The sequence below is a fragment of the Miscanthus floridulus genome, chromosome 6 (genome assembly GCF_019320115.1).
Source record: "Miscanthus floridulus cultivar M001 chromosome 6, ASM1932011v1, whole genome shotgun sequence".
NCBI classification, from domain to species: Eukaryota; Viridiplantae; Streptophyta; class Magnoliopsida; order Poales; family Poaceae; genus Miscanthus; species Miscanthus floridulus.
Window position 1 is genome coordinate 72,465,097 of NC_089585.1, and position 72,089 is coordinate 72,537,185.

At 44.3% G+C, this 72,089-nt stretch overlaps 3 protein-coding genes across 3 annotated transcripts; all 3 read right to left on the reverse strand.

Moving 5' to 3' along the window:
• Positions 1-4,028: 4,028 nt before the first annotated feature.
• Positions 4,029-8,459, reverse strand: LOC136458373 (uncharacterized protein At5g01610-like). The gene is made up of 3 exons (XM_066458318.1): positions 8,172-8,459; positions 4,869-4,923; positions 4,029-4,676 (listed from the first exon to the last, which is right to left on the reverse strand). The coding sequence occupies exons 1-3, from the start codon at positions 8,244-8,246 to the stop codon at positions 4,306-4,308; spliced, it is 501 nt and encodes a 166-aa protein (XP_066314415.1). The 5' UTR covers positions 8,247-8,459; the 3' UTR covers positions 4,029-4,305.
• Positions 8,460-39,104: 30,645 nt separating this feature from the next.
• On the reverse strand, positions 39,105-40,216 carry LOC136458374 (uncharacterized). The gene has a single exon (XM_066458319.1). The coding sequence runs from the start codon at positions 40,192-40,194 to the stop codon at positions 39,226-39,228; it is 969 nt and encodes a 322-aa protein (XP_066314416.1). The 5' UTR covers positions 40,195-40,216; the 3' UTR covers positions 39,105-39,225.
• A 3,723-nt stretch (positions 40,217-43,939) lies between these two features.
• On the reverse strand, positions 43,940-49,602 carry LOC136456137 (ELF3-like protein 2). The gene is made up of 4 exons (XM_066455919.1): positions 49,052-49,602; positions 46,082-46,989; positions 45,630-45,681; positions 43,940-45,507 (listed from the first exon to the last, which is right to left on the reverse strand). The coding sequence occupies exons 1-4, from the start codon at positions 49,259-49,261 to the stop codon at positions 44,452-44,454; spliced, it is 2,226 nt and encodes a 741-aa protein (XP_066312016.1). The 5' UTR covers positions 49,262-49,602; the 3' UTR covers positions 43,940-44,451.
• Positions 49,603-72,089: the final 22,487 nt, after the last annotated feature.

Consider the following 72,089-nt stretch of genomic DNA (forward strand, 5'->3'; position numbering starts at 1 on the left):
TTGGATATTTCATCAGGACGCATCAAGCATGAGCTAATTATGTACTCTAGCCGGAGATAAGACTCAATTAGTTAACTAGATTATACTCCCTCCGTTCCAAAAATATCAGCATGTTCGCTTGTTGATTTCAGCCCGGGCTTATTAGTCATGGTACAGTATTTTCCTCTCACAACACCAGCTGGACTTATCAGCCCAGAAACCAACCAGCGAACAGGCTGTATAAGGGCCCCCTTGGAACATATGATAGAAAAAGTAGAGGGATAGGAAAAATGTAGGAATTGAGCTGTCATGTTTTCATGTTTCTGTGGGAATTGAACACACAGAAAAGTAGATGAGGGAGCCTTTGGTTCGAGCACGGGTAAAACAAAGGAACTTTATGCTCCCATTTCAAACTACCTGTGGAGCATTCAAAGCAAAGGCTGCAGTTTACTACCGGACAACAAAAAAATCAGCACAGACACAGGCTAGCGAGCGCGTGAACGATCTCATTTCGTCTGAGCTCTTGTTTAGTTTCCTATGAAACTGAGCTATAGGAATGCATTCCTATGGAATATTTCCTTTGCATTTCCTGTGAACCAAAGGGAAGGTAGGAAAAAATCCTTTGGAAGTTGAATCCTATAGAATTCCTTTGGCAATCCTCCAATCCAAAGGGGGGCCTAATATGTTTTGGCATTTCTAGTTCTTATCATGTATTTAGACATAACTTATAACTAAGTGCAAAGCAAAAGCTACGAAACTAGAAAAAGCCAAAACGTCTTATAATTTGCTTGGCAGGAGTAGATTAGTTTAGGGATTGCCTATCAATTTGAGTGGCGTACCCTCTCCATGTCCAAAAATATTGACAATTTAGGATTACAATAAAAAATGTCCCCAACACTCATTTTTTCTTTTTTTGGCTTGATGTGGAATCTAAATCAGCATCATCATCCCATACACATTGACACCATAATTGAGTCTTGGATCCATAGAACTAATAATTGGTTCGTACTAATAATTAATTCTTTAAATCCAAACGAGTCTAGCTAATTGTTAGCTGAATACCATCTAACAGTTATCTCACTACATAGATCAAATCAACTAGTTGTTAGCTATGACCTATGAGCTATAAGCTAGTTAACTATTAATAGATAATGGACCCAAACAGGACCTAAGGCTCTATTTCCGATCCAATTGTGCTAATAGTTATCTAACTCATAGCTAAAAAGCTACTGACTATGTAACTAGTAGCTAATTTATTAGCAGGGGTTGTTTGGAACTTTGGATCCACCTGCTAATTGGTGGTTGGATAACTCGTTGAAGGTGCATATGAACTTCACTAAGGGACTGTTAAGATCCACCCAGCTTACTATTAGCTATATGCCAGCTGAGAGAAACCAGCTAAGAGCAAATTGTTAGCTGGGTGGTAGTTAAGACATTGGCTGAATTATTAGCTGAGTATCTAAGTATGACCTTAGGTAAATTTTACCGGCTAACTCTTAGCTATATGAGGATCCAAATAGGCCCCAATAAACTATTCCATCTGTTATGAAATACAAGGTATCCAAGCAATTTTAGATTGAATAAGAAGTGTGATAAAAGACTAGCTTGCCTCTCACTCATTAGCTTCTTCACTTGTCAACTTTTGCTTGATTTTCTACTAACGCATACTTAAAAAAATTCATGCATGTCACGAATTTTGGCTACCAATTATAGAAGTTGTTTTTTGCAAGATGGTATTTAAAATGCATGCATGGATGGGGATTTAAAACACAGGTACACATGGATGTTGTTGAGCAATCCGAATACCTTATACTTTGAGATAAATTTTGAACCTTTGATACTCTATATTTTAGAACTGAATGGAGTAATTGTTAGCATAGCACACATCTGCTTGCTAATAGTTAGCATGTCTATTATCAAGTCAGTTTGGACCCCTAGCCTACTTTGAAGCTACTAACTACCAGCATGTTCGTTTGGTTGTGGCTTATCGTAAACGATCGTAAATTTCTAGCCGGAACAGTATTTTTCTCTCATACAAACCAACCAGCAGTACTTCACGAATCAGCAATGATACGAACCAGCCAACTGAACAGGCTGTACTACTACTACTAATGGATCTAAACAGGCTCTAAGTTAGGGAGCAAATTCAAGTGCCTGCATAGTCAATCGTGAGTTTCCTAAACTGCGTACGTTGAAAAGGCAACACAGCTAATTAATAGGGACATCCTAGTTATTCCACATCTTCGTTAGTCTGTCTCAACTCCTGCAGAGCATATCGCAGGAGTGTAGAGTTTGGGACTCGGCTAGGTTCAAGCATCTCAGGCTGTTGCTGCCAACGTCGCCAGATTCAGTATTTTCATCTGTGCTAACCCTTGGTTTTACCGCTGTTATGTTTAAACTCTATCTCCTCTTAATGAAATACGTACCTTATAGTACAGTTAAAAAAAAAGATCCCAAGAATTTTTTTATAGTAACTTGGCAAGATTTTTTTTTATAGTAATTTGCTAGAGTATCAGAATAACACGTGAGACTTCCATACAGTCTTACGAGATGGCCAAAACCCTCCCATAACACCTAAAAAAGAGCTAAAAACATGGTTTTGAATTTTGATTGCTTTCCAAAATGTATTGGTTGAAAAAGGAAGTTCCACCAAGAGTGGTTTTTTTTCTCTCTCACCGTTAGAGTTTAGACATGTCAAGGGAGCGCAAATATAAGACACTAGCGGCGGGTTTTGTGCAGTTGGGAATATAACTGAGGTCGAGAATTCATTGTTGGAATCCTGTTTTCCTGGGCCAATGCAAGGCCAAAACTAGATTTTGGGCTTATTTTTTGACAATATAAGAAAAGAAGATATAGGCATTGCTCAAAAAAAATATAGGCTCATGATCCTAACAAAAATTGTACGCTAATATCTAAATTAGGTAATTTCTATGTGAAATTGAGTTCTGTTGGTTTATCCAGACATGTTTTTCATTCCTTCTCAGGTTGTTAGTGTATCAATTGACAATATGACCTTTTAAATAATTGAGTTGTGATACAATTTTATTCGACATTAAGGTTCATTAAAAATGCAAATAACTCCACTAAAGTTTACCAAAAAATACAATTTGGTGTATCAAAATCAATGTTATATTCTTCATTTTTCATAACTCATTACAAATCTTATATAAAATAAAATACTTTGTAAATCTAAAAGGATCATGATTCTATGATTTGAGTAATGCTCTTTCAAGACATCATAAAGATTAATAACTAGCTCAATCAAATAATTAATTATCTAGCCAATTGTTCTCGATCAAGCAGAATGTTTGCGCGTCTTTATATTAAACTAGACAACACGCCTTAGCGGCGCCCTAGGAGACCTATGCCCAGCCTGCCGATCGGACCTTCCCTTGTGTACTATAAGCTATGCAATTACATTGCACAAGGATCAACCCAAATTGCGGCGCCGGCTAGGAGGCCTATGTCCGGGCTGCCGATCGGCGGCGGGGCTGCTTGCGCTCGCCCACCTCGCCATCCGCTCGGAACAACTCACGCAACGCCTGCATATGAGCGGGGTCACCATTGAAAATTTCTCCAGTACGCCTTTTTGGCCGACGTCGACGGAGACGACATCCCGCTGATTAGCGCCAGACGTTTCATGATAAGTTACTCACCTCGCTTGGTACCCAGCCAATTGTAAACAATTTTGAGCATCAACATTTGTATAGCAGCCGTATTAATCAAACAAATGCACAAAAGGACTAAATTTATAGGAGTATATAGTCAAATTTGTCTATCTCGTGTTCTCATAAAAACATAACCCGAGCCAAATTCTTAACATACAATTAGACCAAAATATACATATGCGATTGGCCGAGTTACCGTGAATTCTGTAATGAGGTATTCTTTTCTCGCGAACGTGCTCTGCACGTGTGTCTGATGAGATATTTGTGTAATGACACTGATGCTTAGCCATTTTTTCTCAAAAATATAATAATAATCGTACGAGTCACCGCTGAGGTCAGAAAACATAAAGGAACCACAGAAAGTAAGGATACATTCTTTTTTCCTTTGAACAATTTTCACTATCCACGGTCGGATATGATGGAACAAGTTCATCGCACTTTGTCAACTCAATCTACAGGTTGGCTAATGTACACATCATTTCTTTTCTTTCAGAGGTACTGAGCAGACATACCCAAATGATCACTCCCAGAATGAGGAACAGTACACAGCCTCAGAGGGTCGCCATGGTTCACGCTTTCCTCAGTGAGGAAGGAAAAGCTTCACACCGCAAGCTGCATTGCATTGCATCACGCATCATGTTTACGTACCTAACAAGGTCTAGAACTTGTCTACGGCGACGCCATCCGTGACAACCTCGTAGGCGTCCCGATTCCTGGTCTTGTTCATGCCGGCAGCAAAGTGCACCTTGGTGGCCTCGGTCCTGACCTCCGTCACCTTGGTCCAGATCAGGATCTTGGTCTTGAGGCCCTCGATGTGGGTCATCTTTCCTTTCTCCAGGTACCCCGACACGTTGGTGGAGAAGCGCAGGACCGACGAGTCCTTGTAGCCCACCTCGCATGGCGACGCGATGTACACCGTTAGAAACTTGGTGTCTTCGTTCAACTCGTAGTTGGTCGCGTCCTGCGGGAACAGGCCTACTGGGAGGTCATACTCCTTGAGAAATTCAGGCAGTGGTTTCTGCATCTTCCCTGAAACCAATTAAGCAGTACTTTACTCATCATACAAATAGTGGGCAAAGGAAGCAAGCAAAAACCTTGTTTCCCTCACATTACATCCAACCATATATAGGTTTAAAACAATGCAAGGAAGATCATATCTGATTGTTGTATCTTGTAACAGAAAAAAAAAATCTGCAAATCTAACCATCGCAACAAACATACCTTTGATTTTGTTGACCATCCATTTAGCTCCATCTCCAATGCTGCTAGAGACTGACTGAAAGTTGCAAAAGGTGAATAGTCAACACAAAGGAGTTTCTGTTTGTTGAAAGAATGTCTTGCAATGCTATCATATAGCAATATAAATAGATCACATAGTTTATATACAAATCCAGGGAGTAGAGCAAACGAAAAAACATTGAGGAATTGCTCAAACCATGTAATAATATAAAATGCTTACATTATGTAGCAAGCACAATGCATATGCCGCATGAATGAAAAGTAGTCTTTTAAATAAACCCAAAAGTAGAATTACTAACAACATATATGATCCCAATCCAAAAGTAATATAAATGTTCAGGAGGTTCTGGCGGCACCACTGAAGCATGCACAACTCGATCCTAAACTGACTGAAAATGGGAATAACTTCAGTTCTGGCTCAATTGTCAAGTAGCCACCTTAGAAATCTCCCTTTAGCCAGGCAGCACCGTTCACACGTGATCTCGAGCCCCTCTTATTCTATTTGGGCGGAGTAAATATTACTACAACTAAGAGCAGCTGAATTCTCGCCTTGTTTCCTCCTTCGGAGATACTAGCACCTCGACGTCCGGACAAAAAGCGCGTGTCCGGATGCCCGCGCCACCTTCGTCACGCGCGCCCGTGAAAAGGCAACGCCTGATGCTCCTTCCCGTGGCCCGTCCTCTCTCTCCGTGACCGCGAGTCCGGACGCCCGCGCGCCTGCGGGGAAACGCCACGCCCGCCGCTCCTTCCCCTTAACCCCCTCCTCTATCTCTAGGCGGGTGGGACCCAAGAGCTGGCATGAGGACGAGCACGCCTCTCCCGCAGGATCCTAGGTGCGCTGCGTGCCCCGACTGTCGCGCCCCATCCCGCGACGCTAGGGTGTGGCCCCCAGGACTCTCTACCTCTGAAACATGAAACACTTAGATGCAACAGACGACTAAAGCAGATGAAACATTTGAAACATACAATTGCAACATGTGTGTGAAACATATGCAACATCTAGATAAAACACTTGCAAATTGCAACATGAAAACACTTATTCCAACATAAGACTGAAACAACTGCAACATTTCCAACATAATTTTGCAACATAGGTGTGAAACATGTGCAACATTCAGATAAAAACGCTTGCAACATAAGTCTGAAATAGATGAAACATTTTGAACAAACGTTTGCAACATGCCTCTGAAACACTTGCAACATATGCAACATCTCAATCTACTTTTCATACCTCTGAAACATGTAAAACACTTGAAACATACATTTGCAACATATGGGAGGGGAGGTCGAAGCCGGTTGACTCCAGCCTCGGGGCGCGAGCGCCACCAGCACGGGGTCCGTGCTCATGGGTGCCCTTGGTCGACTAGGGACCAACCTGAGGCGTGTGATAGCACCACGAGCACCGGCAGAGGCGGGCGGCGCGCCCGACTACGTGGGAGCTAGCGGCAGGTGGGACTGCAGGAGCAAGGAGCGAGAGGCACAACTAGGCGCGTGCAATGGGCAGGAGCGAGAAGCGAACAACAGGGTGGGGTGCGTGTTGGGAGGTGGCTGTGGCGGCAAATGCGAAGTGGAGCGGACGGATGGCCGCACGGCGCCATGAATCGTGCGATGGGTGAGGAAGTGGGTAGACCCATGGCGGATGAAATGGTCAATCTGATCTCAGCGAGTGCGAAACCTTGTGTGGTTCTAGTTTGTTTGCTTTTATGAGCTATGCGTTGTCACTTGGTTTAGTCGTTGTTGCTTGTGTGACTTTGTTGGTGGTTGATGGTAGATGTTGCTACTCTTTCCTTGTAAGTTGGTGTGGTGTTTCCGAAGTCGTTGCGGGCTGTTGGTGGCCACCGCCGTCGCACCAGGGAGGCGGTGTTGCTGCTTGGGGCGGTAGTGTTGCTGGCGCCGGCGGCAGAGGCAACGATGACATTGCTGCTCGGCTCGGCACCGGTAGCGTCCGTGTAGATGTTGGGTTTTACGGTGGCACATTGAACGTCCGGAGCACAGTCTGCACGAACAAAGACTCATGTGGCTGGCGCTGGCCATTCATGACCGTTCTCGATAGGTGTCCTACCTCGGTTTTTATGCCGTGTAGGTTAGAAAAGAAATATATTTGTGTAAGTAATTTTGAATTGCAAAAGAACTAAGGGAGCACTAAAAAATTTCCATATAAACACACACATGTGTGTGTATGTGTCTGTGCGTGTGTGTGTGTGGTGCATGTGTGCGCGCACGTGCGCGTGTGTGGCGTGTGTGGGGCGTGTGCGTTGTATGCGATGAGAGAGATGTGGGAAACGTAAGGAGGAGGCAGATTTGGTGGGCTACGCGGACCCAAGAAGCACCTGCCCCTGAGCATTACCCTTCCACCATTCCTCCTTCAACCTACCCTTGAATCGGTAGCCCTCATTTCGTTTCGGTGCAATGAAGTTCTAAAGCTAAGCCTTCTTAGTTGTTTTGCTATATGGCGTCATTCTGACAATGAACCATACAACAGTTTTTATTGTCATGACCATGTGTAGCATTGCACCATGCAAACGATGCATTATCATCACTAGGTACCATTGGCCATTGGGTGGATCCATTTAGAGAAATTAAATACAGTTTGTGAAAGGTAATATTTTCCTCTGAGTGAATTGATAACTAAGGAATCCTGAAATCATGCATGATCCACTACTTAAACATATGCACCATGTTCGTTTGTTGGTTTCAGCCAGGCTTATTCAACCAGCCAACAGTGTTTTTCTCTCACAAAAAACCAGCACCAGTCAACCCAAACCAGCACTAGCACCCACCAGCGAACAGGGTGATGGTTTATTGAATCCATGCAACGTCGGATGTTCTACAGGTTTATTGAATCTACTTCCTGATCCCGCACGCTACACAATTGGGAATCCGAAATTGCAGAAAGCATGCATGTCACTGGTTGTTGAAGTCAGGCTATATTTCCGACATGGCGACATGACCATGTTGTTTCTAAACGGATAACATAACCAAGCCATCTCAGGATCTGAACGTAGCCATCTGCGGCAGGTGGAGGCCCACAAAATGCAATGCAACGAAACAAGAACCGGGTCACTAATTGACCCGAAATGCATCACCGCATAATTGGTATATATCTCTCAAACTAAAAGTCATCGTCATGCAGGTTGTATAAACAGTGATGAAGAAGAACAAAAAGGTGAGCAAGAAAGACCGACAGCCGATCTATCAATCCACTGGAACAAAATGCAACGGAATCAATGAAAACGGAGAAAGTACTCTAAAATCTTTTGGAGGGCCGGGGGTGCTTTTCCTTACGTTCATGTCGTCGAGCTCCTTGTTGGCCTTCTGGTTGAACCAGTAGCCGCCCACCTTCCCCATGATCTGATCCATCCCTGCCCTTCCCTAGCTTCCCTTCTCGATCTGTCTATTATCTGTAGTTGCCTCGTCTTTAATTTCCCAAGGATCGAATCAGGGTCGAGCTAGGATCTGGAACAGCAGCAATCTTTCCTCGTGTTTTCGTTGGAAAATTGGAATCCACTCGCGCGAGCGACGGAGTGGGCAAGGGAACGGAACCAAGGAGAGGGAAGGGAAAGCCGGCAACCTGGTTCCTTCTTGTTTCCGTCGCAAACAGGTGGAGATTGCAAGTCGATTCTATTTTTAGGACGGAAATCGGGTGACCTGGATACAGATGGCCCCCCCTCAAAAAATAAGATACAGATGGGCCCACCATTGCCCCCCTCGGCAATTGGACCTCGTCCGGGACTTCTTCAGCCTCGCTCGGAGCCTGTTGGGCTACCGGCCGGCCCACCTCGCTAAAAGGGAAAAAAAACGCCCGTGCACGTTACTCCACTCCACAGAGGCAGAGAGTCCACCGCACCAGGCACCGAGCCAGCGGTGGGGCTAGCCCCCTATCGCTCACGAGCAAGCGAAGTCTCGTAGAGCCGCCGTCTGAAATTTCAGCTGGAGATTTACAGGTAGGAGGGACTGAGATTTGCTGAACCTCTTTTCTTGCTAATTGCCATTGTTTAGCCTCTCCTAAATTTTTTTCTAGCTTCATCCCTGCTCCGCACCACCAACACTCCGAGGTCCGCCTCGACGAGGACAAAATATTTTTTGCGTCGACATGGTCAGGACGTGCCGTCACGTTCGAAGTCTCGATGACTTCGAAAACCTCTTAACCACGTACGGTCTTTCTGTATAGGGCTCTGTTCTAGTGCCCTTAAATCCAGCTTGATCCGTTTCTTTTTTTCATCCAGAACAATGTTTTTCTTTCAAAAATTCCTCCAACATTTCTCCAAACCATCCAAATTTCTCAAAAATTCCTCCAAACGAACAGGCCCTAGATATAGGTCTAGCTTGTGTCCTAGGACGTGTGTAGGTGAGGGTGTGCCTGCTTGCGACGGTGTGAGTTGGTGCACTGAGGCATAAAAAAAGAGTAAAATACGCCGGAGGTCTATTAACTTTTGATGAAGTGTCATCTAGGTCCATCAACTTTGAAACTGCATTTTTGGATCCATTAACTTTCGTTTTGTGTCATCTAGGTCCATCAACTTTGACTCTTGCATTTTTGGTCCATAAATTTTTAAAATGGTTCACTACAAGTCCATGCCATTTATTTAACCTTAAATCCAACGCATGCATACATGCACGTCGGTTTCGGTCTACGGACTTTTTACGTCGGTGGAGCCGTGCCTGCACTCACCAGTTCAGTTGGGTTCGGCTGCAGCCCGTGATGAGGACATCAACACCGATCATACATCCACGCCGTCCACGCCGACACCTGCTGGTCCTATTACTCGTGCTCGTGCTCGAAAAATTAATCATCAAGTGAGTTCCTTCTTGAGCTCTTGTCCATCCTGTTTAGATCTTGGAGACACGTGCACTCTTGTTTTGATTAGGAATCAAGGAGAAGACCGAAAGGGAAAAGGACTCGCGTAGGCTGGATTCGGACTGCAGCACACCTCCAACTTGCGACGGTCGTCACGGTTACATACGGAGTCAGATTGGGGTGACTCTGGACTTGTTGGAAAGCTAATAAAGTCTACTTTCATACGGATCTGACCTCGTACTCATACCTGCTCAGAAGCGGCGTCAACAGTCCAAAAATCACCGAGAGGTCTATTCTGTTCAGGGTGCTGCGCTACCTTAAGTTAGCCCAATGGGCTTGTATCGTTTAGAGTCCAGTAGGGACACGTCCTAGGGTTGGAGCACGACCCAAACTCTCTTGTGGTCGTCCTCCACACATCATATACCCCCTAGCCGCCACCAGGAACATTTGGGTTTTGTTTAGATCAAGTTTAGCCTTTGCTACTTGCTTGTAGGCGCGCGTGCTGATCCAGCCACCCGTCTCCTTGTCTTCAGAACCCCACTTATAATAAGATTCAGTTTGAGGCTTTCAATTTCATCTTGCAAATTCAGCGCTTGTTTCGTTGTTCTTGCTAATTCTTTGGTTGCTTGCAGGACGAGAGCCCTAGTGGCTGGTTGTTGCGCTCCACAAGATCGTGATGGCCTTTGGAGGTGGTGTATCAGTTGCTAAGGCGCAGTTTTGGAAGGCTGTAGTCGGGCCGCGAACGTCATCTCCATCCACCAAATCGAGTTGTTTCATGCCTCTCATCGAAAGATCATCCATAAACCCTAGCGGGTTCATATCAGTTGGTAATCAGAGCAAGGTTTATCGGTGAGAGGCTTCCAATCCTTCACTGTTTTATTTTTCCTATAGTCCAGAAAAGCCAAAAAAATAGTAGATTAGTTTTCTGCAATCCTATAGACCTTTGAGCCGTGGCTAGTGCTACCTAGTTAGGGCTTGTTGAATATTCAGTTGCATCGGGTGTGTCAGATTGCTGGTCTTAGTTTATTCCCTTAGAGTTTCGAGTTCTTGTCACTTTCCTATCACAACACACGCTATCATATAGTCTCTCTGTTGGCCGAATCCAAGTAGGGTTTGAAGTTTGAATCGGACAAGGAATCGGCTGTTCCTCTCTGTTGGCCAAATCCAAGTAGGTTTTCAAGTTTGAGTCGGATCAAAGAATCGGTTATTCCTCGCTGTTGGCCAAGTCCGAGTAGAATTGGAGGTTTCAATCGGACGAGGAATCAGTTCACCCTGTGGTACAAATATCAAACTAACCACGCTGCAAGTATTCATATCTAAACGAGTGGCTTACTCTACAGAGAGAGAGAGAAAGTGTATGTGCTGAGTTACTCTTTGAGAGTGTTCTTGTTCATATAATCAGTTTTGAGTGCCCCCTGAAAAAAAATATTCAAAAAAAAGAAAAAAAAGAAAGAAAAAAAAGAGAAAGAAGCAAAAGAAAAGAAGAGAAAGGGGCTGATCTTAGAGATTTTTCGTTCACTTTGGGTGGTGTGTTGTGCTCTCCTTTGTGTCCAGGCTCGCGTCTCTAGCACGGTCTAGACTAGGACCAGCACAGTACCGCCGGTTGAACGATTATTCAGCTTGCTTTTTGTAACTAACGTGGTGCTAGTTCGTTCCTTGTTTCAGCCCACCTATAGCTCCACATATTCTACAGCTTGACAGGTCTCGTGTTGCGGCACCGATACACTTCATCCATTGCTGCAGACTTGTTGGTAGACGACCCCTCCTATCGAGCAAGGTAAGAACTGGTAAGAACTTGTGTAACAGGTGGAGAGTGAGCGACTTGTTGTAGCTACATCCTAGTAGTTGTAGGGCTTTTATTTCTTCACTTGTCTTCTTGTTGTCTTTGTCTTTGAACCATGCCAGGGTCCGACGGAGATAACCAAATTCCACATTCGCCTCGCACAAAGGGCGTCATACAACATTTTTGAAAGGAAAGTGAAGTTGCACACAGAGGGACTTGATAATGACTTGTAGGTGACAAATGACAAACTTGGGCAGTTGGAGGCTACGTAGATTGCCGCAAACAACAAGCTTGCAGGTTTGGAGAACTCCATTGCTAGTGTGGACAAAAGCCTTGCTGCTCTGCTGAGGCGTTTTGATGACCTCCACAACAATGATAAAGACCAGCATAAAGAAGAAAAGAAGGAGGAAGATCGAGAGGATGGTAGTTATGATGAAGAATACACAGGTGATACTGAACATGATGATCGAGACACTCGTGATCGACGTCGCCTACGTCACAACCGTAGAGGTATGGGTGGCCGCCGCCGACGCGAGGTACACAATAATGATGATGCTTTCAGTAAGATTAAATTTAAAATACCTCCTTTTGATGGTAAATATGACCCTGATGCATACATTACTTGGGAGATTGCTGTTGATCAAAAGTTTGCATGCCATGAATTTCCTGAGAACACACGTGTTAGGGCTGCTACTAGTGAGTTCACAGATTTTGCTTCTGTTTGGTGGATCGAATATGGCAAGAAAAATCCTAATAACATACCTAAAACTTGGGATGCGCTGAAACGAGCCATGAGAGCTAGATTTGTTCCATCTTACTATGCCCGTGATATGATAAATAAGTTGCAGCAATTGAGACAAGGTTCTAAAAGTGTAGAAGAATACTATCAGGAATTACAAATGGGTATGTTGCGTTGTAAATTAGAGGAGGATGAGGAACCTGCTATGGCTAGATTTTTAGGTGGGTTAAATCGGGAAATTCAGGATATCCTCGCTTACAAAGAATACAATAACGTAACCAAACTGTTTCATCTTGCTTGTAAAGCTGAACGGGAAGTGCAGGGACGACGTGCTAGCGCAAGGACTAATGTTTCTGCAGGGAAAGCTAGTTCATGGCAGCAGCGCACGTCTACAACTCCGTCTACACGTACTCCTACGCCATCATCTAGTGACAAGACTCGAGCTACCCCCACCAATTCAGTAGCGAAGACAGCGCAAAAGCCGGCTGCGAGTACTTCATCCGTGGCATCGACAGGTAGAACAAGCAGCATACAATATCATCGGTGCAAGGGATATGGCCATATGATGCGTGACTGCCCAAACAAGCGTGTTATGATTGTCAAAGATGATGGTGAGTGTTCATCTGCTAGTGATTTTGATGAAGATACACTTGTGAAAGCATCTAGGCCCCTAGTTGGATTTCGGTGATTAATGTCAATACAAGATTACTATGACTAACGTGTGTTTTGCAGAGGCAATTATGTTAGGTCATGGTAATGGAGATCGATTGGGCAATCGAGGTTGTCATGCCCCTACAATGGAAATCGTTTCGGTTTTCAAAGGATGGATGACAAGGTTAAGGATAACTAGTTCTAAGTGTCGATTGGAGTTGGAGAGACACTTAGAGTAGTTTAGGACTTTGTTTTTTCCTTTGGCCGTACTATGAAGGGGGGTATGAACGGGTAGCTTGACCTAGTTGAGTCTAGTGAGTTAGGTGTGGTGCACACTTGTTAAAACTAGCTCTAGGTAGCTCCTATGAATGCCTAAGATCCTTTACATATGTTCGGAAGTTGGAAGTGAATGGAGGGTCAAATACTGACCGGACGCTGGCTCCGGTGCGACCGGACGCTAGCCGCAGGGTCCGGTCAGTTCATTTGACCGAGAAGATCAAGTCTGGTGTGACCGGACGCTGGGAGGTCATGTGACCGGACGCTAAGGGCCAGCGTCCGGTCAACTCCAGTAAGGGTCCAGACTTGGAAAAGTGTGACCGGACGCGTCCGGTCAGTGTGACCGGACCCTGAGTATCCAGCGTCCGGTCGTTTACAGTAAGCATCCAAGAGAGACCGGACGCGTCCGGTCGGTACTGACCGGACCCTGACAGCGTCCGGTCATCACTTGAATGCTGGTTCGCGGGTTGAACTGACCGGAGCGTCCGATCATCACGACCGGAGCGTCCGGTCATCCCGCAGAAGCTCATAACGGTTAGTTTTTCAGGCTGGCTTATAAATAGAAGCTCCACTCGTGAGTGGAGCATCTTTTGCTCATTCCAACAGCTGAGAAACACATTTGTGAGTGCCAAGAAGAGCAAGATCCTAGTGAGGTGTTTGTGATTTGAGAATCCAAGAGAGTAGCCTCACTAGCAAATCAAGAGTAGCAAAGTGTGCATCCATCTTCTCATTAGGCTTCGCATGGTCAAGTGAGAGTTCGTGCTTGTTACTCTTGGTGATCGCCATCACCTAGACGGCTTGGTGGTGATTGGGAGTTTGGTGTTCATCCGGCGGAGCTTGTGGGTGACCCAACTCAAGTTGTGAGCGGTTTTGGGTGATTCGCCGCGACGGAGTGTCGAAGAATCAACCCATAGAGAGCACTTGATCCTTGCGCAAATCAAGGGGGAGCTACACCCTTGCGCGGGTGCTCCAACGAGGACTAGTGGGGAGTGGCGACTCTCCGATACCTCGGCAAAACATCGCCGCGTTCTTTTTTTCTCTCTACTTACTTTGAGCACTTACTTTGAGTATTTACTTTGGGCAATTCAATACTTGTTTTACATTCATAGAATTGCTTGCTAGAGTAAGTTTGGAACATAGGTTGAGAGGTTGTTGTGCATTAGTTTGATATAAACATTTTTCTAGGCACAAGGGGGTTAATTGGGCTATCCGTAGGATTTGATTATTGCAAGAGAATTTAGAATTAGCCCAATTCACCCCCCCTCTTGGGCATCTTGATCCTTTCAATTGGTATCAGAGCCTCGTGCTCACGTTTTTAAGCTTAATCGCTTAGAGCAAGATGTCTCACTGGGATGGACCTCCTCCTATCTTTGAGGGAGATGATTTTTCATATTGGAAAATCTGCATGGAGGCATACTTAGAAGCTCTAGATGTTGGAATTCTTAGAGCCGCCTCTCAAGGGTTCCCCACACCTAGGAATGCCGCACAACTTCAAGGCGATGAAGTGAATTATGAGAAATGGAATGCAAAGGCTCGCAACACCATTTTTAGAGGCCTTTGCAAAGAAGTGTTCAATCGTGTAAGGAACCACAAAGACGCCCATGCTCTATGGTCGGACGTTTGTGCGCTCCATGAGGGAACCAAGAGTGAGCGTGAGGAACGCTATCATCTTGTGATTAAAAAGCTAAATTCTTTTGAGATGTTTCCCAAAGAAAGTGCTAATGAGATGTATTCTCGATTAAATGTTCTTGTAGAGGAAGTCAATGGGCTTGGACTTACTCAAATGTCACCATCCGATGTTGTGAGAAAAATCTTGAGTGTCCTCCCCATTGATAAATATGGGCACATTGTGACCGTGCTACATCAAGGTGATCTTTCCACCGCTACACCGACACAAATCTTGGGAAAGATCAATGCTCATGAGATGTACATGCACATCACACCACAAGATGGCTCATCCTCTACAAAGAAGAAAGAGAAGGACCTAGCATTCAAAGCTAGCCAAGACAAGGGCAAAGCAAGACTTGAGTATGAGAGCTCAAGTGATGAAGATGATGAAGAAAGCCTTGCCCTCATGGTGAAGAAGACCACAAAGATGCTAAAAAGGCTAAACAAGAGTGGCATCAAGTTCGACGGCAAGAAGAAGAAGTTCTTCACAAGCTCAAGAAGAAAGCCAATCTCCGAGATGGATTGCTACAATTGTGGTGAACTTGGCCACTTAGCTCATCAATGCACAAAGCCCAAGAAAGACAAGTTCAAGAACAAGGGCAAGAAAGATGATTCAAGTGATGAAGATGAAAAGAAAAAGAACAAGCCATACAAGAAGAGAGATGGCAAAAAGAGGGACTTCTACAAGAAGAAGAAGAGTGGCAAGGCCTACATTGTCGGTGATTGGCTCACGGACATTGATTCATCAAGTGGATCATCCGATGATGATAGTGATGATGAAAAGGTGGCCACCATTGCTATTGATCTTGCATCTTCACCGCCACCATCGCCATCATCCTCTACACACCTATGCCTTATGGCCAAAGGTGAACGCAAGGTAACTAAGAGTGATGATAGTAGTGATGATGAACATGCTAGTGATGATGATAGTGATAGCGATGATGATGACTCACCTACCTATGATGATCTTGTTAAAATACTAAGAAAATATACTAAGATCATTAGAAAGAGTAGAGCTACAAATGAAAAACTTAGATGCTAAAAATGACTCACTCTTAGCTAAATGTGACACATTAGAAAAGGCTAATGATGAGCTCAAAGAAACAAATGGTTCTATATCATCCAAACTCAAGGAGCTCAAATCTTCTAAGAAAGAACTTAAAGATAAAAATGATAAACTTGAGTGGGTGCACAATGAGCTTATCACTAGTCACAATAAGCTAAAAGATGAATATGCAACTCTAAAGATCAATTATGATGCCCTTATTATTGCACAAGAATTCTTACTAAATGAGCCACATGATGCTACTAACCATGTTGTTAAGATTGATATAGCTACCTCATGTGATGATTTAATTGATGAAAGCATTGAGCATGGATCTAGTAGCAAGGGCAAGCAAGTGGTTGAGTGCAATGACTATGATGAGTATGTCCAGCTCAAGAGTAACAATGAGAAGCTCATGAAAGATCTTGAAGAAATAAAAAGTCACAACACCATTGTGCTAGAAACTCTTGATCATGACAAAGAGGTGATCCTTGAGAATGAGAAGCTAAAAGAAGAAATCAAGAAACTCAAGGAGGAGAAGAACAATGATATTCTCAAGGAAGAGAACAAGAAGCTCAAGATGGAGAAAGAGCATCTCAAAGTGGGATTGAGCAAGTTTGCTAGAGGCAAGCATCTCCAAAGTGAGCTACTCATGAATACCATCATGAAGATGGATAGAAGTGGCATTGGATATATGGCAAGTGTAGAGAAGAAGAAGGCTCAAGCTCAACACAAACAATCAAAGCCAAAGCCAAAGCCAAAGAGATGTTTTGAGTGTGGACAAGAAGGTCACTTTGCTCATGAGTGTCAAACTCCACCACCACAACCCTTGCCCAAGCATGCTAGACCCTTTGCTTTCAATGCTCACTACATGCTTAGAAAAGATTCGAGTGGAAAGATGAAAGTCATGTTCTTAAGTCCCCCCAACAAGAGTAGGCCTAAGAAAGTTTGGGTGGTTAAGTCACTTGTTGAGAAGGTGAAGGGCCCTCAACAAGCTTGGATCCCTAAAGCTTGAATCTCTTGTGTGTAGGTGAACTACAAGACCGGTGGAAGTCATTGGGTTATTGATAGTGGTTGCACTCAACATATGACCGGTGATCCTCGTATGTTCACCTCACTAGATGAAGAGGTAGATGGACAAGAGAAAATAACATTTGGAGATAATTCAAAGGGCAAGGTTAAAGGATTGGGCAAAGTGGCAATATCAAATGATCATTCCATCTCCAATGTGCTCTATGTTGCTTCATTGAGCTTCAACTTGCTATCCATTGGGCAATTGTGTGATCTTGGCTTTCAATGCTTATTCACCGAGAAGGAGGTGGTTGTATCCAAGGTAGATGACAATCAAGTCATATTCAATGGATTTAGATACAATAACTTATATCTAGTTGACTTCACCTCCGAAGATGCAAACTTGAAGACTTGCCTATTCACCAAAACAACACTTGGGTGGCTATGGCATAGAAGACTTGCTCATGTTGGGATGAGCTCACTCAAGAAGCTTATGAAGAATGATTTGGTGAGAGGGTTGAAGGATGTGAAGTTTGAGAAGGACAAGCTTTGTAGTGCATGTCAAGCCGGCAAGCAAGTTGCAAACACTCATCCAACCAAAGCTTTCATGTCAACCACAAGAGTGCTAAAACTTCTACACATGGATTTATTTGGACCAACAACATACAAGAGTTTGGGAGGAAATCTCTATTGTCTTGTGATTGTGGATGACTATTCAAGATATACATGGGTGTTCTTCCTTCATGACAAATCCGAAGTTGCATCTTGTTTCAAGAAGTTTGCTAAGAGAGCTCAAAATGAATTTGAAGTGAAGCTCAAGAAGATAAGAAGTGACAATGGCAAAGAGTTTGACAACACAAATATAGAAGCTTATTGTGATGAAGTTGGAATCAAACATGAAGTCTCCGCAACCTATACTCCTCAACAAAATGGTGTAGTTGAGAGGAAGAACCGGACTTTGATCACTCTTGCAAGGACAATGCTAGATGAGTACAACACCCCCGAAGCTCTATGGGCAGAAGCAATCAACACCGCATGTTATGCATCCAATCGCCTATTTCTTCAAAAGTTCCTTGTCAAGACTCCATATGAGTTGCTCAATGGGAAGAAGCCGGACGTCTCCTTCTTTAGGGTGTTTGGTTGCAAGTGCTACATCTACAAGAAGCGGCAACACCTAGGGAAGTTTCAAAGGCGTTGTGATATAGGTTTTCTTGTTGGTTACTCATTGAAGTCCAAAGCATATAGAGTATTTAATCATGCCACCGGCTTGGTTGAAGAAACATATGATGTGGAATTTGATGAATCTAACGGCTCCCAAGGAGCACATGAGAATCTCGATGATGTAGGTGATGAACCATTGAGGGAGGCTATGAAGAATATTCCGGTGGGAGACATCAAGCCAAAAGATGATGAAGATGATGTACAAGTCATTAATCAACCCTCTTCATCAAATGTACCACAAGATGGTGAAAAAGTTGGGAGAGTAGAAAATGAAGATACTCATATCTCCCATGAGCAAATGGTGGTACAAGCACAAGATGTTGATGCTCCACAACCTCCTCCTCAAGTGGTCAATAGAAGAAATACACCTCTCCTACAAGATCATCCACAAGATCTCATCATAGGGAGTCCAACAAAGGGGGTGATGACTCGATCTCAAAAACTTACTTCATTTATTGCTCATCACTCTTTTGTCTCTTGCTATGAGCCTACCAAGGTAGAAGATGCTCTTAAAGATCCGGATTGGATCAATGGCATGCATGAAGAGTTGAACAACTTCACTCGCAATGAAGTTTGGAATCTTGAAGAGCGACCAAAAGATGCAAGAGTCATTGGAACAAAGTGGGTGTTCCGCAACAAGCAAGATGATCAAGGTGTTGTTGTGAGGAACAAGGCAAGACTAGTGGCAAAGGGGTTCTCTCAAGTTGAAGGTTTAGATTTTGGAGAAACCTTTGCACCGGTTGCAAGATTAGAAGCCATCCGTATCCTTCTTGCATATGCATCACATCATGAAATGAAACTATATCAAATGGTTGTGAAAAGTGCATTCTTAAATGGCTTTATTAATGAACTAGTCTATGTTGATCAACCTCCCGGGTTTGAAGACCCTAGATATCCTAATCATGTTTATAGGTTATCCAAGGCACTATATGGGCTTAAGCAAGCCCCAAGAGCTTGGTATGAGCGCCTTCGGGACTTCCTTATTGAGAAGGGCTTCACCATTGGGAAGGTCGACACCACACTATTCACCAAGAAGCTTGATGGGCATATCTTCATTTGTCAAGTATATGTTGATGATATCATCTTTGGATCATCAAATGAAGACTCATGCAAAGAATTTGGTGAATTGATGTCTAAGGAGTTCGAGATGTCAATGATTGGTGAGCTTACATTCTTTCTTGGTTTTCAAGTCAAGCAAATGAAAGAAGGCATCTTCATCTCTCAAGAGAAATACACAAAAGATCTTCTCAAGAGATTCAAGATGGATGAATGTAAGCCAATCAAGACCCTAATGCCTACCAATGGACATCTCGACCTAGATGAGGGAGATAACTTGGTTGATCAAACTCTCTACCGTTCCATGATTGGTAGCTTGTTATATTTAACCGCATCTAGGCCCGACATCATGTTTAGTGTGTGTATGTGTGCTAGATTTCAAGCTAGTCCTAAGGAAACTCATTTAATTGCCGTAAAAAAAATCCTTAGGTATCTTAAGCACACACCAAGCATTGGCCTTTGGTATCCCAAAGGAGCTTTATTTGAATTAATTGGCTATTCCGATTCGGATTACGCCGGATGCAAAGTTGATAGAAAGAGCACATCCGGAGGGTGCCATTTGCTTGGTAGATCACTTGTGTCTTGGTCCTCCAAGAAACAAAATAGTGTGGCTTTGTCCACCGCCGAAGCGGAATACATTGCCGCGGGTGCTTGTTGTGCACAAATATTATACATGAAACAAACTTTACTAGACTATGGAGTAGCTCTAGAGAAAGTACCTCTTTTGTGCGACAATGAAAGTGCGGTAAAACTTGCAAATAATCCGGTTCAACACTCTCGCACCAAGCATATAGATATCCACCATCACTTTCTAAGAGATCATGTAGCTAAAAATGATATATCACTAGAAGGTGTAAGATCCGAAGATCAATTAGCGGATATCTTCACTAAACCGTTAGATGAAGCTACATTTTGTAGATTGCGGAACGAGCTCAATGTACTTGATTTTAGTAACTTCACTAAAAATTGAGCTTGTGTTGTCCCTTGCATTCATTGTAATATACAACATATTTAATTTGTGGCAATGCATATAGGGCTTGTCTAACATGGTTAAGATAACCGCCGAAAAGCGTGTGAAGAAGCTTAACCTTGGATCAAACTTGACAAGCAACTAGATTTACTTACAAGTATTACATATGCATGAATGTTGTTTTGTCGTTTTGTTCCATTTGCCCTCTTGTTGCCTATTTTCTTAAAAAGAATTATAGCCTAAGGCAAAATATTTTGAAAAATATGAGGGTTTGAGAGAGGTCACTCACATCAGTCCCAATTGGTGTTTATTTGGATCTTATTCAAGTTGGGACTTGATTGGGAACAGGTAGCGCGAAGGAATGTTGAAGGATTGCTGTAAAAGGTGCACCGGACGCTGCTGTCCAGCGTCCGGTCAGTTCACAGGAGGTGAACTGCTGTTGAAGGAGTGACCGGACGCTGCGTCTGTGCGTCCGGTCAGAAAGGACTCAGCGTTCGGTCGATCAGAGGATGGCAAAGTTAAACTGACCGGACCCTGCCTGTGTCCGGTCATGGACCACCGGACGCGTCCGGTCGCGATTCCAGAGGATTTGGACCTCTCTGGAATCGACCGGACGCTGGGTGGTAGCGTCCGGTCGCTACCACCGGAGCGTCCGGTCAGTGGATCTCGCGCGTCAAGGACTCCTTTCCCCGTTTCCTTTTCTGTCACGTTCTTGGGGGTTACTTAACCGCGTCCTCTGTCACCCGCCGTGACCTAGCCCAAGCCGCCGCCGTGCCCTAGCCCGAGCAGCCGCGCCGCCGCAGCCTCGCCGAGTCGCCGTCGTCCCTCGCGCCACCACGCTTGGTCCCCTCGCCAAGCCGCACCGCCGTCCCGCGGGCCTCCGCGCCTGCTCAGTGCCGCGCCTCTACAGCGCCCTAGGGCCCGCTGCCGAGCTGCGCGCCCCGGCCTCGCGCGTCACCGAGCCCCGTGCCTGCTCGCCTCCACGCCATGCTCCAGGCTTCTCGCGCCCTAGCTCATCGCTCCATCGTTGCCTCTTGCGCCGATCTGTTGATCATCAATTTGTGAGCCCTAGCCCTACTATCTCCTTTGTTTAGTACGAAATCTTTTTCTCAATCTTGATCTATACAATGGTGACCTAGATCAAATTCTAAATACATTGATTCACCATTGCATTCAGGGCGTTTGACCTAACCCTAACCGGTTCCGTGATCCCCCACGTGACGTCTTATCTATTCTCGGATCGCTGATCGTCAGGTAGAAAGCCATTCGATTCAATTTCGCATCTACATTGCTTTCTCTGATAGGTTTTCGCATCTATTAGACATATGGTATTTATTTGTATATCCATCTATTCTATCGTGCAGCGAGTCGGTTCCATTGTGGTTCAATTGGCAGTTGGCAGTCAACTCGGAGCCAAGCTCACGAGTAAGGATCGAGGCCAAGCCTCGAAAGCGACAGTTTGACAGTTGATCTTCATCAGCGTCAGTTCACCATCTTGTCAGTTCAGATGGCTCGCACCAAGAATGTTGGTGGTGGCCCAGGTGAAGATGATCGGAGGCCCCCGCCTCGTCAGCCAGTCGGATCCAAGGGCAAATCAACCAAGCAAGTAACATCCAAGAAGCGGAAGTACCCCAACGCAGAGACAGCCAGAGCAGCAGCTGTTGCAGAAGCCGCAGAGCGTGCCGAGAGAGGTGGCACCCGCAGCGGAATTGTCATTGCAGATCAGCCAGTTTCACCTGCAGTCAGAGCTGCGATTGAGGAGGTTGAGCGTCGTCATGGTAGTCCAGCTAGGACTGCCACGTTTGCAGGATGACGGGTTGCCATTGAGGAGGGTCCGTCAGCACAGCAGCAGCCTCCACCAGCAGAGCCTCAGCTAGCCCAGGAGACTCAGGAGAGTCAGGAGACCGAGCCGGCACCTCAGCTACGCCGCTCGAGTCGTACCAGTGCTGTAGTTCCACCGAGGCCAGCTACACGGCGCAGGGGTTCACGCCCTCCGCCCAGACCACAGGGTCCGCCTCTAGTGGTTCACCTCGACTTGAGGGCCGCTATAGCCAGGCAGGTTCAGCAGCTGCGGTTTGTTGAGTTTGAGGTTTGGTTCCCTCCGAGGAGGGATGAGAGAGCAGCTGAGGGGTTCTACACGCCACTGCAGGAGGATTTCTACAATGCATATCTAAACAGTGGGGCAGTGTTTAGATCACAGAGGGTCTGTCCGATAGAGTCCATTATGGCAGCAGTCGGAGAGGGCATTCGGCAATACTTGTCATATTTGCCAGGACTGTCAGATCTGATTGGACGGACAGGGATATATGTACCTTCTTGGGTTCGTCAGTTTTATGCCTCGCTCTACATCGATCCTCATCACAGATTCATTCACTTTGCCTTCAACGGCAAAGACTATAGAGTGACGAGTAGCAGGGCTAGAGAGATACTGAGACTACAGGAGCAGCCTGTAAGGATGCATGAGGTTTGCTATGGACATCAGGAGCCTCCCAAGCGTCCTCATGGAGGGTTGGTGCCCCCTACAGACTTAGTGCGCCATTGTTTCAAGGAGCCGTTTGGTGAGGGGTCGAGCAGGAACCCCAGTGACTTGACTCCTACAGCGAGGATACTAGAGGCCATCATCAGGAGGACATTGCTTCCCAGGTTGGGATACAGGGAGGGCCTGACTCGCTTACAGCTCTGGCTTCTCAATGCCATCATGCAGATGACAGTGTTTGACATCTGGGACCTCCTTCTTTCAGAGATGGAGGATACTATAGCTGAGGGATTCAAGGGTCGCAGGCAGCTTCCCTATGCTCACTGGATCATGTTCCTCATCCGCAGAGTTGTGATTGATAAGCCCCCTGGCATGATGGATGAGTATACTGGTGCCACTACAGAGTTCCCAGCTTACAACCTGTCACAGAGGATCAGACACGCCACTCCTTAGGCACCCAGTCAGCCTAGCCGTCGCCCCGATGTGCCAGAGTCTGCAGCTCAGCAGGACGAGATCATCAGAGGGATTGCAGCCACTGAGGAGGCGGAGCTAGAGGCACAGCAAGAGGTGAGTGAGTACAGTGACAGCTCCAACGACGACTACCAGCCTATACCTCAGATGCCTCCACGCAGACACGATGCAGAGGCCGGTAGCTCCAGTTCTGCTCCACCTGCTCCACAGACAGACCCCGCTCTCATTGCTATTCTTGAGCGGATGCAGCAGGATCAGACACGACAGGCATAGGAGACAGCTACAAACTTTGCTCAGTTTCAGGCTCGTCAGGACAAGTTTCAGCGGCAGCAGCAGCTCCTTCAGCACCAGCAGTTACTTATGCAGCAGTAGCTCATGGGATTCATGCAGCATGTAGTGACAGCCATTGGGATTCCACTGCCACAGACTTCGCCCCAGCTTGCACAGCCTCCTACCACTTCGACGACTCCAGCAGTACAGCCCATCGGGCTTCAGAGTCAGGGACAGCCTCTAGCTCAGTTTACTTCACCTCCTGTATAGGTGTCCCAGTGGTTAGCTTCACCTGGTGTAGCCCCGTAGTTCACTCCTTATCACACGGGTTTCTCACCAGAGCAGACTTCCTCGCTATTTGTGCCTGAGTCGTCAGTCTCCAGGAGTCTTGGAGCATCGTTCAGCGAGTTGACCGGCATGCCTACTCCGCCTCACATGCATACTGCCGGTCCATCTACAGCTGCTCCAGCTATCATGACTACTCAGAGGCTCCCCTCGTCTGTCGCCTCGTCAGATCCTACGACAGACATACTTGCAGCTTCACAGGCAGCACCAGCCCCAGCTCAGACCTAGACCGCTTCAGTGACACTTCCTGCTTCAGAGGGTCAGTCAGTTCAGAGCTCAGGGTCAGATGATGATGGCGCCCAGTTCCACCTTGCTCCACGTACTTCAGCGCTCGACTCGTCCGCTGCAGCCCCGCCGTCCGACCCTTAGGTTTTGGTGTTTGACGCCAAAGGGGGAGAGGGTTTGAGTATGTAGACTTAGGGGGAGCGAGTTTTAGGGGGGAGCTAGTTATCTAGTATTAGCTTATTATATACATTTGGAGTTTTATTTGTGTGATACACTATTACTTATGCATTCGTGTGTTTTCTTTCATGCATACTATTATATATACATGTGATAGTGCTATCTACATGATTGTGATATTTGACATATGTGATTTCTACTTTGCTTTATCTATATGTCATATCACTTGTGGAATGCTCATTTGCTTTTGCTTCCGCGTTTTTACTTCAAAACAAATGAGCTTTGTTATTTGTACTCATGCTTAATTCATATCCTTTGAGTACATTGTGTTGGCTTGGGTCATATAAGCTTGACTAACTCTTTTGTTCTTATTGACAAAAGCTTATATGAACCAAGCCCGTCAAAAACCTCACTCCATAACATACTCGAGGTGGTATTGTCATCAATCACCAAAAAGGGGGAGATTGAAAGCATCTAGGCCCCTAGTTGGATTTCGGTGATTAATGTCAATACAAGATTACTATGACTAACGTGTGTTTTGTAGAGGCAATTATGTTAGGTCATGGTAATGGAGATCGATTGGGCAATCGAGGTTGTCATGCCCCTACAATGGAAATCGTTTCGGTTTTCAAAGGATGGATGACAAGGTTAAGGATAACTAGTTCTAAGTGTCGATTGGAGTTGGAGAGACACTTAGAGTAGTTTAGGACTTTGTTTTTTCCTTTGGCCGTACTATGAAGGGGGGTATGAACGGGTAGCTTGACCTAGTTGAGTCTAGTGAGTTAGGTGTGGTGCACACTTATTAAAACTAGCTCTAGGTAGCTCCTATGAATGCCTAAGATCCTTTGGAGCAAACTTCATTCACATATGTTCGGAAGTTGGAAGTGAATGGAGGGTCAAATACTGACCGGACGCTGGCTCCGGTGCGACCGGACGCTAGCCACAGGGTCCGGTCAGTTCATTTGACCGAGAAGATCAAGTCTGGTGTGACCGGACGCTGGGAGGTCATGTGACCGGACGCTGAGGGCCAGCGTCCGGTCAACTCCAGTAAGGGTCCAGACTTGGAAAAGTGTGACCGGACGCGTCCGGTCAGTGTGACCGGACCCTGAGTATCCAGCGTCTGGTCGTTTACAGTAAGCATCCAAGAGAGACCGGACGCGTCCGGTCGGTACTGACCGGACCCTGACAGCGTCCGGTCATCACTTGAATGCTGGTTCACGGGTTGAACTGACCGGAGCGTCCGGTCATCACGACCGGAGCGTCCGGTCATCCCGCAGAAGCTCATAACGGTTAGTTTTTCAGGCTGGCTTATAAATAGAAGCTCCACTCGTGAGTGGAGCATCTTTTGCTCATTCCAACAGCTGAGAAACACGTTTGTGAGTGCCAAGAAGAGCAAGATCCTAGTGAGGTGTTTGTGATTTGAGAATCCAAGAGAGTAGCCTCACTAGCAAATCAAGAGTAGCAAAGTGTGCATCCATCTTCTCATTAGGCTTCGCATGGTCAAGTGAGAGTTCGTGCTTGTTACTCTTGGTGATCGCCATCACCTAGACGGCTTGGTGGTGATTGGGAGTTTGGTGTTCATCCGGCGGAGCTTGTGGGTGACCCAACTCAAGTTGTGAGCGGTTTTGGGTGATTCGCCGCGACGGAGTGTCGAAGAATCAACCCGTAGAGAGCACTTGATCCTTGCGCGGATCAAGGGGGAGCTACACCCTTGCGCGGGTGCTCCAACGAGGACTAGTGGGGAGTGGCGACTCTCCGATACCTCGGCAAAACATCGCCGCGTTCTTTTTTTCTCTCTACTTACTTTGAGCACTTACTTTGAGTATTTACTTTGGGCAATTCAATACTTGTTTTACATTCATAGAATTGCTTGCTAGAGTAAGTTTGGAACATAGGTTGAGAGGTTGTTGTGCATTAGTTTGATATAAACACTTTTCTAGGCACAAGGGGGTTAATTGGGCTATCCGTAGGATTTGATTATTGCAAGAGAATTTAGAATTAGCCCAATTCACCCCCCCTCTTGGGCATCTTGATCCTTTCAACTTGCATTGCTTGCGGCTGACTATGTAGGTAGTGAGGAACACATAGAAGAACACATTAATGCAGGTGACGTGGAGCACTATAAGAGCTTGATTGTACAGCGAGTGCTTAGTGCACAAATAGAGAAGGCGGAGCAAAATCAGCGACACACTTTATTCCAAACAAAGTGTGTCATCAAGGAGCGTTCGTGCCGCATGATCATTGATGGAGGTAGCTGCAACAATTTGGCAAGTAGCGACATGGTACAGAAGCTCGCCCTCATCACCAAACCACACCCCCATCCCTACTACATCCAATGGTTGAACAACAGTGGTAAGGCAAAGGTAATGAGACTTGTGCGAATCGATTTTGCCATCGGATCATACAAAGATATTGTTGAATGTGATGTTGTGCCTATGCAAGCTTACAATATTCTGCTAGGTAGACCATGGCAATTTGATAGAGATTCGATGCATCATGGTAGATCAAATCAATATTCGTTTCTATACCATGATCGAAAAATTATGTTGCATCCTATGTCTCCTGAAGCTATTATGCAATCTGATGTTACTAAGGCTGCAAAAGCAAAGAGCGAGAGCAATAAAAATGACAAATCTGTTGTTGATGACAAAGATGAGATAAAATTGAAAGCACGTTGTATGCTTGCTACAAAATCTGATATTAATGAGTTCAATGCATCCACCTCTGTTGCTTATGCTTTGGTATGCAAGGATGCTTTGATTTCATTTGAGGATATGCAATGTTCTTTGCCCCCTGCTGTTGCTAACATTTTGCAGGAGTATTCTGATGTGTTTCCCATTGAGATACCAGCAGGGCTGCCACCAATACGTGGGATTGAGCACCAAATTGATCTTATCCCTGGAGCATCTTTGCCAAACCGTGCGCCATACAGGACCAATCCGGAAGAAACGAAGGAAATTCAGCGACAAGTGCAAGAACTACTAGACAAAGGTTATGTGCGTGAGTCTCTTAGTCCTTGTGTTGTTCCAGTGATTTTAGTGCCTAAGAAAGATGGAACATGGTGCATGTGTGTTGATTGTAGGGCTATTAATAATATCACCATTCGATATCGACACCCTATTCCACGATTAGATGATATGCTTGATGAATTGAGTGGTGCTGTTGTGTTTTCAAAGGTTGATTTGCGTAGTGGGTACCACCAGATTCATATGAAATTGGGAAATGAATAGAAAACTGCTTTCAAAACTAAGTTCGGTCTATATGAGTGGTTAGTCATGCCTTTTGGGTTAACTAATGCACCTAGTACTTTCATGAGATTAATGAATGAGGTTTTGCGTGCTTTTATTAGGAAATTTGTTGTCGTCTACTTTGATGATATACTGATTTATAGCAAATCCATAGATGAACACCTTGATCACTTACGTGCTGTTTTCAATGCTCTACGTGATGCACGTTTGTTTGGTAACCTTGAGAAGTGCACTTTCTGCACCGATCGAGTATCGTTTCTTGGCTATGTTGTCACTCCACAGGGAATTGAGGTTGATAAAGCCAAGGTGGAAGCTATACAAGGATGGCCTGTACCCACGACGGTCACGCAAGTGCGGAGTTTCCTAGGACTTGCTGGTTTCTATCACCGTTTTGTGAAGGACTTCAGCACCATTGCTGCACCATTGAATGAGCTTACAAAGAAGGGAGTACCCTTTTCTTGGGGCAAAGCACAAGAGCATGCCTTCCATGTGCTGAAAGATAAGTTGACACACTGCACCTCTACTCCAACTCCCTGATTTTAATAAGACTTTCGAGCTTGAATGTGATGCGAGTGAAATTGGATTGGGTGGTGTTTTGTTGCAAGAAGGCAAACCTGTTGCATACTTTAGTGAGAAATTGAGCGGGCCTATTCTTAATTATTCTACATATGATAAGGAATTATATGCTCTAGTGCGGATATTAGAAACATGGCAGCATTATTTATGGTCCAAAGAATTTGTTATACATTCTGATCATGAATCTTTGAAGCATATTCGTAGTTAAGAAAAACTGAATCGTAGACATACAAAATGGGTTGAATATATTGAATCTTTTCCTTATGTTATCAAACACAAGAAAGGGAAGGAATAATATCATTGCAGATGCATTGTCTAGGAGATATACTTTGCTAAATCAACTTGATTACAAGATCTTTGGGTTGGAAATAATTAAAGACCGATATGCTCATGATGCTGATTTTAAAGAAGTGCTGCTGCATTGTAAAGATGAGAAAACGTGGAACAAATTCATCGTCAATGATGGGTTTGTGTTTAGAGCTAACAAGCTATGCATTCCAGCTAGCTCCATTCGCTTGTTGTTGCTGTAGGAAGCGCATGGAGGTGGCTTGATGGGGCATTTTGGAGTGAAGAAGACGGAGGACATTCTTGCTGGTCATTTCTTTTGGCCAAAGATGCGACGAGATGTGGAGAGATTTGTTGCTCGCTGCACAACATGTCAAAAGGCTAAGTCCCGGATTGAATCCACACGGTTTGTATATGCCTCTTCCTGTTACTAGTGCTCCTTGGGAGGATATTTCTATGGATTTTGTGTTGGGATTGCCATGGACTAGGAAAGGGCAAGATAGTGTTTTTGTGGTTGTGGATCGATTCTTTAAAATGGCACATTTCATACCATGTCATAAAACTGATGATGCTACAAATATTGCTGATTTGTTCTTTTCGAGAAGTTGTTCGCTTGCATGGTGTGCCAAATACAATTGTTTCTGATCGTGATGCTAAATTTCTTAGCCATTTTTGGAGAACTTTATGGGCCAAATTGGGGACTAAGCTTTTATTTTCCACCACTTGTCACCCCCAAACTGATGGTCAAATTGAAGTTGTGAATAAAACTTTGTCTACTATGTTTAAGGACTATTTTAAAGAAGAATATTAAGATGTGGGAAGATTGTTTGCCTCATATTGAGTTTTCTTATAATCGTTCGCTGCATTCTACTACGAAGATGTGTCCCTTTGAGATTGTTTATGGCTTGTTACCATATGCTCCTATTGATTTAATGCCATTGCCAAGTTCTGAAAAGTTAAATTTTGATGCTAAGCAACGTGCTGAATTGATGTTAAAACTACATGAAACCACTAAAGAAAACATAGAGCGCATGAATGCTAAGTACAAATTTGCTAGAGATAAAGGTAGAAGGGAATTGATTCTTGAACCTGGAGATTTGGTTTGGTTGCATTTGCGAAAGGATAGGTTTCCTGAATTAAGAAAATCTAAATTGATGCCTAGAGCGGATGGTCCTTTTAAAGTGATGCAACGAATAAATGAGAATGCATATAAGCTTGAACTTCCTGCAGATTTTGGGGTTAGTCCCACATTTAACATTGCAGATTTGAAGCCTTATTTGGGTAAGGAAGATGAGCTTGAGTCGAGGACGACTCAAATTCAAGAAAGGGAGGATGATGAGGACATCAACACCGATCATACATCCACGCCGTCCACGCCGACACCTGCTGGTCCTATTACTCGTGCTCGTGCTTGAAAAGTTAATCATCAAGTGAGTTCCTTCTTGAGCTCTTGTCCATCCTGTTTAGATCTTAGGAGACACGTGTACTCTTGTTTTGATTAGGAATCAAGGAGAAGACCGAAAGGGAAAAGGACTCGCGTAGGCTGGATTCGGACTGCAGCACACCTCCAACTTACGACGGTCGCCACGGTTACATACGGAGTCGGATTGGGATGATTCTGGACTTGTTGGAAAGCTAATAAAGTCTACTTTCATACGGATCTGACCTCGTACTCATACCTGCTCAGAAGCGGCGTCAACAGTCCAAAAATCACCGAGAGGTCTATTCTGTCTAGGGTGCTACGCCACCTTAAGTTAGCCCAATGGGCTTGTATCGTTTAGAGTCCAGTAGGGACACGTCCTAGGGTTGGAGCACGACCCAAACTCTCTTGTGGTCGTCCTCCACACGTCATATACCCCTTAGTCGCCACCAGGAACACTTGGGTTTTGTTTAGATCAAGTTTAGCCTTTGCTACTTGCTTGTAGGCGCGCGTGCTGATCCAGCCGCCCGTCTCCTTGTCTTCGGAACCCCACTTATAATAAGATTCAGTTTGAGGCTTTCAATTTCATCTTGCAAATTCAGCGCTTGTTTCGTTGTTCTTGCTAGTTCTTCGATTGCTTGCAGGACAGGAGCCCTAGTGGCTGGTTGTTGCGCTCCACAAGATCGTGACGGCCTTTGGAGGTGGTGTATCGGTTGCTAAGGCGCAGTCTTGGAAGGCTGTAGTCGGGCCGCGAACGTCATCTCCATCCACCAAATCGAGTTGTCTCACGCCTCTCATCGAAAGATCATCCATAAACCCTAGCGGGTTCATATCAGCCCGTCGATGGAGCCATGCATGCATGCACGAGCCAGGAACAGGGCCAGGGCAGCACCAGTTGTTGGGTTCGGCTGCAGCCCGTCGGGTGAACTCGACGACGGATTAACTGCACGTATTTATAAATCCGAAAAGACTCGAAACTAGATGTTGCAACCTAAAACCAACTTACTATTTGTGTTGTTTATTCAACTGGGCCGCAAATATAACTGTCAAATACTGCTGGTAGCTATACGTATACGTAGTTTCAATGAAGCAAGGTCCGTGTCAAACACCTGTGGCTCACTTTTGATCCGATGCTGCTGGTAGAATAACTGCAGTTGTCTGCTGTGGTCTGATGATGAGCATAGGCCATGGTGGCACGACACAAACACAAAAGCAAAGCTTATTAATTAGTGCAGTGGGGCCCTGAAGCCTGCATTTCTGACACGAACAAACGAGCGAGAAGTCCTACCGACCGATTCAAAGAGAAAGGACGACGGCATGGCTGAGCTCGCGGAGCTGGTGGGCAGCTCGGGTTGGATGGAGGGAAACAGGACGAAGACCACAGGGAGGGAGGGAAGAGCGAGGGGATGCTCATGAGCTGCTCACCTTGTCCTGCGACGACGGTCAAGCTCGGCTCGTGCATACGGCCGTATACGGTATACGCGTGGCAAAGCGAAGCGAGAGCAGGCGAGCAAGTAAGTTGAGCGTGCAGCTGGGTGGTGGAGGAGAGCACCTCGACGTCGCCTTTTATAGGCCAGAGGAGGGGGGTTGGCCGGCGAGCACAACAACTCGCCTTCAATGGTAGCATTGCAGCGGGCGTCGCCTGCTTGCGACGACGGTGGCGCTGAGGCGATGGGGCTGCGCGTGGACGATGAAGTTCTTCCGCTCCTGCAGGTACGCCGCGCCGCGGAGAGCCAATGACAGGAGCAGCAGCAGGGTGGCGCGATGCACAGTGAGGCCGTCCTCCATCTCCTTCCCCACCCTATTCCGGTGCAGGCGGCTTGCTGCCCTTACAGGAGCGGAGACGGAGATCGCTAGGGCGCCAGGCGCCAGCGATATTGCGGTAGGGCGGCAACTTTGCAAGTTGATCAGTTGGGGGCACGCCCCACACCATCAGATCTGCCGCCCGCGCAAAACGACGAACGTAGTGAACGTTGCTTGCTGCGCATCGTCCGCACACGAAAACACCAAACGACGTATACGGTCAACCGCGGATGAGGCAAGCAGGCTTGCCTACTACGTAGTAGGCGTCTAAGCTCATCGCTTGTGCAACTGTGCAAGTGCAAGCACTGAAGCACGCACGGTGCACGGTAATTAAGGAACAGCTAGCAGCAGTCTACTCCTACGGTGCAAAGAAATGTCCAGTGAGAGTGAGGTGCGCACGTAAGTTGCTTCCATTGGCGCAGAGAAGAGTCCAGTGCCTCTGTGACACCGTGAGCTCGGTCGGGCTTTGCTTTGCTTCGCTGCTGGTGCGCCCCGCATTGCCCGTGGCGCAGCTGATGAAGATGCCGCGCTCCATGGCCACGCGGCGATGGCGATGGGGTCGTAGTTGAACTGCATGCCCGAGTAGGCGCCGATGGAGAAGGACAGCACGTCGACGCCGTCCTTGACGGCGGCGTCCAACCCGGCGATGAGTCCATGATGGAGCAGCGGCTGCGCGTGGACGATGAAGTTCTTCCGCTCCTGCATGTCAGTGTTTTTCTAAACGTTAAACGGTAAACAGTCGGTCACTTACCGTTTAGCCATTATTCGGACAAAACGTCCCATTAAATGGTCAATTAAACGGGGTAAACGGGTGATTAAACGGAAACGGCGCACCACCGTGTAGCGTTTACACGATGTTTAAACGGGCTAAACGATCGTTTAGGCGAACAGTGCTGCAGGTACGCCGCACCGCGGAGAGCCAGCGACTGGAGCAGCAACAAGGTGGCGCGACACCACAGGGCCGCTTAGCCGGTTAGCCGGGCCGAAATGCACTAACCCTGTCATGATTCGAGCAGGAAAACACACATGCATGCCCGGCAGACGAGCGGCGGCGGCGAGTGCAGGCATGGCTCCACCGACGCAAAAAGCCGACGTGCGTGTATGCATGCGTGGACCTGCAGTGAACCATTTTAAAAGTTCATAGACCAAAAATGCAAGAGTCAAAGTTGATGGACCTACATGACACAAAACGAAAGTTAATGATCCAAAAATACAGTTTCAAAGTTAATGGACCTAGATGATACTTCATTTAAAGTTAATAGACCTCCGATGTATTTTATATATAAAAAAAAGTCCGCCTCGACCCGCTCTCCGCCGACCGCCGGTGCCTTCGCCTCGTCCCCGCTCTCCGCCGACCCGTGCGCTTGCCGCACCACGCTCCGCCGGCGACCTCGACTCGTGGAGACGCACCTTCCTCCCCGCGCTGGCGGCCGTGAGCACGCTGTCCTCCCCTGCGCCTGGCGGCCGAGCATCTCCCGGGCGCCGGGTGCCGGCTCGAGTCGCGGGGCGAGGCCGCGAGGAGGACCAGCAGGACGTGTCTCGGGTCGAGTCACACGGTGAGTGCCCCGCTCAGCACGGGGACGCCTGTCGTCAGCCGTAGCGACTAGCGACGACTCATTCTACCGTTGCGGGTGCCCTTACAGGACCCGACCCACTACTCGCATCGCATCGCGGGATCGTCCAATCAGAGCGCGCGTTGCACGTCATCCGCCTCGAAGCGGATACCGATTCGGGGCAGACGCAACCCGGAAGCGGGCGTATATGAACACGCGGGTCAGACGCAGAGGGCGCACTCCGATCTCGCTCGGCCATCGAACTGTACAAGGACGACAGGGAGAAGAGAACAGCGTTGTGCGTGCGCATACATCTATCCACCGCTCTTCCCCTTCTCTTCTGCCGGTGCTTCCAAGGTTTGTTTTGGTTATATCCCTCTGCGTATTGTTCTTCCCTCGATTGGGCTTAGATCAGCATGTCTCGCATCTTCGAATTCTGCTTGTCTCGCCTCTTCGAATTCCTGTGTTTAGCGTACCTGATTCGTCCAGATTTGGCCCCCAGATATGGTTGCCTCGTTTTAATTATCGGCTGCTGATTCATGCTTATATGCCGCCCCTGTAATTGTGCCATAACCCCAGAGCGTAGATCAGATACGTTTATGACTGGTAATGGATCGTGGCTAAAGATGGGGACGGTTGCTCCGTGGAGCAAACCGGACGTGACCCATAGAACCAAATGAACGCCGTTCTATCCATACATATAATCCTGCTTTGACCCCGGTGCTCCAATGGATCGGGTGGGTCGATCCATCCTTTGGATGAGCTAGCTAGCTGCGGCAGCACTGATCCATCCCAAGGACTATGAGATTTAACCTGATGATCTTTGGTTGCACGCTGAATGGTGCTAAATTGATGGGAAATTCAATGGTCCTGGTGGACCTTGTTGATGGTTTCGGTCTTGGTTTGTATGTAACGGTTATATCATCCCTGTGTATGTCAACATGCCTGTTGATTTTGCAATGCTCCTCGCAACGAAACTACTTTATTTGCCTGCACTTATTCTGTTCCTGTTACAAGCTGAATAATCTGATGTGAAGCTCGTGCATTTGTCTGGCCATTGCTTATCTAATTCTTACGTGATGTGAAGCTTGTACACGTATACCACTGTAATATATCATGATCTCTTCTAGTGTATAAGGTTAGTACGTGGTCTGCTAAAGTAGGAGTTGGATTTATGCACAATTTAGAAATTGAATTTCAGCTTACTATCCCAGTCATAATTTCTGTTAACACCAGTAAAGTAAAATCATCTTATGCTTACAGAGTTCAAATTTTGTGCTTAGTTGGTCTTTGTAAGCATAAGAAAGCAAAATGATTGCTTTTCTATTTCGTCAATGAACAGCCAACTGCATAAATGCTACATGCTGTAGGTATTCTTAGCTAGATTTCCAAAATGTGAAACAAATATGTGATACCCGCTATTGACAGCCAACTACATGTTGTGGTGTTCTCACAGTTTTAGTTTTTCAAGTATTGTATCTGAACCCTTTTACTGTCATGCAGAGAGTGTTAGAACAAGATGGTGGCCAATGGTGATGCACCTGCTAGAGGGAGTGCGGCGGCAGCTGCAAGCCTGCGTAGGCGCAGGACCACGAGCGGAGCTGCTGGTGGTGGAGGCGGTGCCAGCTCAATGCTCCAGTTCTACACCGACGAGGCTGCAGGGCGCAAAATGTCACCAAACACTGTTCTGATCATGAGCATTGGGTTTATCACTGTCGTCGCTATGCTCCATGTTTTCGGGAAGCTGTACCGCACCTCCAACTAGGTTGGCATTACCATATCCAAGAAAGCTGAGTCCAGCAAGAGAGGAACCTTGTAGAGCAAATTTAAATGGATAGCAAGTGACTATCAGATTTTGAACTGTTATAGAAGTTTATTTATACAACTTGCAATGCTGAGCGGTTATGGATAAATCCTTGCGAATCTTGTTTAGTCATTGCTTCATATTTTGAATTGTGTGTGCATATGCTACTTTGTGTTTCTGTTGTCATGATCTTACCATTCCATCCTTGTTGCCTACATTTGGCAATCTTGCACTGCCTAATGGGCCGTGGACCTGAAATTAGTTTCCAGCGGGGCGTAAAGATGTGTTACGAGTGCCGTGATTAACTGGTAAGCAGTGAAGGACCTGAGTAGGTTGTGCCTGGTCTACCTGGTGCGTGGCAAGCGGCTTGATCGTGTTGCAGTGTTTCTTCACATATGCTGTGCCTGTATGATATGTCCGGTGATCTCTATGGCTTTCTCAAAGCTGATAAACTAAGCCAACACGGGTGGTGAGCACGGAAAGCCACCGGTGGATAAAAAGGTAAAAAAAAAAAAGGGAAGTAACAATCTCTCTGTTTTTAAATATTCTACACCTTTTTTTTTTGTCGAAAAAGTTATACTCGTACAAGCAGGCCGATGCATATCATTTTTGTACTCGTCACTGCATGTTTTTCCCAGAACCTAGCTCTAGCATCCTACTCCACATTCTCACCCTGTTGGAGGCCTTTTTTGGCATTAGGATAGCATAAGATTATCTGATTATGTGGGCTTCATCAAATTGTCAAGCATTTGACAAATGGAGGTTGTCTCAAAATCATTCCAATTGATCACATCCATTCGACCAAAACTTGTTGATATCAAGCCTGTATATCGGATTCATTGGCACCTGCCAAGAAATGGATCTAATGGAACATAAAAGAACAGCATATTTGCAACACACAAGATAGCCACATCCCAAGCGTAAATTGCATTCACGACATTCTCCCAAAACCAATCTCAACTTCGTCTAAAAAAAATCTCAACTGTAGCATTCTAATCCGTGCTCTCACATTCCATATTAAGATGTCTGTAAAATTGTTAATCGAGAATTCATAGCTATGTATGTTTGATCAAACAGTCAAGCACCTAAAGGAGTGGAGGCCGTAAACAATCACTCCTTCGGTCGGTGAAAAGATGTCAAACGGAGGTAGCAGTTCCAGTTCGGTTAGTTAAACATCTGCTGGCCGGAATTTTTTCTAACTGGAAGTAGTAACATGCACACCATCACCGGAAACACTTGTTCACCATTAACAATATGCTCCATCCAAAAGCCAGGCATTCAAGCCTATAGGAAGTAGGAATGGCATGCAAAAGGATATCAACCAATGCCATGATCGTAAGCATCAGAACTCGCTGAAACAGAACAAGCTCACCTCACCTCGGATTCATTCATGTTGTCAGGAAATAAATCAAGTGAGTCATAAAGCCATCAAGCTTCTAAGAACACATCAGGAACGATTTACACAGTCAATGCTATAAATATGATGCAGCCCCAGATGATGACGAGGCAATGACCAAGTAACAAGAAAGCTGCACTTGCGAACAGAAACAGTACTGACTAAACCACACCCCTCCAGTAAAGAGCAATGATTCCATTTGGATCCAGATATCACCTGCCATGAAGTAGGCACCAACATGTAATTCTGCGGCTGCATATGAGTATTCCCACCAATTTTAAATATACGACGTTTAGCTCAAACTAATTAGTTCATTTTAACTAACTAGTATTCCCACCAATTTTAAATATATAACATTTAGCTCAAACTAATTAGTTCATTTTAACTAACTAGTTTGTCTTAAATGTCATATACTTAAAGTACTTTGCAATGCTAACCATATCAAGACAACCATTTTTGTTTGGTGGGGACTTTCTTTGTGCATATATATGGCACTGCATAATTCCTGAAGAAGTTTCCCCAAAAGCCCCATTATCTACAACATTCTACTATATATCCTCAAATTTATTTAATTTTCCCCATTTTATCTAACATAACAAATATCTGCCTAGTTGAATGAAGCACGAGAAAATGGAGGCACTAACTAATTAACATGTAAAGTAAACTAGTTGGTCTACATATGAACACTGCAAAACTTGCTCATCTCAACATATATATGCAGAAGTGCTGAGAAGTCCCAAAACTTGCTCACCATCAACCATATACTACTACCAAGGCCATGCAAATAAATATGCATTAAACCACAAATAACAGAACAAGATCGCCTCTTGGGTTGATTGTCACTGCCGAGACATGGATCAGGGGGCATAAAACCAGCAAGCATGTATGAATGCAGCATGACTCATGATGCCAATGCTAAATAAGATCCAGGTAAGGAGGCAATGATCAATTTGCACTCCCAAATCACAGGAACACTACTGCAATTGCAGAGAGACTAACTTTCTGACTTGTTAAATCACATATCAAAAGTATTTCATCCATTTCGATCCAAAATATCACCCCATTAGGTGCGCACATCGAACACATGGTTTCATTCATCACTGCATACCGGTTCTTAGTTGCCACTACTTGCAACTGCTAGTTACCATATCAAGCAAGCATTTGCACCTGCATTGCATATACTATGCCACTACTACTGCCTACTGATCCCTTACTACATCATACTGATACCGAGGATGATCATACCAACTGACGTGACAGAGGAAATTAAACGGGATGATCATACCAACTAACGTGACAGAGGAAATTAAACGCAGCAGCAAAAAACGAAGGGAAAATTGGTCTCATAGCATTGAAAGATCACCGTATCCGAAAAATACCATCAAAACTTTGCCGCTCCGTAAAATACCACTGAAACAGCGCAACGTCACCTGGATATAGCATTCTGTCACGTTTGGAACGAACGCCGTCGCCTCCGTCGAGCTCCTCACCTCGGACGCTGCTGACGAGCACTCCAGCGCCGACGCCGTACGCCGCCGGAGCCGCGCTCGCGGCTCACCGAAGCCACCTCCGCCGGAGCTGCGCCGCACCAGCTCGCGATTCCGCCCGCAGCAGCGACGCCGGAGCTCGCCGCCATGGGCACCAGGGCCTGCCAGTGCCCGCGGCTGCCACCCTGCTTATACGTAGCACAGTGCCATGCATGCGCGTATGTATACGTTCAAGTTAACAAGTGCACCTCGACGTGCAGGCAAAGGAGCTAGCAAGCCAACAAGTATGTATACGTTCAATCAAAGAAGCTAGCAACCATTTGCACCGGCTTATACGTAGCACAGTGCCATGCTTGCGCGTAAATGCGCCTCGACGTGTAAATGGAAAACAGCTAGCAGGTGCCAGTCATGATAAGTATGAAACTGGCTGTAGGACGCGTGCGTACGCCGGTCCATGGTTTGTATATTTCCGCAAAGGCGTACATCAACAGGATGGTGTAGCCTGGCGCGACTCGATCGGTACGTGATCTGGCCGGAATATCCTAAAACCCTCGGTATATACGGCTAGCATGTACGGGATTTCCAGGCGACGTATGTCTATCGGCTGCAAATCGTTGAGTCAGATATATGTGCGTATATATCTTGTTCCTTCAAATTATTCAATAGCACTCCATCTTGCTAGGCCCGCATGTCATGCGCTGCATAGGAGAGATGCTAGTTGATCCCGGTGTTTGGATGGAATACAATCGCCATGTACACGTCCACGCAGCCAGCAAATATCTCAACTAGCCTTCTTGAAACTTATCACGAAGGATAATTATCACGTGGAGATAAGTACGCAAGCTGCCAGCGCCGGATATCTCGCTCTGCTAACGAACTCCGGCGGCGCGTGCTTGTGGCCCAACAGGCCAGCTGCTACCCTAATTGCCTGCCTATATAAAGGAGCCTCAGGACCCCCTGGGAGAGGCTAATCGCACTTTCCACCCACAAAGCAACTAGCGCCGCCGGGCTCTCCTGCCGCAAGCGCGTATTCGCAACCCGCCAACACCGACGTCCGGCCGCGAGGGAGCCCATCGGCGATCAGGCGTCTTCATCCAGAAGGCCGCCCGTTCGTGGAAACTGGCAGGCCCTGGTGCCCATGGCGGCAAGCTCCGGCGTCTGGCTGCTGCGGCGCAGCTCCGGCGGAGGTGGCTTCGGTGAGCCGCGATCGCGGCTCCGCAGCGTCCGAGGCAAGGACACAGGCGCCGGGCGAGCTCCGTGGTACGAGGCCCTACGCCGCCGCCGGTGACTCCCTACACTGTCCTCATCCTCATCGGCTATTATTTCCAAACGGAGGCGACGGCGTTTGTTCCAAACGTGTGACGTTGCGTTGTTTCAGTGGTATTTTACGGAGCGGCAAAGTTTTGATGGTATTTTTCGGATACGGTGATCTTTCAATGCTATGAGACCAATTTTCCCAAAAACGAACGAACGTAAGCAGAGCCATGTTCAGAACTTCAGATCACGACCGCTAGTGAGAGTGTGACAGGACGGCAGCGGGGCGCACCATACCAACCGCCGCGACGGCCGGCTTGGCGCTCGTCGATCAGACGCCAATGGGGTCGCCGAGCTTCTGGAGGCAGCAGGCCGCGATCTCGAAGCAGAGGTATGCGTCACGGGTCGCGTGCGCCCACTCCTCCTCACCCAGGTGGTAGCTGCCCCAGTCCGCCTGCGTCACCTTCGGCGGGCAGCGCGCCAGACGCATCTCCGGCCCGAGCGCCACCCGCGCCATGCGCTCCAGGCTCAGGCCGCTCACCACCTTCGGCGGCCGCCACGTCTTCCCGAGATTGGTGGCCTCCTCCTCCTCCTCGGTGTCGTAGTCGTCCCGATCGGCCTTGGCCTTGGCCCTAGCAAGCGCCGCCTTCCCCATCCAGTACTTGGCGGGCTTCTTCATCAGCGTCTTCTTCTCGGCCTCCACCCCGGCGACCTTCCCGAACGCGAGCGCGAACAGGTGCGTCAGCTCCTCCGGCAATGCCACGTGCAAGCCCCACTCCTTGGCCAGCTTCCTCGTGGCCTCCCGCGCACCGAAGCAGGCGACGGTGATGCGCTTGTCGTCCAGGAACGCGCGGAGCTGAGTCATGTTGTTGCTGTAGAACTTGAGGCGGTCGCCATCGTACTTGGCCTTGCGGACGCGGCAGCCTTCCTCTTCGGGGCTGTAGACGATGGCGCGGGAGCCGCCGAGGCAGAGCGCGATGCAGCGGATCGGGTTGTCGTGGTCGTTGGGGCTGAAGTCGGTGCCCCTCGCCCGGTCGGAGGGGTCATGGCCGCGCAGCGCGACGAGGCCCGCGACGAGGGGCGCGCGGAGGCGGCGGCCGCGGGCGACGACGGAGGCCTCGGCGAGCCAGCGCTTGGTGACTTCGTCGCTCGTGGCGAAGGTGGTGTCGACGGCGGCCAGGTTGCGGCCGATCCGGAGTACGCCGACGTCGCCGTCGTCGACGAAGTCGTCGTCATGCCGCCACCAACGTTGTCTTGGGGGATCGGGCCTCGCCAGGGTGATCTGCACAGGCCCCTTCATGGCGTTCGACGACGGCGGTGGATTTGGGAGGTGGGGAATGGGGTTTTGGGGTTTTGTCGCTTTGGGGGCTTTTATATTTTTATTATTATTAAGATGGGCCCCGTTCGCATGCCCTTAAATTCGACTTGATCCGCTTATTTTTTTTATCTAGAACAGTATTTTTCTCTAACAAATTTCTTTATCATTCCTCCAAACCATCCAGATTCCTCCAGAATTCAGACAAGTCGTTCATCCGATTATCATTTTTAGGATGACACTTATAAGTTTGCTAGACGAGAGAAGTTTGAGTTTATAATTTACCATATTTGCGCATGTGGCAAGCCACGCTAGCCCGACACGCTGGCGCCCAGTCAGCAGGCGCAGGTAAAATGTCATCGCTGCCCCTGCCCATTTTCTTCATTACGCCGCATCCCAACCATGAGATGAATAGGTTGTACTCAAAGTTTCATGGCAAATGGTTCATACATCATGTTCAATTCATTTTCAAACACATTGCTACAAATTAAGTCATTACAACTGATCTGACAACTATTCCAAACACAACAATTGCAACAACAGCAATGAAACAGTTCATTTTCCACATCAGGTTCTCCATCTTCTTCTCCAAGTCCTTCTCATGGCTAGCATATTCACTGCCCTCTGATCCTTCTTCTAGTTCCTCGACCTCCTTACAGTTGATAATGACGATCTTCTTATCAATCAGCTCATCTAGGTACTCCTTCTGGAATCTGTAGAATCCATACAATTTCGGATTCTGCAAACACCATTTCATGACTGTTAAACTCTAGATTTCAAACAAAGAAAGCAAGAGACATGGAAACACAGCAAAACTAACCCCATTCCTAGGGCACTTGAAAAAGCTCCGACCCTTGTTCGGAGTGTCCTGCTTGACGCGAAGCTCGATCACACGGGTCAGATGGCAATCCGGACATTGAATCAAAGGAAGCCCAGTTTCTTTACCGACCGGATACGCCACAGCATGCGCGCGCATGGAGCTTCTGCCTCCTCAACGCCCTACTGGCGCTGGACGACTCCACCCTCTGTGACGGGCAATCACTGCTGCTAGCCATTGTGACACGGGTTGACACCACCTCTCCCACTACATCACAAGCCTACGAAACAATAAACCGAGGAAGACAAAGTCACCATCCATGAACCCTAACCCTAAACCCTAATGGACATGGGACCTGGGTGCAAAGGGGGAGTAAGGCCACATACCTTCAATGCGCTCACCAGGGGTCCCGCTCACCAGATGCGGTCACCGTGGCGCAGGGACGGCGGGAGGGGAGTAGGAGGCGGCGGCGGCGCGGGGAAGAACACGTCAGCGGCGGCGGGTGGGATGGGGACGAAATGAGCGAGGGACGAAATGAGCGGGTGGGATGCGGTGTAATGAAGAAAATGGGCAGGGGCAGCGATGACATTTTACCTGTACTTGCTGACTGGGCGCCAGCGTGTCAGGCTGGCATGGCTTGCCACATGCGCAAATGTGGTAAATTATAAACTCAAACCTCTCTCATCTGGTAAACTTGTAAGTGCTATCCTAAGAGTAATAAACAGATAAGCGGTAATCTTAATAATGGTAAAAATGTAAAAGCCCCGTGGCTTTGGTGAGGAGTTGGTTGTGGAATTGCTGGCTCAGTGGCGTGGAAGCCAGCCAGGCTTGAGGCTTGGCAGGAAGAGGCGAGGGGAGAGGATGTGATCTCTTATAGCTGAGGTAGGCAGCTCCACGTGGCTCGATCAGGAGCGTTCGCTTGCTTCCTGCGGTGCGATGGCTGTGGCTGGTAGTACGTTGCCGTTGCGGACAGACACACGGTGTTGGAAATGATGGACTGGGGGTGGGCCGGCTCGTACTTTACCGGGCCAAAACCGATCTAATTAGCCACCAATTAGGTTGATGTTGGATGTCTCATTTAAATAGAGATCTAGCCCCACGTGTCAATATTTAGAAAAAAAATATAAACATATTCCCTCTATTTCGAAATAAGTCACATCTCATATCTAGAAGTCAACTAATTTTAAGTTTGACTAGATTTATAGAAAATAGTATCAACATTTGATTGATTTACTATAAAGGTATATAACCTGATTCATTTAATGATGCTTATTTTGTATCATAAACATTATAGTATTTATATATTTGGTTAAACTTCAGATTGATTGACTTCTCAAAATTCGAGATGTGCGCTTATTTTTCGACGAGGGAATATATGCATACACATAGTCATATTCCACTCTTAGGCCTTGTTTAGTCACTTTCGTACATGTGTGCAAATCTAATCTAATAGTTAGTAGATTAGCAAGACAAAGGACTTGATTATTTTCCCTCCTAAACTTTAGTCCCTATCACGTCAGATGTTTAGACACAACCATTGAGTATTAAATATAGACTAAAAAATAACTAATTGCACAGATTGCGATTAATTTGCGAGACGACTTGTGTAATTTGTTTTATTATTACTACAATACACACATGTGCTAATGACATATTAATTAGGCTTAATAAATTCGTCTCGCGGATTACTGATGACTTATGTAATTTGTTTTATTATTACTATGCGATAACTCCCATGTGACACCCCCACGTAACACCCGATGTGACACATCAAAACTTTAGCCTCTGGATTTAAACAAGCCCAAAGTTTTCTAACAAGCGCTAGAATAGGTGCACATGTACTCTATAGATAAGGAACACACAGTGCATACTTGGTTGGCTGTATGATTTAATCAGTTCTATGAGCTCTGCTAGGCTCATCTATAAGTGGCCATGCCAGCCAGCCCTGTTCGTTTCGTTGAATTTTGGCTTATGTTGATGCTTATGTTGATTTGCTGTGAGAGAAAAACAATGTTCGTTCACTAAAAAGTACTGTTGAAGTAGTACTACATAACAGGGCTGGCCGCTTTAGGTTTTCATAGGTCAACTATATCTAGCTTTAACTAAATTTATATATAAAATAAATGCATAAACACCTAGAGCACCACGTATTATAATAGTGCATTTATTTGATATTGTATATTTTTTATATGTTTCATCAAAATTAGATAAGTTTGGCTTAGTAGAGAACTAAAATAATTCATAATTTGAAATGGATGTCCTTTTCTTATGGGTGGTGATGGGCCAACCGATTTCTTAGGTCCTGTTTGGCACAACTTCACCAACACCTTCATTGGCCCCGTTCGCTTCGCTGAAAAAAAGCCGAAACACTGTTTCGCCTGATTTGTTGTGAGAGAAAAATACTGTTCCGACTGAAAAAAATAAGCTGAAAAGTACGGATTATAAGACTAGCGAACATGGCCATTAGCCTTTTTTTTTTTTGCCAAACACCTTTTTTTCAAAACAGTTTCATGGGTAAATTTTCTTTTTTCATGATCTCACAAAGGAATGAGGTGGGATAAAACTGAAAAAAGTAGCTTATTCTATATTCACTTGACGGTTCGGTTGGATAGGCGCTTGGTTCGATTATTCATCACCTGGAGCTGCTCTTTGCAGCGAGCACTGCTATAGATTCCCTTTGGCTTTGAAAATGGTTCAGTGGAAATGTTTCGGCAATGAATTGCAACATCTTTCGCGTCAGATCTGATAGCAAAATCTTCGTTCAAACAAACAGGAAGAGCAATATTGTAGGGGCGAAAGAACTGCTAATGGATAGATGCACAACCTTCGACGGCAACGGCATCCACAAGCAAAGGCGCAAAGCAATGTTCAGAACAGAAACAGTTAAAAGATGGTTTCAGCAGGCCAGCACGATAACTTTGGAAGCCAAATTCATTGCCCAGAATGCCTTACAGGTTTGACATTTACTGTACAACATAGATAAACACTGAATTGTACAGCAATCTCTACGACCCCGTACCATATACTGTATTACCAGTATACATCAATCTCTACGGCCCCGTACCACGTTACCAGACTACCAGTAGTCATTTCTGACTGCTGATTTCTACTATACCACTCATAGTCTATTATATGTTACAGAAGCGCGGCTGTGTGATGAGCTCAACACAGTTAAAGTAACAATATATACCAATTCCATTCATTGCATATTCATGAAGGACTCCCAACTTCAGGGCCATCACTTCGGCGCACAACCTGGACTTACAACTATGCAGAGAACAGAAGATCGTATCATCCAATCTATGACGATTGGGTAAGCGCAATCAGTGGTCAGAATACATGAACCGCCATGATCTGCAGCTTGGGGAGCCCTGTAAACTGCATTAAGCTGCCATCAAATGACACGACAGTATATGGTAACCTAGCTACGAATCATTTTGCTTCCTCTCCATTTGTATTGACCGGAAAATCCGTGCTGCTGACTCTGAAGCCGTCTGTGCGTTATGTGGAACAACCCTGATTACATGGTTCTGCTGGTCCTGGCCTCCAGATGACGGCTGAGGCTGGGCATTCGGAACTGAAGCAGTCTGTGCGTTACGCGGAACAACCCTGATTACATGGTTCTGCTGGTCCCGGCCTCCAGATGAGGGCTGAGGCTGGGCATTCGGAACCGAGGGAAAGAATGACACCGGGCCACTTCCGTCACCTTGAGCTTGAAGCCTATCGAAAGGGCTGCTGGCGCTGCTTGCTTGTGGCTCGCTGTCCCTTGATGCAAGAAATCTCCAAATGCCACTCGGGTGTGACATGTTACAAGAGATCAGCGACTGCTGTTCCATGTGCCCATGAGGCTGTGGCGCAGCAGCATGGCTCCCTTGCTCCACTGCAGATGCTGGTGCTCCTGGATTCATCACTGGCATACTGAAAGGTGGGAAGTAGTTCATATGCATGGCAGGAGCACCAGGAGGGACCATATGCTGTGGCTGGTGAGGCATAGGAACACCATATGGTGTAGAAGGCAGTCTTAACGGAGTACAGTTGGCGTAAAATGGTGTCAACAGATTTCCAACTGGGGGACAAGGGCCAGCATAAGGCTTATAGACAAGACCTTCAGAAGGCGACATAACTGGGACAAGCCACTGATTCTGTGGCGGATTCATGCACCAGTTATTCTGTTTGTTGTCAGGAGCAACAGAAATAGCTGGAGGGTTGCTTGTAAAGGTTTCGTTTGCTGCAGCTTCATCATGGTGGTTGTCGCCAAGTCCATCATCACGAGAATGGTGCGATGGGTTTCCTTCTGTGTTTTGTTTTGATAGCTCTGGTTTGTCTAGAGTTGGCTGGATATCATCTTTGTTTGTGATTGACAGGGTCTGAACTTTCAAATTTCCTTTAGGAAGCTTGTTCCTTTTTTCCATTAAGGCATTGCCAAGGACAGGATCACCTTCAATAAGCAGATGTGGAGATGCTGCAATTAGCTTCTGCACCTGCTTGGAAGCCAATTACAAGCTGGGTTATAATGGCATTGTGCACAAGAATGTATCACATAAGCTAACCTAGTTATGAATGGTAAAAGGAAGAAAGATCTATTTATTTCCTGAAGACTCACTTTTATCAGCTTATGCAGCTCGAACACTTGGACAGCAAAAACCCTCTGCTGACTGTAGATTTTAACAGAACAAAGTATCAAACATCAGAAAAGCTATTATGCAGCAATCCGGAAATCAAGAAAGCAATATTTGCAATATCAGTCTAACAAGTAACGTACTGTTCTTTTAGATGAAAATATGTGTTTATACTAGAAAAAAGCAAAAACTGAAGGCATAAGGATTCATATTATCTACAGCTTATTAAAAAGTACAACAGCATAGCTAGGTACTGGAAACCAAACTAAGAGACATATCATCTTCATGTTTTTTTTCTTCCATATGACAATCAACTGAAAACTAAAAGAAAATGAAATTAAGCAAAGTGAAACATATAAAATAGTAATTTTCTAAACAACGCAACAAATACTTGGTACAAAACTACAAAACAGCTACTCAAGCACCATATACTTACTTCTGAATAGCTCTTCTCGCCTTCCAGAAATGCTTTGGACCAACTGCACCAACAATTTCATCTGGAGAGAGCTCCCACCCAGGTATGCATTCCATTGAGGAGTCAGATAAATCATCATTTTGCTCTCCATTGTGATGTTCTCGTTTTCTCTTTGCACCACCTTCTTGTGGGCTTCTTTCCAGTAAATTAGAATTCCAGTTAGAGCTATCTACATCAGTACATGGTTTACAGGATGATGGATTTCTAGTTGCTGTAGGGTTCTTTGCTTCTGTGGATTTTCCATTCACACTTGTAGGTTGGCGACTGTTGTTGTCAGAACGATTTATATTACTCACCTTATTCCTCATTTGACATAGTTTAGCATATTTGTCTTTGAACTTTTCTGATGCCTGAATTGATGAATTCTTTTCTTTAACTTCCACACCTTGCACTGCTTCTTTCTCCTTAACCTTTGGAGAATTCATTAACCTCATATCAGCTTCATTGATTCTGTCCAAGTGCTTATTCACAGTACTATAGCACTTTGCAGATGATTTGGACATTGCAGAAGGACTTTTGTGTGGATTTGTAGCAGATTGGGGTTTTGATTTATTTGCATGTTCTTGAGTAGAATATTGATAAAATCTAGGAGAACAGATGGAAGGAACCATAAATCCATCATCATTGACCACTTTCTTCCCAGAAGACTTGATGGTGTTGCCCACTCTATGCTGTGAGGTGCACTCGGCAATTGATTTTGAAGCACAGACATCCTTGCTCTTGGTCTGTGAGGACATCCTCAGAGATTCTCTTCTTGTACTATTAGACTGGCCATTGATAGAGTTTCCTTTGAACTTTTCAGATGAACGAGCAGGTTCATTTGAAGGCACATTGAAGGGCTGGAACAGAGTCCTGTCATAACCATAAACCTGGATGGAGAAACTCTGTCAGTACTTTGTAAAATTTATTGAAAAAATTGTTAGAACTCTAAGTTCCTATCTCATTTGCCAAGGCCCATCCAGTTAGGATCCCTCCATGCAAACTGGTAGATAGTACTTTCAAAGCATCCAGCAACTTTCATTTAAAACTAGATTAGAGGTGAGAAATGGAGTACCTAAGGGTCAAAATCCCAATTCATTCTTTGCTCACCGCTTTACCCCGCAAAATGGGGGAGAATAGGGAGAGAATCATGAGTGCAGGCAGCCCCTTGTTTCCTTTTCTTTTTTGCTATTATTTCTATGGGAATCTAACTATCAAGTACCTAGTCTTTCTACCTCCGTATTTGCAAGTAATTGACGTCTTGTCGGTGGTTGTACTCTGGAGTGTGGATATTTTTTTCTGTCCTCCAATTTTGTAGAAAATATGATAGACAAGCATATCATTACAGGATATATATTAAATATCATAACAAAAATGAACCTGCAAATAAATTTATGTCAGGCACTAGCTTTTCCTACTGATTGTTAATCATTTCCTATTTGTTTCTGAACCTTTCCATATGTACTACAAAGTAAACTCTCAGCAAAGAAACCCCCCATAATGTTTATTCCCAAACACATCACAAAATGGCTAGAATGGCAAGATGGTTGAAACAGAACTCAAGTGGATGAGAGCCTCAGCACAAGAGCTTCGCTGCAATCCACTAAATTAGGAGAGGCATAAGAATATACCTGTAAAATCAACCCCTAGGGAGATGGTATTCTGGACACACAGATCACTGTGGTTTTAAAGATAGGACATGTGTGCTTACAAAAAGGTACATAGGTACTTTCCAAGCAGCAAAGTTTGGAGCCTAAACTGTAACACAACTATAAGAGGGAGGATCAACATTTCAGCCTCAGATAGAAGATCACTGAGAAAGTCGTGCAGAGGATATTACCAGGTTGGATAACACCAGCAAAGCTAGGAAAGTTCAGTACAGCTACCTCTCGGATTCGGTTTCTCTCCCTAAATGCACAATTGAGTCACTCGTTATCTGAAGTGGTTTGGGTCACTCACTCCGTCACTGTATTTTCATTTGTTATGTTACCTCTGATGGTCACAGTACCATAGCTCCTAAAATCACACCATCTTACTGGTAACTATGCAAGTATGCAGCTGCACACAACTTGGCCAAATTTCCATGAGGACAACTGAGCAGTAAACAACATGGTGACAGGGGTGCACAGATCAAGTATCTACAGCTTGGACTTTTTCCATTGATTCAGCTTTCCTGTGGGTGATCCTCACATGTTTGTACTCTGGAATAGTTTTCCTGTCCTACAAACTCGCAGAACATGGGATAGTTGCTCATCTGTACAACACACACGCTGAGGATCCTAACAAATGAACCTGCAAATAAATGTGTCATGCGCTGGCCCTCTAGCTTTTTGAACTGATTCTTGACCATATCCTCTCTTAGCTTGTGATCCTTTCTATTTATGTACTAGAAAACTAGAAACTTCCTACCAAGTTTTGTCACACGTAATTAGCAAAAAATATCTAGAATACTGAGTGGTGAGTTGGGGAAATTGAGCACGAGTGAGCGTCCTCGATCCAAAAGCTTGTTTGCAGATGGCGCCTCAAAGGAATTAGTTGTGGACATACAGATCACATGCCCGTGTGCTAGGCCAACATATATACTACTATGGGTTTGCAGGTTCGGCAATTGCGCTCACAGAAAAGTTGTTAGGATGCATGTCAGTAATTAATTTTCAATGTTTGAAAGAAATACAGTAGTTGCCAAGAAGCAACAAAAACGGAAGCTCACTTAGCAGCTTGGGCAGCAGCAGGAAAAATTAGGAAAGTTGGTAGCAGCAGAGTCACCCCTCTGGGACTTTTTCCCCTCTAAACATGCAAATGCAAGCACAGAGGTTTGCCTTAGTTTGGCACGGGCTAAACTCAGCAGCAAACAACACAGTGAGAACGGGGGTTGAACTGAAGAGACGAATTCTGCGTTGGCGCGACGGGAAACTCGATCCTGAAAGCAGAGCAAACAGCGAGCGGGCTCACCTGGGCAGCCGACGTGGAGGGCACGAGGCTGGCTCCCGAGGCGCGGGAGCTGAAGCGGTTGGACGGCACGGTGAGCTGCTCGTAGAGCGCCATCTTGTTCCTTGGCGGAGCCCGCGGGCCGCCGCCCTTGCCTGCGTCGCTGACGTGGAGCCGCGGGAACAGCGGGCCCATCACCTTCCCCAGCTCCTCCTTGCCGCCTCCCCTCGTCATGCCCAGCCCAGGAGCCAGGAGGAGCAGGCCGTATCAGTCAAGCAGCCAGCTCGTGGTCGTGGCGCAGCAAAAGATCCCCCGAATCCTTAGCGGCAGCTTCGTTTCAGCCACCACGTTCCAGTGTCAGGGCCGGCGATGAGGGAGGCCCGGGTGCAGGCGCTCAGCTGCTGCCTCGGCGGCCATGGCGGCTGCTGGTGGAAGTGGAACTGAAAGGCAGGGAAAGTAAGCCGGGAGAGGAGAGAGAGAGGGCGGAGCAGAGGGGCGCTCAAGATTGGGAGCGTCGCCGTCTGTGGACTGTGGTGGCCTTACGGGATTGGGGGTCCTTTGATTTTGATGCCAAACCAAAAAGACAAGACAAGAGAAGAGAAGAGAAGAGAAGGGAATGCTCATCCACAGCACAGAGGGTGGAGGTGGGCTCCACCATGAGAGGGAGAGACAGGAGTGGACGCTACGCTCTGTACACAACAGCGTCGATTCATATCGGGCTTTTGGTTTTTCGGGTGTCAACAGCCTAGGAGCAGTGCCGGTTTTTCGGGTGGGTTTGTTCAATTCGGCGACGAAAATGCGCTGCTGCCGTTTCTGTTTTTAGGGGTTTTACCCCATACGGAGATTGCAGAGCAAAACTAGTAATACAAAAACAGTTTTCATGGAACAAGTAATACAAAAATGCGCTACTGCCAACATCTGTTTGTTAGCGTGCATTTCCTTGTTACTCCATCACCATTCACCAAAATATGTTAAATTACTTTTTTTTTTTGGACAAGTCAACATCTATATAAGGGAAAAAGTTTACTTAACCCCCCATCTTTCATACTTGGTCTACTTCGCCCTCAACTATGAAACCGTCTGTTTTACCCCCTGAACTTTCTAAAACCGTCTATTTTACCCCCTGGACGGTTTTCAGCGGCTGTTTTGCTACAGTAACAGCGGGTCTACCACAGTAACGGCGTGTTGCTACAGTAATGATGGTTTGAGTTTTTCTTATTTTTGGTGAATCTTTGAAAAATCACAGTAAATCATAGAAAAATCATAAAATAAAAAATCTAATTTTGTTGGACTCCACATGAGTAGATCTACATAGTGAATATATAATACGGTATGCTTTAGTACAAATTTTTTACTGTAGCCTTAGATTAATTGGAAAATCTAATTTTATCTGTAATTAATTGGAATAATTTATAGCTGTAGCTTCTATGGTCCAATTGTGGTGAAATTTTTATGGTACGCTAATTATTATATGCTTGAATTATAGTAAAAATTTCGTACTCATTGGACTATGTATAACTTAGTTATAGATAAATTCTAATTAATTACAGACAAAATTAGATTTTCCAATTAATCTAAAGCTACAAAAAAAATTGTACTAAAGCATACCGTATTATATATTCACTGTGTAGATCTACTCATGTGGAGTCCAATAAAATTAGATTTTACATTTTATGATTTTTCTATGATTTATTGTGATTTTTCAAAGATTCACCGAAAAAAGAAAATTCAAACCCACCATTACTGTAGCAAACACAACGTTACTGTAGCAAAACCGCCATTGAAAACCGCCCAGGGGGTAAAATAGACGGTTTTAGAAAGTTCAGGGGGGGTAAAATAGATGGTTTCTTAGTTGGGGGTGAAGTAGACCAAGTATGAAAAGTGGAGGGTTAATTAGACTTTTTCCTCTATATAAGTATATAGTGGTAAAAAAAATACTTCTCTAACTTTAACCATGTTTATAGCAACATACACTAAAATTTACAATGCCAAATTAGTTTAATTAAATCCACTATAAAATATAGTGATAGTGCATTTATTTTGTATTGTATATATGATAATATAATTTTGTGCAAACTTAGTTAAATTTAGAGGAGTTTAACATAAAACAAAACTAATGACCTACAATTTAGAATATAGAGTCTTTTTTTCTGCCTAAAATGTCCTGTTGCTCTGCAAGCCTGCGTGCATGAAATGGAGTTTATACTGTTGTTTAGCAACGAGTAATAATTATTTTCCCTTCCATCATATTTTGAAGTACCTTGGTAAATTGCTAGGTGAACCAAGCCGTGTGAGCTTATCATTATCCTTTGGAAAGGTTCAAGCACTCTGTGGGGCCACGACGCTTGGAAGTGAAGCTCCACGGCCGACACGTATCACTTGGCCTTTGGATGAAAATACGAAATTCCTTTGCTTTGTGGATCGTGGGATATCCCTGGACACATTTGAATCACCACTTTGGATGGGACAGCATCTACGTGGGCTGGTGATACTCTGGCTGACAGGTGACAGGAACGATCAAGTCTGTTAGAAGTCAATCAATTTTAGATTTAGCCAAGTATATAGAAAACACTATCAATGTCAATATTTTGAATAAGTTTATTATAGTACTATATTGTATGATTAATCTAGTGATATTTATTTGGTATTGTAAATATTAGTATTTTTATATACATTTAATTAAATTTGAAATTTGTTGACTTCTAAAAAAATGTGACAAAATATGTTTCATTATAGCCGGTCGATCTTTTTCTTTGCGTGTACAAAATATTATGGGCATGTTATAGTGTAGAGGATCAACAAGGCAACAACTGAGAAGCCATATAATTTAGTTAAGAAGTATCATATAATTTATTGTAGTTAAGAATCACATCACATAGATGCAAACGCGTCTGATATAGTTGTTCAATTTGGGGCTGTTTGGTTTTATGAATTACAATAGTATATAGATGAGATAATGCATCATGAGATCATTCCACAAATTTGGGTTGAATCACCACATTTCTCATGCTTAGTTTATATAAGGCGAACCAAATAAAAAGTAGGGGGGGGGGAAAGATGATAGAGAACCCAATTCCTCAACCAAACACACACTTTGTGATTGAGCCTAATTTGATTATTTTGACTAGATGGATAAAGAAAATCTTTAGACTGAGGTACCACATTGTTGACGGTAATTTTGTCATAATTTTGAATGGTCAAAATTGTCAACAAAGTGTCACCTTTGGAAGGAAATGAGCAAACTAGTAATGAATTTTGTGCCAATAACTTCGTTCTACATGTACAATTCCTATTTGAATGGAGAGAAAAGAATGGAAGAAAACAGATGTTAGTGGGCCCACATAGGGGGTCGGTCGATCCCACTTGTGGGTCCACCAGGGTCCATCTTCAGTGAAAAACCAACAACACACTTCAATCTGTTGAGAGCCATTGGATGAATGCTTTCCCTGTACGGACAGAATTCAATGCACAAGGATTAATGGACCCACCAAGAAGAAATATCCAATGCCATAAGGAAAATAGACCCTATGGTCCATTAAGTTTGGATTTTGGTTTTTGATGAACAACATAACTATTTGGACTAATGTTGTTCCAGTATGCAAGGTATAATTCAAATGGATGCAAAGGTGGACTTGAACTTAGGCAAAGTGGTGGTCCAAATCATCAACACCTCAAGAAAAACATTAGACGCCATGTTGAAGACCTGCAAGACATGCTAAGACACCAAGAAGTAGAAGCCCGGACACAAAGACACTAACAAAATTTAAGCCACTAAAGCCGAGACAAGGAGATTAGATGAATTGGAATTGTCTCATAATTTTGGATCTGTTCAAATTGAGATGACTTCAGTTCAAAGTTGTAGAGCTTTTCATTAGCTTTCCAAAAAGTTATTCGTCAAAAACAAAGTTCAGAGCAAAAAATTATGCCCAGAATACGAAAGCGTGACATGGTGAAAATAGGGTAGCATATATAGTCCGATGCTAATGGTTCGACACTCACACTTTCGGCCTAGCACTCACTGAACTGAACATAGGCACTTTATAGTCCGACGCTCACACTTTCACTAGTGGAGAAACAGGCTGTACTCCCGGTTCTCAACCGCCTTCAGTCCCGGTTTTGGAACCGGGAGTACAAAATCAGGACTAAAGGTCCTCTCCTTTAGTCCCAGTTTCGCACCCAGGACTAAAGGTGCACCTTTAGTCCCAGTTGGTAAGACCAACCGGGACTAAAGGGCCTCCTGGCCTGGCCACGTGGGGCGACCCTTTAGTCCCGGTTGGTATTACCAACCGGGACTAAAGGTTTCCTTTTTTTGTTTCTATTTTCAATTGATGATTCATTTTGGTTTTCGAATAGGTTTTCGAATACGCATTCTACGCTGCTAATAATATACGTATTCTACACGTTTATAATGTTCAAACATTTTGTACAAACTAAAGTATGAAACTAACGTATATATTACATGCATATACATATATTGTATGTTATTTTATATACATATAATATGTATGTATGTGTGTGTGTGTATATATATTACAAATAAAGGTTGCATTGTATATTCTATCATATCCTTGGGATAACAAAATCACTCTATCTAGTTTGGCTTCCATATTTCATTGACGTCATTGTAGAACTCGTCGGCGGGGTTGAGGACCTGGTCATTAAGAAATCCTGCTATGGTCTCTTAAACTGCTTTCAGTTGGTCACGTCGTATGACTTTTTCCTTCAACCATAAAGTCTTTAATAAAAGTTAAAGGAAAAGTATTAATATATATGTGTTGGTCACTTGATTACTTATATATATGAGCAACAAAAGAAATTGTGAATATATGAATATATTTATATAACATACTTTGAGGATCTCTTTAGGAGTTCTTTTTGTGTACGTCCCGATAAACTCGCAAACATAGTATCCACAGTAGTTGTTCCCCTGTTCTTGCCTCAAAACCCACTTTTACGAGAAAAAAGATCCGGTGAATTGAAAGCATGCATAGTGTTAATTGAATTATATCTAGTGGCGATTACATCCAGTGGCGCTTTGCAATGTTTCATGTGGTGATTCTCAATGAAACTTTTCCAAACACTGCATCCAATAAAATAAAATATTAATTTGGTCTTTAATAATTATTGCAGTTAAGAGATCGGGGTATATATAGTTGCTAGAGAGACTATATTATCCTTGGATAATATCTATCATGTCTTGGTACTCTGTTTGCTCTTTTCTTAATGAGTCTAAGATTCTCAACCGACTATTGGCCATATCGATGACCATCAATATCCAGCGATTGCTGCATATGTTTTTATACACAAATATGATCGACATTAACTAGAGTCAACATATATGTATATATATGGGAGATAGCTTAGCTAGTAAGCAAATAATTGAATAAATGTCCATATGATCGACATTAATTATTTAACACTCACTTGAAGTTGTAGGGGAAGAGTATGTCCTTGTTTTGTTGGTTCACTAAGAACCTCATGAGATTTTTCTCGAATTCAGCTTTCCATTGAGGCGGGGGATTAGGGTGTTTGAATACGACATTTGGATCAACGAAACCAACATCATTATCCTTTCTCTTTCTGAGTTCTGTCATCTCATATCTGCATATATAAAAATATAGTGTGAGGATATATAATGTATATATATACATGTAGCTTTATATATACACACTTTAATAGTAGAAAATAATCACACTTACAGACAATAGCAGCTAATGAGACTTTTGTCGAGAGAGTCCAGGTGGCATAGTTGGTGTAATTCTTCAAACTCGACATATATAACGTCATTGCCATGGAAGTAATGTTGGTTTCTAACTCTGACAGTAACAAAGACCTCACCCCGTTCACACGCTGCCATGTATCACTTGTTTAGCAGGTACATTTACGTACCCAGTTCACCTAAGGCCTCAGGGTTGTATAGACTCTTTCCACGTTCAAATTTCTTCCAAGGATCTACTTTCGGAGCAGATGGTCCTTCAGTGAGCACTTAGGCAAGGTCCAAACCAGTTTCCTCGTAAAACCAAGCCAGCTCCTCAAAATCGATGTCTAAGTCTAAGTTCGAACCATATTGATTACGAATGACAAGAGGGGGGACTGATTGTTGCGATTATTGTCCAAGTTGTGCAACACCTTTCCCTAGTCTAGTCTTTTTCTGCGCCGCCTCAAATGACTTGGTGACAGAGCGGTCGTAGTCCGATTTTGGCTGGGTCTTTTGAGATTCTCGCTTTTTCTGGTCCACCTTCTTTCTTAGAAGATCTGGAGGTAGGTAGAAGTATGATTTCTCTAGGTTCTCCCTCTCTTCTCGTTGCTTTTTTACTTTTTCGAAGAAACTATCCACATATTTTTTACTGCAGCTTTTAATTCCTTTTCACTTTTCTCGAAAGATAGTTTTTGGGGAATAACTGGATTAGATGAGGCTTTCTTCTTTACCGACTGGTGGGACAACAACTTTGTTTGCGGGGCGGACCTCTTAGGAGCTGGCTTCCTCTTAGTCATCAAGGGAGGCGGGGCAGCCATTGGAGGTGTTGGAGACCTCCTTGGAGGCGTTGGAGACCTCCTTGGAGGTGGCGGCGGTGGCGGCGTTGCCACCTGATTGCCTGGAGCACTATGATGATCTGGAGATTGAATAATTGGACTTAGGTTGGTGGAGGCCCTACTGTGTGATTACAAAAAAGAATAATTAGGTATAAGAAATTGTTATTATTAATCATGCATGTCAATAGAAAGTTTATGAAAAAATTGTTTCGTTCACTTTTGTCCGCACCTATTGTCTGGCAGTTGAGGAAGCGGCGGTGGACTAAAGACCTCAGGGATAATGATGTAGCGCTTGTGCCATAGTATGAATGTTTTCTCTGCTTCTTCTATAGTCTTCTCCCCATCACCTCCTGGAATGTCAAGAGGCAGGTCACTAAAACCTTTATTAACTCTATCAACTGAGACGCTAACATATCTAGGTGGTATTATTACCCTATGGATTCTTGGTGTCTTGGTAAGATCTAGAGGAGAAAAAACACTGAGAGCCACCATGATTATGGCATTCTCTTTCGGAATATGTAGCTCACATGATGTAAACGGTGCAGTAATGTCATCCATGGGGAAACATAGCATTGCATCATCTTGATTTGGCAACTCTATGGAAGCGCAACTGCTTTTCAACTGATCAGGGGGGTTAATATTAATGTTCATTCCTAGATCTGATGCCTGCCTTTGGGCACTCATTGCTATTTGCACTTGTTTTATGATTTCGTCCTGCATTCTAGCTTGCATGTCTTTTTCGTGCTCCTGTGCTTGAAGCAACGCCTCCTGTGACTCACAAACCAATTCCTCCAACCTGCTGATTCATGCTGCATCCTCATCCTTCCTTCTCTGCCAGCTTCTGTAGGTATCTCTGTCGTCAGGGAAACTATGCTCCCAAGAAATATTCCGTCCTAAACCTCTCGTTTGGCCACTGTGTTCAGCGGTCTCGACGGCATACATCAGTTCATCCTTTTCTCTATTGGGTCTGAATGCACCAATAGTTTTAGCTTGTAGAGCATAAGATAATCTTTGTGTTGCTCTTTCGAGTTTTGAGCCATGAACTAGCTTCTCGGTCTCTAGGTCCAGTCTTTCCCCATGAGCAAAAAACCAATTCTTCATGCGTTTGGGCCAATTGAGTGATTCTAGTGTGATACCCTTGGCAAGAATGTCCACTTCCATTTTTTCCCACTTGGGAATGGCAGTCGCATAGCCACCAGATCCCATGCCATGGTGGTATACCTTTTGTCGGGCATTCTCTTGGTTCCTTCTCACCCATTCCTCACCCTCTTTCGATGTATTGTACTATACAAAATCATTCCAGTAGGGCCTCAACTTCGCGAGCGGGCCACTAGTATTGAAATTGGGCATTATGTTCTTCTTGACGTATTTTATGTATAGGGATTTCTTCCAAGTCTAAAATTGTGTGGCCATCTTTTTCATAGCCCAATTTCGAACTAGTTTCTTTAATTCATCATCGTTGATAGCATCATAATCATCCGCTTGCAACGTGAAATGTTAAAGAATATCATCCCAAATTAAATTCTTATCAAGATTAGAGATAAAACTAACATGAGGCTCGTTGATCTTTTGCTTCCATTCATGAGCACTGATCGGAAGTCTGTCCCTTACAAGGCACCCACAGTGTTGCACGAATTTCCTTGCGTGTGGACCAAGTGGTTCACCTGTCTCGATATTGAATTCCGATATTATGTAGCGCCCCTCCAATGGCTTTTTCGGGCCTCGATTTTTTTTGCTTTTCACCGTTGTTGTCGTCGATCTAGAGGGCTACGTATAATAGATGATAAATATTCAAATATATATATATATATAATATTCAAATATATATATAAATATATATATCTCGCCTGTATTTTCTTGCACAATATTTTCTTGGTTATCTTCAAGAGCCAGGTATTGACTCCCGTCATCTACATCCTGCTTGTCACCATCGGCAAATTGAGTGCCGGTGTTGATAATATTTATCATTTCTTCATCCATGTTGTCTCTTGGGGTAGCCATCTAGCTTTTACACCACTAGATATATCTATAAAAAATAAAAACTATATCTATAAAATGAACTCCTGCAAGACGTGCCACCTCAAGGATAGTAACATTTGTAAAAATCATTTCTGTATCTGTACTAGTGATAGAATCTAGCATAAGCCTTATTTAAGTGCCTAGCTTGTTTGAATGGAAAATCTTAACTGACAAAGTTTAAAGGTTTCCAGAGCATTTAACACTACTATGCTTGCCGAGAAAGTTGCTAGTGTTGTGTCGTTGGCATTTTTCATGGCCATGGCCATGGTCATTGTGTTCTCGTCTTTTACTACGGTAGGTAAGTAATTCACATGATATTTCCACAAATTAACAGAAGAATAGGAGTGTACACACATAACAATCGATTATCGTTTATATTTTTATATATACTACGTTTGGGTACGGTGATTGATAGACTACTGCGACGATATCGGGATGTGTGAATAAATAACCATCCATACTAGTTGACCTTGCTTACGTGATCATCTCGGCGAGCATTTCTCCACCGGACGGCACTGTACTTGGCCACAGAAGAGCTCCGATTCTACGAGGAAGGGAACACGGTCTTCCACGACCGTTGCCACTCTCCCTCATAGAATCAAAGATCCTCCTTGACATCCATTACTGCTCGGTAGAGAACATGCTCGCCGAGCTAAACATGGTCCGCAAGTTCAACTAGTATGGATTTTCTACAATTTTCTAACTATTCGTCATAAGCTATCGCACAAAAAGGAGGAAACGACGAGACACCGGCCGCGCCCGTGCTCCACTGAGCTCGATGGCTCAGCGCAAAATCGCATTACAAGATTGCCGGCACGAGGGCTCGGCACACGCATCTATCCGATTACAAAAGGTTGGAGCAATTAATCCATCATAAACGGATTATATATGGTGGCGGCGGTGGCTCACATCCAAGGTGTCAAACACGAGGTCCAGCTCCTGCAGCCAAAAAACATGTTAGAGACTTAGAGTTTACTAAAAAACATGTTACATAAGTATGCACCAAATTGATGAGCCAAATTGGTACTAATGGAAATCAGCAGACTATTGTTTATAACAGCAAAATGTACAAAACAAATGCAAAAGCAAGCATCTCACTATATCTTCAAAAATGCTTCCATTGTCAATGCTGCTCTCATCAGCATAGAGATTTTGTCGCAAAAAGTTTCTACCACTCAGGTTCCAATCCAAACTTCAAAGATCATGCATAGATTCTAGATTCATACAGAAGCATCTTTTTTATGACTTGTAGAAATTGCAAAAGCTCATGATATCAGCAATAACTCCTACCAGATCAAAGTTAGCTCCTGCCCAGATTCTAGATTCATACAAAAGCTCATTTGCAACAAGTATGTACAAATGTATAAAATCATAATTCTAATATACATGATCATCTAGTAGAGCATCTATAAGAACTAATTAATAATATCTTGAGCATCTATAATAACACATATATCGTGAGAAAGACTTCAAGCCAGCAAAGCAGGTTCACAAACACACTGCTAACCGTCGTCCTCCCTCTTGTGATGATAGAACAAGCCCCTTGGCCCTTGCCCCTTCTACACTTGAGCATGCTACCTCCTAGCAATAGCAACACACACAACTATCATGCACAGCACTGATCATCTCACCGCTGATCACTAATACCGACATGCATCTTCCCAACCTAGCCCGACGATCTCCATCGTCGTCGAAACACCAACTACAGCATCATCAAGGGAAGTATAGAGGAAGAGGGAGACCGGGGCCAAACCTGGAGACGTGTTGTAGCTGTGGCCTGCTACGGATCTTGGAGAAGACTGCTTGAGGGCGAGGTGGGCCGGGGACGAGGACGACGCGAGGCGTGCGCTGGCTGGCCAGTGACAGCGTGCGCGCATGAGGCGAGGCTAGGGTGGCCTAGGGGCGGCGACGCTGCTAGATCGATCTGGTGGAGAAGATGAGGCTTGGCAGAGGCAGAGAGGTTTTATAAAGGGAGACCTTTAGTCCCGGTTGCCGCTACGAACCGGGACTAAAGACCCTTTAGTCCCGGGTAATGATTAGAACCGGGACTAAAGGTTTGATCTTTAGTCCTGGGTGTAGCCACGGCCCGGGAGTAAAGGTCATTTTGGCGGGCTATGAAAACACAGCCCACCTTTAGTCCCGGGTGATGATTAGAACCGGAACTAAAGGTCTGTTCTTTAGTCCCGGGTGTAGCCACGGCCCGGGAGTAAAGGTCATTTTGGCGGGCTACGAATAAGCAGCCCACCTTTAGTCCTAGGTGTAGCCACGGCCCGGGAGTAAAGGACATTTTAGGCCCGGGAGTAAAGGTGGTCTACCGTTGGCTTTCTCCGGTTTTCATAAGTTTTTTCCTTTTTATATATTTCTTTTATATAAAAATGAATAGAGTTATTAATTGCCTAATAAATAAAATATTACCAAAAAAATTATAAAAAAAATCCTAGACTTGGTTTTGCATTATTATACACAACAAAAATTGTAACCTAAACTCTTTTGTTTTACTGTATGAATATTTGACATAGTGTAAATAATAATTACAATTTGCACCATGCAAAAATATACTACTTAATTAAAATCATTAAAACTATTGCTTTTCGATAGGAAATTAGTTTTCACATCTTATTAACGTTGATCATTTGGTTTTTCATCACACATTCTCCACGGGAAATCCACTGTCTAGCAGAAAATTCATTTAAACCATATAAAATATGAAAACATGACAAAAAAATCTGAAGTCACAATTATTACATAATAGGTCTAATACATCACTAAATATATCAAGCGGGCACAATAGTGAACTTCTTCTTAACGTATATCCCTTGGTTATGATCGCGTCGTAACCATGGAGTGTCCTCATCATTTAGCTAGATGCTTGGGTCTTTGTTCACTGTGAAGGGTGGAATTCGATCATCCTTTTCATAATCTTCTGATATGTCTGACTTGTCTTCAATTCTGATGATGTTTCTTTTCCCTGAAAGAACTATGTGGCGCTTTGGCTCATAGATTGGGTCGTTGTTGTTTTTCCCTTTCTTCGGTTTTATAGACATGTCCTTGACATAAAACACCTAATTCACATCCTTGGCAAGGACGAATGGTTCATCTTTGTACCCAATATTATTGAGGTCCATGGTTGTCATTTCATACTAGTTGTCGACTGCTACCCCGCCTCCAGTCGCCTTTACCCATTGGCACTTGAACAAAGGTACCTTAAAAGTAGGTGCATAGTTTAGTTCCCATATCTCCTCTATGCGGCCATAATATATTTGCTTATTTCTATTAGGGTCGGTGGCATCTATGCGGACACCACTATTTTGGTTGGTGCTCCTTTTATCTTGGGCTACTATGTAAAATGTATTCCCATTTATCTCGTACCCTTTGTATATGAGGATATGCCACGATGGCTGCCTAGCCAACAAATACAGTTGCTCATCAATACTCTCATCACCCTGACATTCTTTTCGCAACCAGTCGCTGAAAGTTTCCATGTGCTAACGCGTAATCCAAGCTTCAGACTTCCCTAGAAACTCGGATCAGAGCAACTCTTTATGTGTCTTGATATACAGATCCACCAAGGAGGAGTTTTGCAGAATTGTGTAGTGTGCTTTATTAAAATAATTGTCCGACATACCAATATATGTTTTCTTCCCTAGTGTCCCCTTTCCACTTAGTCTCCCCTCATGTCGTGATTCAGGAACACCAACCGGGTCAAGGTCAGGAATAAAGTCAACATAAAACTCAATGACCTCCTCTATTCCATAGCCCTTGGCGATGCTTCCTTCTAGACAAGCACGGTTGTGAACATATTTCTTTAGGACTCCCATGAACCTCTCAAAGGGGAACATGTTGTGTAGGAACACAGGACCGATAATGCTAATCTCCTTGACCAGGTGAACTAGGAGGTGTGTCATGATATTAAAGAAGGAAGGAGGGAACACCAACTCAAAGCTGACAAGACATTGAACCACATCATTCTATAGTTTAGCTAGATCCATTGGATTGATTGCCTTCTGAGAAATTGCATTAAGGAATGCACATAGCTTCACGGTGGCTAGACGTACATTTGGAGGTAGAATTCCTCTTAATGCAACTGGAAGCAATTATGTCATGAGCACGTGGCAGTCATGGGACTTTAAGTTTAGGAATTTCTTCTCTGGCATATTTATTATACCCTTTATATTCGAGGAGAATCCAGATGGTACCTTGATGCTTGCTAGGCATTCAAACATGCTTTCCTTCTCTTCTTTGCTAAGAGTGTAGCTGGCAGGACTTAAGTAACGGCGTCCATCATCTGTCTTCTCTGGATGTAGGTTGTCTCGTTCTTTCAAACATCGCAGGTCCTGTCGTGCTTCAAGTGTGTCCTTAGGCTTCTCATATACACCCATGAAGCCTAGCAGGTTCACACAAAGATTCTTTGTCAGGTGCATCATGTCGATCGCGCTACAAACCTCTAGGACTTGTCAATAGGGTAGCTCCCAAAATATGGACTTCTTCTTCCACATGGGTGCATGACCGTCAGCGTCATTCAGAACAGGTTCGCTGCCATATGCCTTTTCAAATACTACTTTCTCATCCTTGACCATATTGAGTACATCCTCACTAGTTCGGTTGCTCGGCTTGGACTAGTGGTCTGCCTTACCTTTAAAATGCTTGCCTTTCTTTCTTAGGGGGTGATTCGTAGGAAGAAATCGACGATGGCCAAGGTACATGACCTTTCAACATTTTTCAAGAATATACCTTTAATGTCATCGAAACAGTACGTGCATGCATTATATCCCTTATTTGATTGTCCTAAAAGATTACTTAGAGCAGGCCAATCATTGATTGTTATGAACAACAATGCTCGCAGGTCAAAGTGCTCCTGTTTGTGCTCATCCCACATACATACACCTGATCTATTCCATAAAAGTAGAAGTTCTTCAACTAGTGGCCTTAGGTACACATCGATGTCATTGCCAGGTTGCCTTGGACCTTGGATGAGCACTGACATCATAATAAACTTACGCTTCATCCATAACTAGGGAGGTACATTGTAGATACATAGAGTAATAGGCCAAGTGCTATGACTACTGCTCTGCTCCCTGAAAGGATTCATACCATCCGTACTTAAAGCAAACCTTAAGTTTCTTGCATCATTTGCAAACTCCGGGAATTCTCTATCGATTGCTCTCCACTGGGACCCATCAGCAGGGTGTCTCAACATATTGTCTACCTTACGGTCTTCTTTGTGCCATTGCAATAACTTTGCATGGTCTTTGTTTCTGAACAGACGTTTCAAGCATGGTATTATAGGAGCATATCACATAGGATTTTCTTCGTGGGACGTTCGCCCTCAATATCACTAGGGTCATCTCGCCTGATCTTATACCGCGATGCATGACATACCGGGCATGCATCTAACTTCTCGTACTCCTCGCGACGGTAGAGGATGCAGTCATTAGGACATGCATGTATCTTCTAGATTTCTAATCCCAAAGGTCAGACTACCTATTTTGCTTCATACGTAGTGACGGGCAATTCATTATCCTTTGGAAGCATCTTCTTTTGGATTTTCAGTAACTCCCCAAATCCCTTGTCAGATATACCATTCTTTGCCTTCCATTGTAGCAATTCCAGTGTGGTACCCAACTTTTTCTGTCCCACATCAAGTTGGGTATAGCAATTTCTTGTGATCCTCTAGCATGCGCTCGAACTTGATCTTCTCCTTTTCACTTTCGCATTCTCTTTGTGCATCACGAATGGCTTGACCAAGGTCATCAGCGGGCTCATCTTCTGCCACTACCTCTTCTTCAGCTTCCCCTATTGCAGTATCATTGAAGGCACCATATTCAGCAATAATGTCATCATCGTCCCATTGTTCTTCTTCACCTTGTTCCATTACAACCCCGGTTTCTCCATGCTTCGTCCAACAAATATAGTTTGGCATGAAACCCGACTTCAACAAGTGTGAATGAAGACTCCTTGAGCTAGCATATTCTTTCAAATTCTTATATATGACACATGGGCAGCACATGAAACCATCGCGTTTGTTTGCCTCGGCCACACGTAAGAAAGAATGCATGCCCTCAATGAACTCTTGGGAGCGGCGATCAGCATTGTACATCCAATGTCGGCTCATCTGCATTACATGACATACATACCATATTAAAACCTAGAACATAATTAGTTAATTATACGACATGCATGCCATCACACAAGGTATGAATTTATGAAAGTCTCGCTACAATGTAGACAATCCCAACTACCACTAAAAAAATAAAGCTAAAATGCACTTCAGTAACATAAGGATTTCATGACCAATCCCAACTAAAACAGATAGATCATGCATTTGTTCAACATCTATGGGCTTCTTCCGTAGGATCACTGCCTCATCAGCCACCGTAGCCGACTGTGCAAGAGAGTTTTGCACATATTCAACATACTCTTCCTTCCAGTACCAGCCTAAACATCCAGTGCCATCCCACTGAAATTAAAATAAAAAATTAGAACTTTAATCACAATCATCATGAAAATAAGTATAAATTAACCATAATTATCAAATGCGACAAAATAACTTATATTGTGATCCGGACACTTGTAGAAGATACGGCCCTTGTTGGGACACTCCTTCCTCACCCGGTACTCCATCACAATCTTCTCCTCACACTTGCCGCATGCAATGAGAGGAAGGTCCGGCCTCAGTCGCTTTGGAACCTGATGAGAGGCCGAGGACCCGGAAGCAGTTGCCATCTACTCTGTATACTCATTTTTAATATAATATAAATTTCTCATTTTATAAACAAATAAAATTAAAAAAACTCTAAAATTCTCTATATCTCCAAACCATGAAGTGTGCTATGCATTCTAGAATTGAAAACTCAATACTAGTTTTGAATAACTACTTTAACCTTCCTTCATCCAAATACGCAAACTTTAAAGTGATTTTGAGCTTAATTGGCTTACAAATAAAAAAAATCTAACATAAAAAACCACATATATCTAGTCCACAAAATAAAATAAGCTACTGATGAAACATAAGAGTATAAAGTTGGTAACCTTCAGAACCGAAGAATCGATGGAGGAATGGAATAAATCTTGTGATACACAGGTGATGAGGAAGAAGAGAGGTCGGCGATGAAGCAAGAACACTAAGCTCGAAGTGGCTCGGGCTCGGGGAGGAACAAGGGCTATATAGGAGGGGACCTTTAGTTCCGATTGAAAACAGAAACCGGGACTAAAGGTCCTTTCCTAGTCCCGGACAGAGCCTCTAGCCGGGAGTAGACTTTTACTCCTGGTTGGAGGGACCAATCGGGAGTAAAAGTTAACCTTTAGTCCTGGTTGGTAGCTCCAACCGGGACTAAAGGTCCCCTGCAGCAAAATCCTGCCGCAGTAGCCGTTGGGCAGGGTCCTTTAGTCCCGGTTGGAGCTACAAACCGGGACTAAAGGTATCTCTAGTTCCAGGCGCGAAAAATACTGGGACTAAAGCCAAATTTCGAGGTGGGATCAAATATCGTTTCTCTACTAGTGTTTGGTCCGACGCTTCTAGAAAATGTTGTAACAGCTAGTAGAAAAAATCTCTAATGACAACCAAAAAAACATTTTCTTTCGAGGTGATAAAAAATGTCTGAATTTCTAGAAAGAAAATCTACATATTTGTTTGAAAAAGGTTTCAAAAGAAGGAGAGACGTGAGGGAAAAATTATTAAAGCATAAGGTGAGAAAGGTGTCGAGATCATACATTCATACAGGCCTAGCCTAATACAGCATACTCACTCTATTCCATAAAGAAAGACATAACACTATACGACATTATATTGACATTGTTCAGCACTGTTTATCCCAGCTCACTAGTACTTTTAAGGGATATCCAAGTCACTTTATCTGATTCTTAATTTATACTTCATCTATCTAAATTATGGGTGGTTCTGGTTTTTCTAGAACATAATTTTTTAATCGTATCAAAATATACGTGAAAAACTTCAAACTAAAAAGATCTAGGACTTCTTACCATTTAGAAAAATTTAAAAAGAAGAGAGTACAACAAATCGTATGACACCTTTCTTTGCGTGCGGTGCAGCAGGTCCTGCTGCGCTTTGTTGTGGCATATTTAAATGAATCAATAAATTCCATTTTAAGCAGGGACTTAGCATTTGCAACTTTTGCAAAATGTATGTGCCCAACCACGCCAAACAGTGACACATGTTTATGATGAGAAAATGATATTAATATGGGAGAAGGAATAGAATAGCAATTAGATATGATATTTTAATTTGTTGCATAGCTGCAAATGGTATACTCCATTCATTCCAAATTAAAGATCATTTTTACTTTTTACTAAGACAATCTTTTAACTTTGACCAAGTTATAAAGATATATTAATATCTACAAGTTCAAATAAATGCACTACCAAAATATATTTCTTAGGAAATTTAGTGAAACTAAATCGATGTCATATATTGTTGGGTATCGTTATTAGGGATACCCAAATCAAGGAAGTTAGCGCCCACGCTGACTCCCCCGGATGGCTCGAGATGTATTAAAAGGTCTCGTCCGACCCCTTTGAAAGCTCTAGTTTGGTTTTGGTGAATTGATGAAACCCTAAGTGCTAACCTAGTTCATCTAAGTGATCATGAGATAGGTAGCATTATTCCAAGTGGTGATGCCATGGTGATGATCAAATGCTTGGACTTGGAGAAGAAGAAAGAGAAAAACAAAAAGCTCAAGGCAAAGGTGAAACTTGATAGGAGCTTTTTCGTTTTAGTGATCGAGACACTTAGTGAGTGTGATCACATTTAGAATCGATAGCCATACTATTAAGAGGAGTGAAACTCGTATTGAAATACGGTTATCAAAGTACCACTAGATGCTCTAACTCATTGCGTATGTATTTAGGATCTAGTGGAGTGCTAACACCCTTGAAAATGTTTATGAAAATATGCTAACACACATGCACGAAGTGTTACACTTGGTGGTTGGCACATTTGATCAAGGGTAGTGAAGTTTAGGGTCAAAAGGAGCTATTTCGTATTGACAGGACTCTGCCTTGAGCAGTGACCTGACTCTGGCCTTGCGTCCGGTCAGTGGTGCGCAGTGAAGGCCGCCCTCGGTCCTTTAACTGGATGCTGAGAAGAAATAGGACCAGACACGCTAGGGATGCTGAGAAGAAATTGTGATAGGTAGCTTGTATTTTTAGTAGGCTAGCGCAACACTCACTTGTCTCATATTTGTCTAACCAGTTTGCTAAGTGTTGTTGCAGAAATTTTGAATAGGCTATTCACCCCCTCTAGCCATTAGGACCTTTCAAGTGGTATCAGAGCCGAGGTCACCGTGATTTGAAGCTTAACAACCTTCAGTGTCAAAATGACTCAAATCAATAACACCAAGAAGCCACTCCAATTTGATGGCACAAATTATCCATATTAGAAGTCAAAGATGACCACACATATCAAGTCAATCAATAGAAAGATGTGGAAGGTGATAGAAACCAAAATTGAGATTGTCGATCCAGAGAATCCCACCGTGGCTAAAGAAATGCTTCTCCAAAACAATGACATTGCTCTAAGTGCCATTCATGATGCAATTGATGAGAGAACCGTTGACACAAAAACATGTCGATGCGCCGAGCACACAGCAAGCCAGGAGGATCTGCTTGATAGAGCAAGGCTGGAGATCTGCTTGGCTTCAATGTAGGACCAGTCGACCCTGTGAATTCCTCCTGAGGGCATGCCAGTCAATTTGACCTGCAATTGACAAGGAGAGAAAGTTGATCAGTAATTTAAGGTGGAACATGCCGATCTTGCCCAAACAGTTTCAAGTGTGCCGCTCTGGGAGCAGCCAGTGTTAGCCCACTGGATCTTCAGCAAGGAGATGTCCGACCACTCACTAATGTTACCGAGCACGCACTAGTAATGCCAACCATGAACTATCGTTGTCCTCCCTCTAGTCATAGTGTGTGGTTGGACAACGTTAGTCGTGATCGACAACGCTGGTGAGTGCTCGACAACATCGGTGATCCAGTGGGCCAATAGCCAGATGGGAAAAATCGATTGAATAGCCGAAATGAGAAGAAAATCGGCTGTTAAGGACTGTAACACTCGCATGTTGTGATTATTTTTATGATGACGAATATGGTGTACATAGATGTAAGTAAAATCATCAGCTAGACAAAATATAACTAGTATGAAGCATTGAACCGATGAGTCTGACGAGAAAGGATATAACATGCAAACAAATCGACTGTCTAGTACAAACAGTTCTACAAACGCTCCAAATCTAATCCGCTATCATCAACAGTGAGGTTCGACCGGATCGATGCAGCTATGATGATAACAACAAACTAAAGCCAAAGAATTCACAAGACCATCCATACCCTGACAGGTTTCTGAAAGACATGCTATATCTGTGAAGGTGCAGGCGAATCGACTAAAAGAGCCAATTTCGATAGAAAAAAGGTCACAACATATGAACAATCGACTATTCAATACGAGCAGACCTATCAACTCCTCAAACCTAACCTATCATCTTTAATAGTGGGGTTTGACTAGATCGATGATAGCCATAATAAAGATAACATATTAAATCTTTAAAGAAAACATATCTACTCATATTTAATAGGATCATGAAGACATACCATGAGCATTAAAGCGTAGGCGATTGACTATTTAGCCGATGTAGGCATAGCAAATAGCTAAGGTCACGCCTAATCGAGAACAAATCTACCAACTAGCATCCTTTGCCATCAGTGGGGATCGACTGGATCATTGCAGCCATAATACCGAACTATAGACCAGATTTAACTAGCCAGCAGACCTCTTCAAGATCATACATGCCTTAACCGCATACTATGCATGATCAAGATCGAGGTAGAACAAGCCAATAAAAAGTAACCCATCACTCAAAGTAGGAAATATCGTATTGTCACAAAGCAAATGATGGACTAAAAGAATATGAGGCCGATCTAGTTCGATCTTGATCAGGCAGGTTGATGTTGCTGAAAAACTATTGACAGTAAAAACATCAGCAAGATCGGTAACTTAATGAATCTACCCAAAGGACGCCACCCTTAGATAGAGCCAATAACTTGACCTTAATCTAATTTGAGCAGTGGAGGTCAAACTTAACCGATGCAACCATACTTGAACTAGATAAAGATCGATAACTAGCTTATACTAGAGCTCATAGTGAAGGTCGAACTTAACCGATGCAGCCTTACAAACCAACGTATCAGCCATGATGGTACTTATAGACAAGCCGAAGGTCGGCTGGACCGATGCAGCCCTGCTTGTTAAAGAACTTGCTGAGATCTACACTACTCCTACTCCTAAGGGTTGGCATAGAGTCAAAAAAAAGTAATTTATATTGATTGATTGGATGTCCTTTTTACAATAGCCAGGGTCCAATACTTATACCCAGAGCCTAAGCTTGAATCCTACTCAAGTATGACTCATTACAATCTCTGGCATAAGGTAAAACATTCCTAATTTAAGATAACTTGGACCCTAATCTTTCCCTTTTTGTAGAGTCCGACATGTTTTTCCCGACGCCAACTGTAGCTTTTTGTCATTATCTGCTGGTGTTATCTGAAGAGAGCCGATTCTAGTGCTGCATTTGAATCAGCTCATATCGACCCTTATGCAATCGATTCCTTGATGACACGATCTTGGAAGCTTCGAGTTCTAGCGTTCTTCTTCTCAAATTTTGGTGTAAACACATGCCCCCAATTTTGGGATAAAAGTAATTTTATTCTAAAATTACCACGTCTGTGCCTTCGATAGGTCTACAGTCATGGGTAGAGAATTTTGATCTAGAGTCTACTATCTATCACCATCTTTGCCAGCTTATGAGCCCATGCTTCAATGCTTCACGAGAGCATCATTGCTTCACGGGCGCTTGGATCCATCTCTCCAGACCGATTATAAATGTCTATCCAACTTTAGCGAGAGCAACTCAACAACTCAGTTATGTTTCTCTTCTGCTTGCTTCCTCGAGTGCCCTTGGCTCCACTAGACCCTCCATGGTCTAATTCCTTGCTATGAGGATCTTGAGTGGTTAGAAGAATTCTTGTGCATAGGGTGATTGTGTCGCTCATTTCAGCGCCTTATCGAGCAAGAGGATCAGCTATTGTGGTTAGAAGAATTCTTGTGACATCACCTGAGTTTTCTCACCATGATCATAGAGCTGTTCTAGTGTTTGCAAGGGCTAAAATGTGTAGACACCTTCCCCTTGTTTGCTTCATCAAATGCCCATTGGGGGAACCACATACTTCTTTCCCACGGTTTCCCAGCCACCAAAAAATGGGCATCTTTTAGTAGGCGGCTTTCTTTCCCATTGCTTCCTAGTCACCGAGAAATCAGTTGGGTATATGGGCATCTTTTAAGCAGATGCCCTTTCCTCTTCCCTTGATGCAATTTTATCAGCGGGGTGATATGACTTGGTCTATGATGACCTTCGGCCTTGTGGGGATCTGAACTCCCTTCAATCCAAAGAAATCTTAGTGGGTTGATCGTCAGTTAATGTAAACCTTTCATATCAATCCCACAATATTTTGTAATTATAGGAAGCAATAAGTCTGAATATGTTATCTCTTTGTGATCCATCCTCTGAATTTTCTAGAGTGTCGATCTGTTTCCATATCTGACTTTAATTCCATAACCCTGATGACACCTATCTTCTCACCTCCCGGGCTATATATACGGGCCACGACTATGGATCGAAAACAACCTGCTTTGTCCCAAACCTTCTATGTCTTTAGTGTGATTCTGCTTTCCCATTGGTTTGAAGGCATGGAGAATGGCAAGAGGTCTACTAAGGAGGCCTTCAACGGGTCTATGTCACCACGCCAGCATCTTCATCGTCAGGAGGGTGCAACCCGGGATGCTCCCATCATCCCAGAGCATAGGGCTGACTCCGCTCAACTTTTGGGGTTGTCTTCATCAACAATTCACCACCAGCTCCCCTACTACCCGAGGAAGTGGCTCTACAACGACGATCTGATCGCCTCCATCGATCAAGCTGGCCAAAAGCTCACCGATTGCCTCTCCATCGTAGAATTGGCTCTGACCACCTTGGCTCAGTGCCGATCATCCTCTGAGGCTGACCAGGTGGAGGAGAGGTTGGCCAAGGCCAAGGCCAAAATTATGGGTGAGATGCCTACCACAATTTTCTGTCTCTTCTTAATTTTTGTCGTTAAGATCTTGATCATCCCTTCCTCGAATCTTTTTAGATCTATCAGCTTAGCTAGAAAGCCTTCGATCACCTGTGGAGTACGCGATAGGATTCATGAACGCCAGGGGTGCCATGCCAGTGGTTCGCTTGCACAACATCTCAAACCGTGTTAGAGAGGTTGTTCTTCATGGTGCTACCATGGCACTGGCTACTGCACAAGCTCGCTCTAGCCATGAGCTTCAACTTCTTCCCCATGGTTTTCTAGCCATCGAACACCCTGGGGATCATGAGCGCCTGGTCAAGGATTTCTTTGACACCGCTAACTCCGTAGCCCTTGCTTTCTAGGCCGATGACATAGTGAACAAAGTGTTTTATGGCCTTTAGCCTATAATAGGAGAAGCTGGCAAACAATCTCTTCGTTTTAAGTGGTTTCTCTTTTGCCCCATATGTCATGTTCCATGTACCAATTTATCTGTGTTTGTTTTTACTCTATAGGTGATACATATCGTACCAGCTTTTACCCCTTCGGGTTTATTTTCGAACTAGAGGCGATACCCTTCTGGTATCGGCTATTAGAGCCGATGACCGAACAAATCGGTTATCAAGTATTAATCCAAACACTAGGATAATATTTCTTTAGATATTTTCCATTGATTGCTCCGTCAAACTCTTCTTGTCCTCCTAGTGTTTCCAAAAAGCATTGTCAGGCGCACAACGTTTAATCCGATAAGGTCCTTCTCAATTAGGTGACCATTTGTCGAACTTGTTGTCCTTTGACCCGATTGGCAATTTCACTTTTTAGACTAATTCTCCTTTAGAAAATTGCTTGCTCTTGACCTTTTTATTGTAATACTTTGCAATCCTCAGTTTATTGGCTTCGATATTCTCAAGAGCACACAGCCGATGGCAACTCAAGTCCTCTAGGTCATCTATCATAAGATTCTTGTAGACTTTGGCTGACAAATCATTTTGCAATGTGACACGCCTCGATCCAGTTTGAATCTCCCAAGGAAGGACTACAATATGACCATACACAAGTTCATAAGGTGACATTTTAATTGATCCATGATAGACCATCCTATATGCCCATAGTGCCTCATTAAGCATTGAATGCCACTTCCTTGGCTGCTCTTCAATCTTTTTCTTGATCAGCTTAATCATCATCTGATTGGACGCCTCTACCTAGCCATTAGCCTGAGCATAGTAAGGAGAAGAATTTAACAACTTAATTCTCATACTGGCAACAAAATCTCCAAACTCTTCTGATGTGAACATTGTCCCCTAATCGATAGTGATAGTTTGAGGAATCCCAAAACGATACACAATATGCTCCTTGGCAAAATCAATCATGTTCTTTGAGGTTACTGTCTTCA

Excerpts from the sequence above, each read along its gene's own strand:
- LOC136458373 (XM_066458318.1), bottom strand. The coding sequence starts at position 8,246 with ATGGATCAGATCATGGGGAAGGTGGGCGGCTACTGGTTCAACCAGAAG. Across the intron at positions 4,924-8,171 it reads AGGAGCTCGACGACATGAAC|TCAGTCTCTAGCAGCATTGG; the intron begins GTAAGGAAAAGC and ends TGCAACTTTCAG. Across the intron at positions 4,677-4,868 it reads GATGGTCAACAAAATCAAAG|GGAAGATGCAGAAACCACTG; the intron begins GTATGTTTGTTG and ends AATTGGTTTCAG.
- LOC136458374 (XM_066458319.1), bottom strand. The coding sequence starts at position 40,194 with ATGAAGGGGCCTGTGCAGATCACCCTGGCGAGGCCCGATCCCCCAAGA.
- LOC136456137 (XM_066455919.1), bottom strand. The coding sequence starts at position 49,261 with ATGACGAGGGGAGGCGGCAAGGAGGAGCTGGGGAAGGTGATGGGCCCG. Across the intron at positions 45,682-46,081 it reads GCGAGAAGAGCTATTCAGAA|TCAGCAGAGGGTTTTTGCTG; the intron begins GTAAGTATATGG and ends TAAAATCTACAG. Across the intron at positions 45,508-45,629 it reads AGCTGCATAAGCTGATAAAA|GTGCAGAAGCTAATTGCAGC; the intron begins GTGAGTCTTCAG and ends GCTTCCAAGCAG.